At 39.2% G+C, this 60948-nt stretch overlaps 1 protein-coding gene and 1 long non-coding RNA gene across 5 annotated transcripts; one reads left to right on the top strand and one right to left on the bottom strand.

Moving 5' to 3' along the window:
* Positions 1–8041: 8041 nt before the first annotated feature.
* On the bottom strand, positions 8042–60361 carry LOC127640304 (methylcytosine dioxygenase tet3-A-like). 4 transcript variants are annotated; one of them, XM_052122782.1, is made up of 11 exons: positions 59996–60361; positions 43570–43626; positions 24695–27614; positions 22816–22906; positions 19991–20084; positions 17703–17911; positions 17199–17349; positions 16833–16922; positions 16382–16519; positions 15837–16185; positions 8042–13695 (listed from the first exon to the last, which is right to left on the bottom strand). In XM_052122782.1, the coding sequence occupies exons 1-11, from the start codon at positions 60359–60361 to the stop codon at positions 11957–11959; spliced, it is 6204 nt and encodes a 2067-aa protein (XP_051978742.1). In that variant the 3' UTR covers positions 8042–11956. The 4 variants fall into 4 exon arrangements, with proteins under 4 accessions (XP_051978742.1, XP_051978734.1, XP_051978724.1 ...); XM_052122774.1 differs by lacking the exon at positions 59996–60361 and adding an exon at positions 44114–44439; XM_052122764.1 differs by lacking the exon at positions 59996–60361 and adding an exon at positions 44110–44439.
* LOC127640321 (uncharacterized) lies at positions 37889–39716 on the top strand. The gene is made up of 3 exons (XR_007970087.1): positions 37889–38024; positions 39350–39412; positions 39541–39716. It is a non-coding gene; the product is annotated as an uncharacterized LOC127640321 (long non-coding RNA).
* Positions 60362–60948: the final 587 nt, after the last annotated feature.

A 60948-nucleotide genomic window follows, 5' to 3' on the forward strand; every position in this document is an offset into this window, starting at 1 on the left:
CTGAAATGCTGTCACTCATTTGTTCACAGTTATTAATTCAGAATGAACTGTTACCTCATAAAAGTTCACAATGAAGAATTTTTAGACTTATTCATGTTGGCCCCTTGCCACAATGGCAGTTTAAACACTTCAATATTTGTGTGGGAGAGTTCACAAGAACATTGTGATTGTAGCTTACTAAAAAAGAATGAGAAAGTTTAACTTTTTTCAATTTGTGACCTGACTTAATTTAGTAATGACAACTTTGCAAGCAGCGGAGTCTGTTGGGTAGTAGTCCGCTGTGGAGCTTGCACTGATTTGGGCTCAGCTGAAGGGTGCATGTCCATATGCCATTTGAGTCAGGGCCTGAAACATTTGAAACCTAAAACCTCCCAGAAATCACCATAAAAACAAGGGAGTATTGTTCCTCACTGGCCCTACCCCAAATGGCACACTTCATGTGTACTTGCAGTCTCATGGCCTTCATTTGCTGGTTCCCGCAAAGTCCACGAGGCTGCAGGGTGTCCCAATTAACATTTAAACGCTCAGAGGGCGCACCCCCTTTGCAGCCTAATTTGTTCTATAAATTCTGAAAATGGTGGGGTTTTGTTGTTGTTATTTGTGCACTTTGTTTTTCAGAGATTCTTGATTAAATTGTCAAACGCTTATTGTCAGTGTTGTTTGGAATTATTTCATAAAAACAAATATCCAAGAGCGAGTTTCTATCAATTACCTTTTTACATCTGTGGTCAGTGCTAAATACAGAGAGTCATGATTTTTCAAATCATAATTTGTAAAACTGCATGTGTGTGTTTTTATGAAAAACTGATAAAAATGTGTTATCTGATTGAAGTCTTGAAGTCTGTCCCAAATTTACACTTTTATAACTCATGCACCCTCTTGGACTTGCTGACTAGTGTCTTGTTAGTTTGCACTCGCTTATGTCAAAGTCTGGACTCAGAGGAGGACTGCAAGGGTCGAAAGGTGCCATTTGGGATGTTTGAGATGTTTGTAATGCCTTTCATCCACAACGACCATGAGAGGGAAACAATCTTTTAAATGTTAGAGTTGTTAGAAGAAGGTTAAAATACAGTCCTATCTATTTTATTTCTGTAATTTATCTTTCATAATAGCACTATAATATGTTTTAAAATCTACCACAAAAATGCATGACAGTGTCATTTATACTATGATGGTGCTGATTAATAACAGCTGCGTTTAAACGCACAAACTCAGAATTGTCACAGGTAATTGAGTCATAAGTGTTCCAGTGTTCAGTGGTTAAACACCCTTGCATGCATTCGTGTTCACAATATACTGATTCACAACATAGGGAGCCGATTGAGCCGCATCCAAAGATTTACTGTCTTAAAACACTTGACCGTTGCACTCTCTCCTATGATATCTCAGTATAGACCATTTCAAGACGGTTTTAGGAAGCGATGTCTTTTTGTTCCTTGAACATTTCCTGCAAGTTTTGCATTCCAAATGGGATAAATCACCCTCTGAAGGGCACTTCGAAGGGAGAACAATCATGATAGCCCAAAACATAATTTCCAAAAAAAAAAGACTTAAAAAGTAAGTTGTAAAGGATTCTTATTTTGAGCCCCACACCAATAAGCCTTTCAAAGCTCTCACAGTGGATGGTGCAAAATCTTTTTTCACAATGCACAAAGTGTATTGTGACTTCTGAATGGAAAGCACCCCCATTCAAAACAACAGCGTGAGGCGCATTATTCATAGTGACTTTAACACAATTGTACAGCTCCACAAGTCATTTATTTTAACATTTAATCACATAGCAGATGCTTTTATTCAGAAGAAAAAGAAACGTATTTTAATCATTTAAAAAATAAATCCTTTAATTACACCAGTGATGTCAAATTTTTCTTCTGATTTGAAATATGTTCTTTGATCATAATCTTCAACCGTTTTATGGATTTTGGTCTATTACCATCCAATTAGATAGGATCTGCACTTGTATGCCACATTTTTTTATTTTTTACATAGAAAATACCTACCTGAGAGCGTTCAAAACAAGCCGAGTAAACTGACTTGCTAAACTACTTTGTTATACCTGGAGTGATCGTTCCGTAGCTTTTAAAATTGTGAGCATCTAAACTACGATACAATTCCATCGTCTCTCTCACATAGACACTCAGTATCAACAGCACATCTGGCAGAACTACTTGCAACAAGTCACTTCAGGTAAACGTTTGATGTTCTTTGAGAAATATGTTAAATCAATGCCTTATTTAAATGATCCGTTAATGATACCAGAAGTGCTTCAGGAAAAGTTCTAAGGTTCCACAATTCTACTGTTTTCAATTTCTAGTCTCCAGTGTTTTCACTGCATCGGTGTATATTCTTAGTGGGTTAAACTAATGTTTAAGGTATTACATTTGTAAAAATTGTCAAAAAACATGTGTCTGTATAGTGCCGGTAACTTCACAGAGTCGAGATTAAATTTTTATTGACAGTGCCTCAACTGATTGTGTAAGCAATGGTCCAAGGTTAGTTACATTGATATAATTAGCTGCTTTGAGTCATTATGACAGCCAACAACAGTACAAGTTTAGCCTGAAATTCAGTTTTACTCAAAAACACTTAAATGGTAATTTTTCTCCTTCTGGATCACTAGTTTCGATTAGTCTTGTGTCTCGAGACCAGAAACAGAAAACAGGCCAATTGCTCAGGAAACCTGTGGATTGTTTACATGCTTGAAATGTTTTATAAAGGAATCTCTGGGTGGTACAAGATACTGTTTAACAGAGAAGGGCCACTTCTATTTAAATGAATGGGAGAAATTGGAATTCCCAACTAAGAAGCTCTAGTGCCCAACGGTCAAAGGATTTATATAGGAAGTCCCGCCTTACAGATAAAAGAGTCAATCACCTTTTACAGACAGACATTGCCTGTCAATCAACTCAAGAAAGCACATGCACATTAACTTGCAAGAAAGACTTTGGTGGTACTACGATCACATCAGTAGTGGCCAGGGGCTGGTTGCACCAGCTGTGCGTAAGTTCAGCCTTAGCCTGGTTGTTGCGTAAATGGCAGAGATGGGACCAAGTCACACATGTGCAAGTCTCAAGTAAGTCTCAAGTCTTAACCTTCAAGTCTCAAGTAAGTCCCAAGTATTTTTTTCTTGGGCAAGTCATGTCAAGTCAAGTCACAGGCTATGTCAAGTCAAGTCCAAGTCAAGTCACAGGCTATGTCAAGTCAAGTCCAAGTCAAGTCACCTTATTATTGTAATTTTACCTGCAGAATCTGATCATAATAAAGTGAAAAGACAAGATATAAGTAACTGTCAGTAAATTACAATACTCATGTTCAGTAAAATACATCATGGAATCAAACAAAATTGTAACTTCATAAAATTATTTATTTTTCACTTCTGCCAACAGTGTTTGAAATGTTTTAAATTTTCAACATTGAGTCCATAAAACAAATAACAGCTTAACATCCAACAGACTCCTCTCTGAACACCTCCCTCTCTCTCTCTCAAACACAGTTACGTACATTAAACTTTGTTACATTTCTCCTCTCTCTCTCACACACACTCTCTCTCTCACACACACACTCTCTCTCACACACACACTCTCTCTCACACACACTCTCTCTCTCACACACACACTCTCTCTCACACACACACTCTCTCTCATTCACTCCCACACCCACACTCCCACACTCACTCTCACACACACTCTCTCTCCCACACTCCCACACCCACACTCACTCACTCACTCTCGCGCTCACACACACACACACACACTCACTCTCGCGCTCTCACACTCCCACACCCACACTCACTCACTCACTCACTCACTCACACAGAGTATATCCATAAGCCTATTTTTGCAATGTCTGTGAGTGGGAAACGTTGAGGTACCAGCGCGCGTGAACGTCATGGCAGCGTACAAAACAAAGTACCTCGCGGGAAACACTTAACGTAAATGCGCGTAACTAACGTAAATCAAGCAGGCTAGTATGCAGCATAAGCCACGAAGTGTTGGCGAAATAAAAAATTAATGGACAGATTTTGTTTTCCAGAAAACTTCTTGCACAAAATAAATTCAAGCACTTTCAAGGACCTGTATCTATGTATGTTTATTTTCAAGAACTTTCCAGGGCCTTGAATTTTATTTTTCAGATTCACAAACTTTCAAGGATTTCTAGGACCCCTGGGAACCCTGCTATTATTACATTAGCTAACTACCAACTAACCAGATAAAATTAACAAATTGACAAGCACTTACTGGGCAGAATGGCTCTTCAAATGGCGGACGAAATTGGAGGTTGTCGTCTGGCTGTCCGCGATCTTAACGTTGCATGTCTTGCAAAGCGCTGTTCGTCTTTTGCCATCTTGATAATAATTTTTGAAGCCGAACGCGATGACCCTCGGTAACGTTACCCCTCCGGCTGACATGTTGATGTGTTATCTGATCTAAGTGGGCATGGTGTGCGTAAGGTACGAGAGGGCATGGCTGTTGATAGCCTATAGTGTCGTGATCCAGTCATGATAAAACTATTCTCAGCCTGCGCTCCAGCTGGATCAACTTTTTTTTTTTTTTTTATAATTTATATATTTTATATTCAAACTGAAAACATGATGTGATTAACACTCAAGTCATTCAAGTCTTCGTGTCTCAAGTCAAGTCCCGAGTCTTTAACTTCCAAGTCCGAGTCAAGTCTCAAGTATTTTATTTTTTGTCAAGTCAAGTCACAAGTCATAAAAATAGCGACTCGAGTCGACTCGAGTCCAAGTCACCAAGTCACAAGTCCCCATGTCTGGTAAATGGGCACAGTCACAATTTACTCACTACTAAATATTTGAGTATTGCACCGTTAAACTTACATAGGACATAACCCTATGTATAAACTAAATATTTACAGCAGCCTTAGCCCGTGAATAACGAATGGATGGAATGAGATGGCAGCCAGATTAGAGTACATCAATGAGATTATCATTGATAATGAAGATAATGAACCGCAAATTCATCAATGAATTTTACGACACAGACATCATCCTTTGGATATTTATGATGATGTGGACATATATGCTTGTTTGGGGTTTAAAAGAGAGGGAATAATGCGGATAACTGATTTGAAATCTACTGATATCCAACATGAAACAGACAGAAATGGCACACTCTCTCAAAGCTTGCTACTTTATGGAGCGCTTACGACCTACTATTTAAGTTCTGCCTTAAGATTAGGTGGTGCAACTGAATTAAGCACTGACTTGGTTACAAACTAACTAGTAGTTACTAAGCCCTTGCACAGCTGGTGCAACCCAGGGGCTGGTTACACCAGCTATACTTACGTTACAACTTAGCCTAGTTATGGCGTAAATGGTTACGAAGCCACAATTTACGCACTACTAAATATTTGAGCATTGCACCATTAAACTTAGGTAGGACGTAACCCTATGTATAAACTAAAAAATGTACGGAAGCTTCCGACCAGGTGTAACGGATGGGATAAAAAAGCAGACTGATATTCTATGACATCAATGAGCTCATGTGTTGCGTGACAGGCATCAATCATTTCGACATACAGTATGATGCTGACATTTGAGAGAGAGAGAGAGAGAGAGAGAGAGAGACATTTTAAGCTGCTCTTCAGCATGAAGCTGATCTAATGGTGCAGTTTTCAGGGTGAGTCACCCAGTGTAAAGAGTCAACACATTCAAAATATATATAGGATATTTAAATTGATAAATGTCTGTTTTTCCAGCCTGTTGTATTAGTATTTATTTATCACCCCTAATTTATTTTAGATACAGTTCCTATATATAGTTATTTACACAGGGCAAATATACTATTTATCCAATCTACTTTTATTACGTATCATATTTTAATGGGGGTATAATTTATTACACCTGACAGTTATGAGCAAACAAGGTTTGAACATCAACCGTAAACGAGACCAAATCGAAGTTCATGGCTTTTTAACACATGTGTACAAATTTGAAGGCTGCTTATTGGATAAATACGGGTAGCTAAACGTCATATTATGCGACTACTCATTACTTTAAGGAGAGCTTACAAGCTGCTAGTTAAGGCCTTGCCCTAAGAACAGGTGGTGCAACCAAATAAATCAATGACTTAGTAACTAACTAGTAGTTACTAAGCCCTTCGTGTGAACTTAACGTCCTAACTTACCTGAGAACTTACGGATTTTGTATTTTATTGTATTTTCTGCGTTCTGTTTACAAAAGTAATAGTAGACTGTACATCAACCTTATATCTTATTATACGATCCGTCTTCGTAGATTAATGGATCACAGTGTTGAATACTATTTGGTGAGTTAATTTCTTATTTTATGTAATAAAAATGTGTTTGATCGTTTCAATATTTCGTAAATGTAGTCAAAATATAAGCGAACAACGGGCAACTCACAAACACCTGATTATGAAAACTGTAACTTGATAACAAAAAACAAAACAAAAAACTCAGCACCTGCGCAGTAGAGCTCACGCTTTACCTGAGCATTGTTGCCAACTTAGCGACTTTGTCGCTATTTTTAGCGACTTTTCAGACCCCTTTAGCGACATTTTTTCAAAAAAGCGACTAGCGACAAATCTAGCGACTTTTTGGATAAACCTTAGCAACTTTCCAAATTCCAAATATCGCCAGTACTGCAAGTGTGAGGTCTTCCCCGCAGCGTCTGCTCTGTTCAGTGAGCGGCTGAGAGGAGCAGCACATTCTGTTGACTGCACGCCAGCGGACATAGACATGAATGAGCTGCGCATGTGCACGCTGTGTTAGCAGGAACCAATCAGTGATCACATAGCAGCTGCCTTCTCCTTTGTTTTAATTCAAAACATTTAATTTGACCGTTTTTTCTTGGCATGCGCTTATATTCACTACTAATCAGAGTTTTAGTTCATTCCGGTTCGGTTTCTGAACTCTCCGACTTCAGATCGTATATTTACAGACTCTATACATTTTACTTATCCAAACACAACAATAAACCTTCTTCAAATTCATAAACATGTAACGTTAGCTAAGTTCCGTTCCGTTCCGTTGTCTAACAGAAAATATGTAATTGAGAACCGTTTTACTGGACATTCGGCTATATACTTATATAAAAACAGTATGAGCACGGTTTAGGGGAGACAACCGTTATTATAAACTGAAGTAGGCTACAGTACCGACAAATTAGGCAGAATGCAAATACGACGCGATGACGTCATTAATATGCTAATGACGCATGACGTCATCTGGCGACATTTAGCTACTTTTCGAGCAGGCTTTAGCTACTTTCCATTGAAAATAGTTGGCAACACTGTACCTGAGGGAAAGATAAATATTAAGAAAAAATGTACCTCGAGAGAAATCTATAATGAAAACACTGATCTTAACGTATGACAGTGAATCGAATTTTCGTCTAATATTGATGTTGTCTGAATTATTATTGCCTTTAAATTTAAACTTTTTATCCGTTTAATCTCTAGGCTGTTAGGTAAAAGCTAGCACGGTTGACATGCTAACATTGTAGCTGGAAGATTTTATCACGGCTACTAGGCAAGTTTAACAATATTTATGTTGAAATAAGAATGATTTTATATATATATATATATATATATATATATATATATATATATATATATATATATATATATATATATATATATAATTTATGTTTTTATGTAATACATTTTGTTACATTTATTAACATTATTTAATGAAAATATCTGGTTGAAAACGGTTCTTGATCTAGCAGCTATATTTGGATTTGACTGAAGAATTGAACTTATTCCAAAACAATAGAACCATTCTGTAATATAACTAAGAATATTACAGCAGTGATATTATTCCTTTGAAGTGTGTTTATTTATTCAAGGCAGCCCCCAAATGTATGAATAATGTTTTTTCGTGTGTTTTATAGGAAAGAGGGTATATCAAATTGTTGCTGATTTGTGGGAATTTCATTATCACCACTAACTGCCATCCAAAGAAGTGCTGCTAAGGAGAGTTCATAATTATCTTTCAGTAACACTGTGCGATTCAGGTATGTACTAACACACTAACCATATACTGTAAATCTGCTCGCATCACAGAACTCTATTGCCATCGTGTGGTCTTATAACATACATCTTTATGGGTTGTGCATTTTAGTTAATGTGCTTTAAACAATCATTTTAAGGCTTTTAAAATCATTTAACATATAAACTTGGTCTTAAGATGGAAGTCTGATAACATACAACATAAATGTACTATTACTTTAAGATGATAATAAAGATTGGCACAACTCAACAGGTGTATTAACACATTATGAAGTCACTGGTAATCAGTATGTTTATTGAATGAATATTGCCACATTTTAGTTCTTACATTTTTGTAATTTTATTTTTTCTTAGTTTAGAACAAAACAGTATTGTGGGTTTTACCACATACACTATTGTATTCACATAATACACCATACAGCTACAAGGAGAGAGACCAAACAAAAGATAACACTTTTTACATACTGCATACTCAACATGAAAAATAAAACCAAGAACAATTTTTCATTCTCATTAAGGAATGTAGCTGCCAGTTTTTTTTCTTTCCCCCCTCATTTGTTTAGACATTTAGACATTTTGTCTTTTTGATGTTTAAAACTGGGCATAATTAATACTCTAAATGTGAGTGCTGATAGAGGGGAAAGAGAGTAGTGTGTACATGTGTGTGCTGTGTGTATTTGTATGATCGTGTGCCCAAAATGTAGGTATGAATAAAGAATGTTTAACCAAGAAAATGACAAAATGTTTAAAACTTCAAAATGGGTGACAACGCATCGCTTAGCACCAGAATATTAAATTAACAGTCTATTCACATCATTAGCATGAGTACCTATTCCTCTATCGGTCATCATGCTCTTCAAGTACCATTTAAATTATTTAGGGTGAGGACTAAAAATGGGAACTGGATCTGTGGGAGTGCTTTTTTTTTTTTTTAATCTATTGTGAACATCCGAAATCTCTCAGAAATATGTAAAAATATTAAAAAATGATCAGCACCATATCGTTTTTTTCTATACTCTCAAACAGAGTTCAGATATTAATTTAAGAGCCTATAGCAACAGTGTTTGCGAAAAGTGATTTCCACAGCGAACTCTAGGGGTAGCACCATGGTTAAAAGCCATTTAGGGTGAACAAAATTTAACCTAGCTTCAAGAGATTGAAACTCTTTTTACTTCAGGGTTAAGTATCACCATGTCCAAGAACAAGTGACAACCTAGATAATATAATGTCAGTGCACAGTCAGAGTTATGCAAGACTAACCCCACGTGAAATGTAATAACAAAAACATTTTTACATCATCTACCTGCAGTTTTAAACTGTTCAGTGGCAAAATAACACCCCATATTCTTTTCGGTTCCATGGCAATTTTCATGTAAAAGTTATTCCACTCCCTTTTAAAACAATGTGAGTCCTGAATGCTTGAATTGTCTTAGTATCGATGCACAATTTTGCAGTCATTTCTTTGATCTCCTTTAGTTTATGGTTTATAGTTATGGATCAGAAGCCGGTGACAATGGTAGTACAGATGTATTGGTGTAAGTACAGTACTCACGAACGTAAGGACAGCAGAATCGTAAGACCAACAAAGCATCATGCTCTGTTGATTACTTGACATACAGAAAACCGAAGACAACAAATTCAGGAATAATTCATGATTAGGCCATCATCCCTCACCAGTTAAATAATCTTACCTAAATATTTAACTATTTACATTTCTATCTCTTCCAATAAAATTCCATTAAAACAAAAACTAGGTTTCAAGTTGTCAATAATCCGTTCTTATTTTTTTCTCATTAAAATCAAGATTAAAAGTGCTTTTATAAAATCCTCTCTTCAATATTTACAATTTCTTTAAAATGAACAAAAAGTAAAATAAATGACAGCAATTACAATAACAATCATCATTATCATATAATAAATAATAATAAAAAGTGGGTACGAATGTGGATAAAGGCAGCAAGCCTGCAGTCTGTAGCGCCTGTATATTTGTAGCATGTTGAGACTAGGACCAGTGTCTGTACAACATGAGGTAAAGAGCTTTAGGACCACTTAATGAGCACCAGGATCTCTCCTTTGTGAGTGTTAAGCATCTTACAGCCCTATGCAAACCAGTGGCAGCATCGCACTGCTCCCTATATGTAGATCACACATGCATGGACAAACAGTCACACTGGTACACATACATTCCAACCAGTAAGCATGTGTTGAATCCAAGCATGTGCACACATACACCCACAAGCAAACAGAAGTATACATTTAGCAACAACTATAAGCTTAGAATATATGCATTGCCCATCAGCACCATGAATTCCAGGTGTGGTTGATCTCTCAGGGCAAAAAGAGAGAAGAGTGATGCTTATGACAAAGAGGGGCAACTTTACTGGACCGTAAATGTCTAGTAGCACCAGCTCTATGAAGTTTGCTCTTGCCATTAGGCTGGTGGGTTTAACTTGGATAACAATCATTATCACTAATGGGTAGCTATAGATTAGTCAGGTCATGGATGACATCTTCAGTTTACACAGGCAAGTTTTGTTGGGAAACCCATAGTAAAAAAATAACAATAATTGGCAATTGGGACCCAGTTTTTGAAGTTCCCCTCTAGCTTCTATCCTGTGTTTGCCATAGTATAGAATTTTTTTTTGTCAGTCTGCTGACAAAAACCAACCAGATCGAACAGTGTTACTTATCTATAAATACTCCTGTGTGATGGTAATTTTGTAGTAAGTTATTATTTTAAGAAACATTTTCTTTCCTACTGAAGCTTTACGTCTCTGTGCTACAAACATCTCTAGGGTGAACCAAGTATAGATTGCAGAATTTCAAGCCAATAAAATATTGGATATAGTTTAGAATCCTCTGTTTGCGCTGAGTCTGAATTGTTCAGTCTATATGAAAATCACGAGCTTAAGACCCATGGTGGATTATCTGCAGCTCTTTAGGGCTGTTTCTATTAAGGTGGATTTTATTAGCATTACCAGCACCTCAGAGAGCTAAGTCTAAAACATGCCATATTCTAACGAAGAATGGCCAAATGAATCAGCACCAATCGGATGACTAGATGGAAGGCTGAACCAATTACCAGGACTGAGAGGTCCCTGTAACTTAATTTCAATTGACATCTGCTGCCAAAAAGCACCCAGGTCCAGCACCTGCCTCAATGTTGTGAGAGCCACATTAGAGACACTTCAGACCGAAATGAAGCACCATTTGAAAGGATGAGAAACATTACAGATTTCATTGAGTGGCGCCAAATAGAAAGGCTATGGTGTCAGGTCCTCTCTTTCTAATTTTGGTCATTTGTTCAGTGACTGCAGCTAGGCTGCAGATACTCTAGAGTTGCCTTAATGCAGTCACATAAATCTGACTCACAATGGTGTGAAGGCGTTTCTTTTATAGAGAGGTTGACTGGTGGAAATGGTGAAAAGCACAACATCAAAAATCGCTGATTAGCTTGTTCTCATGTTCATAATGAACAAGCGAGAAAGTAAAAAGGAAGTTCCTCTAGTCAAGAGAGGGAAATCAAAATATTAATAACAATGATGAAAAAACAGTTACATTAAAATAAAAAATATTAATCTTCAGAATATAATAGCAATACCTGTAATATCAATGTTGACAGCAACAATAGCAATCATAATAATATTGATAATAGAGCAATAATAATTAGGATCATCAAATTCACTTAAGGAGGGGTAGCTATGGAAATCCCTCCCACGTTGGAGAGAGCAAGAGCACCATAGACAGCATGTCCGTTTGGGGTGTTCCCAAACTGCTGCCAAATTTGAGGTAAATGAGGAAAAGAAAGTGAAAAAGTGCCCCATCCTTTATTCTCCCTCCCTTGTGGTGACCTGAGAGAGGTGTTAGAGCTAGAAGAAGAGAAGGAAATGGTAAAGGTGTAAGATTCATGATCCTTATTTTTTTCCCTTCTCTGGCTCTAGGGGGCAACAGTCTACATGAGTTTACACGAATCGACTGTAAGGGCCAGTGAGTTGCGTGGACGGGTAGGGTGAAACATTAACTATGGTGGTGGTATGCTGAGTGGGTGCCATCCGTGTCACCACACTCTCTCGTTTGTCCTTGTTCTGTCCTGGGGATGGGCTTGCTGATCCAGTCGCCCACTTGCGCTTCTTCCCATAGGCCTTAATTTCATCCTGTGAGAGACCCAAAAGAGCTGCTTCTTGTTGCCTCTGTAGCGCCCGCTCGGCTAGGATTTTCATCTTGGCCTCCCACAAAGCCACGCCGTGGCAGGGCTGGTTGAGGTTCTTGTGCTGGTAAAAGACCAGGGAAATCCGGCTTGGGTGGGTACGGTCAGGCTTTTTAAGTGGCGTGGTAGCATGGAGCTCCCGACGGGCACATTCAATCAAGATGGAGCCATGAGCAGGGGCCACAGCTACTCCTCCAATGTTGGGGTCCAGAAAGTTGTGCTCGCTGTCTGACCACACCTCTTCCTCTTCAGGGTCACATTCACTTTGGGTCTCTGCCTCACTGTCCCAGCATGCCTGACCATTGAATCTTTGCAGTGAATCAGGGAATAAGCGACCCTCAGGAGCCGGAGATGGTGTGCTGCCTGCTACGGATCCACCACCAGATTTCCAGGCTTTCTCCTGGATTCCCAGAGGAGCAGAGCCACAATTCTCACCTGCCTGACATAGCATTTTATCAGGGAAAGCACCAGCAGGGTTGCCTTGCCTAAGACCACCAGCACCATAACCAATGGGACCATAAGGGCCCCACGTCTTAGGTTGTGGACTTGGGGCAGAGCTATCCCACTGTCTTGGGGTGGACGGTTGTGGAGAGGGAGCATGGGAAAGACCTGCTTTTATGGATGGAGTTGGAGATGGAGATGGGGCAGGGGATGACATTGGAGTGTTAGGGCGAGGATAGGAATTCCACTGCTGCTGCTGTGGATACAGAGGTTGCTCATGCTGGTATGTGTGTTGCTGGTGGAGCCTCTGCTTATCTGAAGTAAAAGGCGAATCAGCTGGACTTGGCCTGTGGTTTCCATTCCAGCCTTTAGGGACTATGCTGCCATTTGGCTTAAGCCCAGGCCAGCCTTCAGGCTTTGGTGTGGTACTGGTAGTGCTAGGGCAGCACTGAACATGCCCATCTATACTGCCATCATATAGTGGCAGATCCATTGGCTCCTGCTTGATGATAGGTATTGAGCGGTGTGTCTGCACAAGCGACACTGATGGTGTACTGTGTGGAACAGGAGACTGTGAAAACTCTGATGGATGTGGGTAGCCTTGAATGGGTGCATCAGTCATTTGTTGCTGTGATTGGCCAGGACGGTTAGGATATGCCTGTGCCATTTTGGCTTGGAGATTCTTAACATCTGGCTTTTGGTCAAATGATGGGGCAGAGGGTTCTCCAGCTTTTGGCCAGGCTCCATTATCATAACTCAAGAGCTCAGTAGGAAAAAGTGCATTGGGATGGTAGTTGTAGTAACTGAATCGCATGTCTTGGAGGTTGGGGTGAAAGCCATTGATGGGGCTATGTGCAGGAGGTTGGCTGTTGGTAGGGACGCAACCTCTTGCATAGTTACCAGGGTAGGAGAATGAACTGTTCGTGCTGTGGGGATCAGGGGCTGCCTTGCCGTTCCCTAGTGCTGGGTTGCCATGTATGGCTCCATTGAAGGGCTGGAAGCGGTCAACAGGCTCTTTTTTGATGGTGGGCTTCATCTCCTGTTTTGGAATAGCTAGAGAAAAAAAAAAAGAAAAAAACTTAAGTGGAAAAAATAGTTATTGACTGCCAGTTTCAGAAGCTTATTGCTCAGGTCAGTGCAAGATTTAAATGTAAACTCCTATTACATTCACAATTCACTGTTTGTAAAACAATTCGAAACCCTCTATTTTTTATAATTCCATTTAAATAATGGCACCTCAATATCCAAAGAGGACCTGTCTAATTCAGCTTATAGCCAATGTGACCACTCTTCGGTTAATTAAATGGTTACTCCTTTACCATATATAACTAGGAATTAATATAACTCCTATTTTTATATAATTTTTTATATTATTATTATTTTTATAAATTGTTTTCAGGGCTGTAAATGCAAAGAAACAGGGCTGGCCGATAGAGTGATTTTAATTACGAGGCTGAATTCAGCTTCTTATTCGACGATATCTGACAGAAATCCTGATACTAATATTGGCGCCCATTGATCGAAAATAGCGGAAATTAATAAAACCATGGAGCTGGGAAGTCTGCAGATATTGTAAATAGTAGCCCAGGTTTTGAAATTAGCACCTGCGAGTCGCAACCCGCCAAATGCAAGTTCCGTATTTCATGCCCAGAGGCGGGTAATTTTGCTTAATTACCCGCCACTGTAGTGGGCAACCTACAAGATGTCTTTGAGTGACACATGACAAGAAATGCTGTTAGACACCGGTACGTGCTTGAAGAAACACGGTTTATTTTAGTTTTAAGAACAGCATGAGTGTGTCATGTCTATTTCAGTAATCTGCAAACAGTTTGCAAGTATAGTTTTGTCTGTGAGAATGCGCCAAATGACCTTAGACGTTTTCAGGAAGTGCTCAGTTAAGTTTGCTTTATTTCAATGGAACAGGTCGAGCTTAACGTGCATTGTTAATGCAACTCTGCAGGTTCACAAATAATAAAATAATATAAAAACACCTTGAAACATAACAATTATTTATATTTAAATTATCATTACTATACATTTTCATTAGATCTTAATTTGGATAAGTAATTTTCCACCTGTCCAAAACTATTTTTTCCACTTAAGTTTTTTTCTTTTTTTTTTTCTCTAGCTATTCCAAAACAGGAGATGAATACTTGACAGATACTTGCATGACAGTAAAGAGGTGGTTAATTATACAATTTTTTTTGTTGTTCTTTCGTTTGAAGTGCAATTTGAATTTAGAAATATCTTTGGATCAAGTTTCAATAAATTATTTTAATTTTGAACACGAAATTAATAAAGCAAAAATATGACATACACCCTTGGCAGTTGGGGCAGGGGGGTTGACGATGTAATCGGATATCATAATAATTTTTTATAAAAATATTGTGAACATATTTTTTGCAAATGGCCTAGCAGTTTTTTCATTAACTTTTTCACTTTCAGTAAAGGGGGGAAAATAACTGCACAACTCAAAATACAAGCTTATTTATTGGCCAATGTTTCAATTAAAAAGCTTGTAATTTGTTCAATATATGATTCCTTCATATATTTATACAAAAATGTATACATTTAGTAGGTGTGCATTTACTCAATTGTCTTTTCAAAGCAACACTTTCAGTAAGGCATTTAAATATAACTTAAGCAGTCTGTAAACCTATGCTTCTATAAAATAGTTGTTTTACAATTATGATATCTTTCTAAATGGGATTAGTGCATCATATCTTTCCTCTTGATTGACGCTCACACATATGACACTGGCACGTGAGATGAACTGTATATAGAAGTTTGATGACGTAAAACCACATTTTTGTCTCTACTCTGTAGCGCAAGTCAACATTCAGTGTACTGTAAGGTATAGGCACAAGAGTTAATTTTTCATTTATTTACATTTGTTTATTTCCTATTGCCGTGCAGACTCACTTTTTTACATGACAGTGTAAAAAGTCATTTTTAAGTAGCGCAATTTGTTTTATCCTGACTCCCCTTGTTAATGTGGGCCATTACGTTTTTGACATGTTTTATATATGTGGTGAATATGACATGCCCCCAACCATCATCCTCCCACCGCCTACATTTCAGCACCTCCACCCCAAAACATCCTCCCGTGCCCTGGTATAACTCCTAACTTGTTAATTCTATATAAGTTGATTTATGTATATGGAGATGGAGCAAACTGAGATTTAACCACTGACCTTTATTGCCTTGCTGAGGGTGGGATGACTCTGCGTTGTGCATCTCCATCTTGACAGTCTTCTCTGGGGTTTCTGCAAGCTGCAGTTTCTTGTTCTTCTTTTCTGAAGCAGCCTTTTTGGCCTCTAAGCGACGCTGCCGGCAGGATTTAGCAGGTTCTGGAAGTTTTCTAACCTCTCGACGGAAGTTAGAGAGCACCTGAATGGCTCCTGTTTTCATTTTAAGGCGCTGGTTCTCCTCACTACCATATTCGTCGGTAAGAGAGATCTTGTAGAGCGGAAGCACATGCAGCTGCTCATCATCTGGGATAGTGCCCACTGTGCGATTGTCCTCTTTTGTAAGAGTGCACACCTGAAAGTAACAATATTTAGAAATATAGGGTTAAAGTAAATTTGTGAAACACTTGTTTCTACCAAATGGTTAATCTAGCACCCTACTGCCTATTGTACACAATAAGGTTGAGACCACTCATATAAATTCTAGGAGTGAATCACACATTATATGCAAGACAAATATATGCAATCGTAAATGATGATTAATAACATACCACAGTACAGCCATTGTGGAGGTTATGCTGGTCTTTATGAGCATGGGCACAGAAATCCATGCATGCAGTGATTCCTGAAAATGGCCGACCCTCCTTCAAACCCAAGCGACAGTCTGAAGCAATGTGCTCACTCACACACTGAGGAGCAAATAAAAGAAAATATAAACATAACACTCAGATTAAAAAGCTTTTAAAAGCTTTTAAAAGATTGTATTTATTTCTTTAGCATTTCTAACATGTCTGTTGATCAACTTATGTTCACAACATTCATTGTAAATATGTAGGTGTGAAAAAGTTCCTAGTCACCAGAAACACTATCAAACACACAGTCCAAATTAAAACATCCTAATTACCACAAAATCAGTTTGGTTTTATTATGACTGAATGGCACACAGTTCTATCAAGACAGTTCCCCTATTTTGTGTAGTGATGTATTTGAGATAATCTGAACCTGGTTACTGTAGGCCTGGGGAGCAAGTTGCTTATACAGAGGGGCCACATGAGTGGCCAAGTTTTGGAAATTATCCCTGAGATTTTCCTCCTGCACAAAAATGTAAACATTGCAAATGAGCAAACATGGGCTATCATGCAGTCAATGAAATTTGAACAAGAAAATGTGTAACATATTTGTTTGACATTTCTGTTCATCCACTTGCATTACTTTATTGTAAATACATCTAGTAGTGAATGGTTACACTGACATGTCAACATATTAAAACCGTGAAATATTTGTGTGTGTTATTTTGCATAAGAATAAGGCAAGTGTATTCAGAAATGACCACCAATAACACAATCATTTGTTTTACATTAAACAAACCTCTTTTGGGTGTTCTCCCTGCAGTCTGAACTTGCGAGGGGTTTTGCTTCGAGCATACTTGCATCCATTGAAGTACATACTCCAAGAGCAGCCAAAAGAGAAGGAAGCTCCACATTTATCCGTGTCCTTCCCTTGGCATGCACAGGTTCGACTATAAAAGGAACCCACCATGCATTTAATTAGTGCACACTATAAACTTTTACAAAAAATTACATTGAGGCCTTTCCTGAAGCCACATGTTAAGAGAACATCGCCTTAACGTGATCACAATGCAAGTACCTGTATGTGCGATTAAACTGCATTTATAATGGGTACTGTGCAAAATCATGCGAGTGCACTTGGAGTTGCAGAGCTGTGGTGCTCACATAGGTGTGGTTCTTATGTTTAAGTCTGGCCTTCAACTTAACCCAATCTCATCCCCTCCCTCCTCTCTCCCCAGTAATTTCTTGACCGCTTTTTACTGTATCTCTTGAAGAGGAAATATCAGTGGTGGTGAAAACTCACTCGTCATTTAGTCCACAGCGGCGGCTGGTGGCGTTGCCGTATCTGGTGATTGTTTCTGTGACTTCTTGATACAGTTTATCTCCCAAAGCACGGGGCACACCTTCCCAGGCCAGGATTACAACGATGATGACAGTGTTGGCACAGTGGTGCCCAGGACGTTGCTTCACCACACATAAAACTTTCTCCGCCTCGCTGCCACGACGAATCACCTAAAGAGAATGATCGTCATTAATGATGAAGTTCAGACCAGCGTCTTTTCACTACAAAAATCAACTCAAAAGCTGCATCATACTAGTGATCGATTGTTATGTTTTTTTTTTAATGGCTGATACCCATTATCTTGAGATGAGGGTGACCAATAGGCTTATGTAATGCTGATAAATATATCACCACACAATTTTAAATGATAGTAAATGACATTGCTAAAATAGCAAGAAAATGTATTAACTTATATTCATCATTACTTTTAACACAATTTCACTCAAAACCTTTTAAAAATAGAAAATAAATATTTATATTTGTTATTTAGTTCGATGATTGCAGCTTCTCCTTGTTTGTTTAGTTATCTAGGGCTGGTTGATATGGCTATAAAAACGATATATCAGTATTTTTCAGACTATTGATGATATTCAAAGTGTTTAATACATAAGATAAAAACCTAGTTAACATTAAAGCAGGCAGGAGTGGAAAATGATTAGCAAAAAATCATTTCATGTCACTTTTTATATAATTTGGACTTAAGTAACAGATATCCAAAGGAATTTTTCATATATTTTAGATCTCCCAGGATATGTTGCCCTATTAAGGTAAAAAAAAAAAGTCAAAGTGATGAGTGTCTGACTGCGCCTCTTATTTTAATAGTCTATATGTGAGTGTGAGAGAGAGTGTAAGTACAGGTTTGTGAGTGCCAAAATTTTTTCAATGTCCTGACTTTTAAAACTGAAACTAACCTGTGTGTGTGTGTGTGTGTGTGTGTGTGTGTGTGTGTGTGTGTGTGTGTGTGTGAGAGAGAGAGAGAGAGAGAGACAGAGTGTGTGCGTGCATGTGTGTGTGACAAACTGATAGAAGTTTTGCTTTAAGGTTGCATATCGTCACCTTCCTAAAATAATGTCCTAAGTCATTTTTTGACAAAAATCATCTAATGATATTTGGTTCAGTTTTTGTGTAAAAATTGAAAAAATGACTTGGGACATTATTTTAGGAAGGTGACGATATATGACATGTGTAAGTGAAATAAATGTGTACGTGTAATATTGTGGATTAACCCTTTTCTGGAGTTCTTAAGATTTGTATAATAAATTGCAGTGGTACAGATGTTTGGAATTGCGTGAAGGAGTGAACCTACAGCACTTTGCTTTCACAATGCACAGGAACCACACGGAGATGCTGACACACCGGGATAGCCTTTTTAGAGTGTCATGCATATAATGCACGCTTCAGAGAAAGAAATATGAATGCTCCACAAGATTATGTGCTTCAAGAAATAGTTGGATTTGTGCACGTTTTGTTAGGTTAGTGAATTAAATCTTTGAAACGGAATATCTGCATATTTGCAGACGATATATCGGTCAATAATAGACCAATCACATCGGTCTATTATTTTGGTAACACGATGTCATGCAACAGCAAAAGGAATAGTCATTCATGCATCTCAGATGGCTCCTTAACGTGTAAAACAGGCGATTTTCGCCCTTGACATGACTTGTGAAAATTATTGATACCGATATTTTATAAATACAAAATATAAATCGGCCTCTACAATTATCAGTTGACCACTAATATATACCATGAAAAGGTGCATTTACACAATGTTTAATGCTGCACAGTGGCATAAATGCATTTACACATAGATGAGAATTGCAGAAACAAATGTTTTCATCATGAAATCATACATTTTCTGTCATGACATTGACAAAGTTTAAGGCTGCTTTGATGTTGCATTTCTCTTAAAAAGAACCAAATCAGCATCAGAGCAGCCTGTGGTACTCTGGCTGAGGTCGGTTAGAGCAGGCGTATTTTAGTATGGCTTTTGTTCTAAATTTTGTCTTTACACAGAATTTCAAGCAAGCACAGAACCTGCCTAAAGGAGCCTTAAATTGGTATGCTCAGTTGCATGTGTTTTCTGCAGCAGGTAAAAATTTCTAAAAGACCATTTCTAGAACCATAATGTTCCTACATGAACAGTTCACAAACCACATAGTGCATGTCAAAAATGCACCAGTCAACATAACTTAGTCTAGAATTGTCTGTTATCACTGTGGCACTATGTTTTTGCAAAATATACATACCCACTTAGCAATAGGGCATCCCTGAGAGCTCTTTCCCTCTCGCCCTGTGTAAACCACCTTCTCAATACGAATGGCTTCACCCTTCTCCCCATACCTGTTTTCATAAGGGGACAGAGGTTCAGTGACAGATAGACCTCAAATTACACTGTGATAATGTGACATGAAAATGTAAAATTAAGCAAACAAATCTACAGAATATAAAAACATGATTACACACATTTGTGTATGATGGCCAGTGTTCTTAGTAGACAATCACTTGTCTCCTTACATTAAACTCTCAGTATGAAAACAGCATGTGGAAAGTATAAATGCATTGAGCTACAACTGCAGTCTGGGGGAGAAGCTTTAAAGATCCACGGGGGTGGGCTATGAGGTCAAAGGCCACAAAAGGGTCAAGCTTAGGCTTAAGAAGTCTATTGTCACTCTCTGACAGACAAACAAAGGGGAGGTTCTTCCTCTACCCACCAACCCCCTCTTTCTTCCTGCCCTCTGAAGAGATGACAAGTCAGGCAAAAAGAAATAGAACTAGAGCTGCTATGCATTCAATCAGTCCTCATATAAAGCAATGAGAGTGGACAAGTATACCAGAGGTCAGCAAAGGTGGAGATATTCTGTCCTAATGGCCAAGGAAGTCTGAGTATCTGCTTCTTACAGGAGAAAGGGGGCAGCACCCTGGTGAACTTTTCATATTACTCTCTGACACTGAATGATCACAGGATCAATAAAGTATTAGGAAATTACTTTTTCAGAATGCAGGTATATTCCAAAACTTCTTATTTAAGATAAATAAGCATGATTTACACCATAAATATATTTAAAATTTTAAAGATATGGGCCATACATTACAGTACCAGTCAAAAGTTTGGACACACATACTCATTCTTTATAATGTTCCTATTTTAGAATAATATTTAACTAATAAAAACTATGAAATAACAAAAAGGGAAGGATGCAAATCATGCAGTAACTAATAAATATGGTATCTTATTCTAGCATCTTCCATGTAAAAACCTATTACCTAGATTACAGCTCTGGACACTCTGGGTATTCTCTCAATCAGCTTCAATAGATGAAGTGATGTTTTTTAAAGCATAGAGTTTAAATATAGAGTTTCCTTGTACGCTGGGCACTTGTTCTTTGCCTTTCCTTTTGTAGACATTAGGGCTATGGGATTCATCTAAATTAATTCTAAATCGAGATAAGACCACCGATTATCAAACCATGAGGGCTGTGATTTTATTAAGTAAATAAATAGTCTGAACGTGCTGCCCATTATTCTGCACTTGTGCACAGCTATTTTCTCTGTAGTGCTTTCTTAAATGCATGTAAACAGGGTCAGTTTATTACACGTGTTTTCAGTGGTTTCAGAGCAGATCTGTACTCGATTCATATGAATTCGGTCTATCTGGTGCCCTGATTGACAGATGTTGTCTGAGTTTGGTCCAGTGCGCTGAGTGCATTATATTTAATGTGCCCCAGATTTACTTTAATTGCACATTTGTGTAATTTCACATAACTATTGTTTAATTGCTACATTTACTATACAAATCTAAAATAACCTAATAAAACTGGGTTTTTGTGGACAGAAAGTGAGATGAGAGCATTTTACTGCATTAAAAGGCTTTTGTCAACTGAACTACACAACAGAAACCCTGCAAAATAAAAGCTTTCCACAAAATAAATAAGGGTTTAACTACACTGCATAGCAATGCCATGAGCAAGTTTATTAATGAGAAATTATTAAAGAAATAAATCAATATTAAATAATAATAATTAGTATAAGATATTTTGATCAAATTGCTCAGACGTAGACACAATTGTCTAGAAAACTTAAAAAAAAAAAAAAAAAATTATATATATATATATATATATATATATATATATATTCTTTTGACTGGTAGTGTAGGAAAACATTGTTTCCTATTACCATGTGTACCCAATAAAACTACAGGATACTCACTGCTTAATATTTTAATATATGCCCTCTACCCTTTAAACCCCATCCTTTTCATCACTAACTACTCCTTTAATTTACTCTTTCTCTGCAATTCCTTCTCTGTCTGTTTGGATCTGCTGATACTCATATATTTCCAGATACTGCTGTTGAATTCTGGGTCTGGAATTCCCTGGAGACAAGATCATAGAGAAGGAAGGTGGGAGGAGGGGTTGAAGTGAAAGCAAATGGTACTAAAGAGGATGAGAGATGCTTATCCTCAGCTGGCTAAGAGTCTGTTGCCAGGATGCAACTGCCAGAGCTTTCAAACAACTCTCACAGAACAATGACAGAGTCACTAGGAAACTCTTATCGGACACTATGTGGGGTCAGCAATATTCCTCTGTTGTTTCGAATACCTTCTGTTTTAAATAGTAGGACATTTTTTTTTTTTACTTTTCTGTTGCCCACTGTATGTGGACTAAAATTCACGATTTTTAGAATATTGCTCTTCTAGCTACATTTACAGTATTTTATAACAAGCTAATAAAAAAAGACAGAAAAGGCAACTGCCACAGAGAGGGTTTACAAAAAACAATTTACAAAAAACTTTACAAACAACCTTTAATACAGTTTATCCAGCGAATACTAACATTGTTTTAATGGTAGATTAGGAAGGATACTAACAGGTATACATTTAACAAATTTTGTCATTTAGTATCCTGTGGGTCAATAAAGACTTGATTTTGGAGTTTCTACATTTGTGTAGAGATGGCTACATTTATTGTAGAGTGTGTTTGCAGACAAACATACCTACAGCAAAAGCTTTAAACAAGAAGATAAAGGACACAATGTGATTCAAGAATGATTAAGCAATCTGAATGCCTCTCACCTCTCTTCCATCAGTTCTCTGACTGCAGCCACAGTTGGCCCAGATCCCAAATGATTGTAATAAGGACCCTTATCCTTTTCTAGGACCTGGTCTAAGAGAGGGAGAAATAACACAATACAGGGTTCACATTGATAGAATATTTTCTTTTCACCATGCTTCCTAAACTGAAAAGAAATGAAATATTTTTAGTGAGAACAAACTGCAAGTCATTGAACGTTAATGGCTAATAATCAGAATGATTATAACAATTTAGACTGCTGATGTGTAATATGATTAGAATGATAGTATAAGTCTCTATTTGTGTGAGTGTGAGCAAGAGAAAGAAAAGAGAAATACTGTCTGGGAAAGAGGCAACCTAAGGTCATATTCCACTCAGGGTGTATGGAGGGATAAAGGCATGAATAGAGTAGGGAAATTATTTGTGGGAACTACCTACGTAAGTCTTATGAAAAAAGTGTTTGTGAGAAGAAAAATATGTATTGGCTGCTTTCTACCTGCTTAATCGGCAGGGTGAAACACCAAGAATTGGATGTATCAGAATAGCCAATAAAATGAGAAAAAGCAAGTACTGCACAAAGAGAACTGGACTAGGAGAAAAATTGTATAGATTTATTCTTATATTTTTGGCACCGACACAGAGAGAATAGAACTGCTGACAATACAACAAATACGCTCTTTAGAAATGTCAAAACAGAATATTATTACACACTTGTCACTAAAACCTTCTAAAAGGACCAAATAAGAGATACGAGGGAAAGCTAAGAGGTTGCCAAGCATGTCTTCTAAACCTGTCCTCCTTACTCCCTCCCTTCTTTGAAGACTGGGCACAGTATATCATATGATATATGAGCAATCTCTCTCCATTGTGGCTGCCTCCTCTGCAGAAACTAGATGTACTCACTATACCATTATCCTGAACACAGAAGGCCCTGCACTGCACTTGGCCCAAAGAATTACAGTGGGCTGCTTTCTTCAAACCTATTGGTCCTCTCCAAGAGGGACAGAGAACAGACTACAAAGTAATAAGTGGGCCCCTGGTCATACATTCTTAGACATGGCCCAACACTACACTGAGAGATGTGCTGATGCAGAAATTATGTGTTGCAAGATAAACTATTGTGGCTTCTTAAAGATAATTTGATGATCATTTTAATCTATGTTACAATTTAATTGACAATGGACCTTACTCACAGTAGCACCATCTTTACATTTTGATGGGAATGACAACGAGGCTGTGAGGAATAGACTTACAGTCTCTTCAATGGGTTTTATGGTTGCATAAATTGGATAATTCTGCTGACGATACATAAAAAAAACTAACATTTTATTTCACAAAAACCTCTAGAAAACTTGAGTTGTGGAAAATGAGATGTGATCTTGGAGCTTTATACAGTGGATGCCATTGAAGAGACTGTAAGTCTATCCCCCTCACAGCCTCATTTTCATTCACGTCAAAAATCAGAAATGGAACTGCAGTGAAGAAGGTCTATACTTGAAACTGCACTAAAGCTAAACTATATTAACACATGAAGGGTTTATGCCTGTGATTAAAATAAAACATGAAGCTACAACCATTCATATAGTTTTCTGTGTTGTCTTCAGGCCTCAAGAGGTGTGGTTTGGCTTAGCATCTCTGAAGCTAGAATGTTATCTTCCTAGCTTTCTGAAGCTTGAAGTCCCTTGGTACTATGAGTAGAATGAGAGGGGATGTGGTGTGCTGTTCCATGTTGTGATGTAAAATCGTCTAAAGCTCATTGTCAGTTTATTGAAGATTAAATACTCTTTGTGAATATGTGCATTCTTGCACTGTTTTCAACACCATATTGTATCAAGAGAATTTGCAGAGCTGGACTTTCTTTCTGAATGCTCTTGCACTTACCCACACAGTCACAGGTGGGAAACTCAGCTTGGGCATCTTTCACAGGTGTATCCAGCAGGCCCTTGGTGGGAGTGTCCAGATAGCGCAGTGGTGACTCAAGAAAGCCTTTGAGTGAAGGGGAGGCAGGGAAGATATCCTTGGTGGGTGTATTCAAATCTTTTCCTTCTCCATCTGCAGAGAAACACATGGTTGTGGAGAGTACTGTCACGTCACCGGATGACTCAATCTTCATGCGCTTTGTTGGAGGGGTGAAAGATGTGATTAATGGGTGATGTCGCTCCAGAAATGCCTCCGGAGGCACAGACAGGAGCTGTCCAGAAGGTTTCACAGCCACCTCACATTCCTCACTTTCCTGTTTTACAGTATAGAGCTGCTCAGATGCTAATGGTTTTTCTTCATTCACTCTCTTTATCATCCCCTTTTGACCTTCAACCATGGGCTCAGACATAACTGTAGGAACAGGAGGGCAGTTTTTTGGCTGCTTTGGGGATTGTGACTCTGGTCTGGCTTGTCCTGAGTTTGAGAATGGTTGTGATGCGGTCACCACTGGCTGAGATGGGCCTTGCTCTGGGGTCTCTGCTGCAGAAGCTGAGGAAATGTTGTCCCCAAACTCCTCCTCAAACTGGCGAATCAGCTCTTCAAATTTTGGATCTAGGGTACTGAGGCCAGTCAGAGAGGGAGCAGACCGTTTTGTAGAGGTATGAATTGTGATACAGTTTGCTGGGATGTTTTCAGCTGACACGGCTGGGCCTGAACAAGCTATCACCTTCTGGTTGGAAGGTGCTATGATAGAGAGAGGGGTGGTAGGAGACGACTGGGTGTTTTCAGAGATGGGTGCACTACTGCTATTCAAAATGGATTCCTGAGATTGGGCTGGAGCTAGGTGGCTCTCAGCCACCTGAGAGGGGGGAAGCCCAGCTTCCATGTGTGGTAAAGAGGGAGCCAGCTGGGATAAGGATGGTGCATAACCTGGGTTGATGTGTGGAGTTTTCGATAATGTGATCTGGCTCTGTGGGAGAAAGGTTGGTTGTGAAGCTTTCTTTTTATGCTTCTTGATGACAATCTGTTTGGGTTTTGGAAGAGGTTGGCCCAATGGGCTACATAGCCCACCCATTGGCTGTTTGAGATGAGGAGAAATTTGAACACTCTTTTTCTTTTTAGGTTCTTTGTGCTCCTGTTTGATGGTTCCTTGACTCTCTGGCGTAGTTTGTGGCCACCATTTACGGAGGTTCTGACAAGCCATTGGGGCTAATGAACTGAAGGCTGGGGAGTTAGAGAAGAGATTGCGTTTATGGTGAAGGTGCTGCTGTAGTGCTGCCTGAGTTGAGTGCCTAATGGAAGGGGAAAACTGCTGACCCCAGAACTGCTGCTGGCCATTTACCATCCCCTCTTGGCCCATGACTGGACACCCTGAGCCTTGGTACTCTTTTGCATCCACCTCCTGCTTGATGTGTGGCACCCCAGTAAGGCTGGCCTTGTGACCATCCTGCAAGCTGGGGTGAGGGAGTGGAAATTTGAATGCTGAGTTTGTGTACTTTCCACCAGTGTCTCCAAGGAGTTGCTTCAGTTCAGACACTGGGTCACTACTACCATGGGATGGGTTTACAAATTGAGGCTGGGGTTCTGAGTTCATCCTCATCCATAGGTTCTGAGAGGAGCTTTTCTCACAACTTCCAGTTATGCCCTGCTGCCACTGCTGGGGTGGGGGGTTAGGGGTTGATGGGGGCAGGCCTGTAAATGGGGACTTGGAGGATGGGTATTGGGAAGCGTAGTGTGAAGAGCTTGGCATAATGTCCTGATGATGAGGCCTCTGCTGTTCCCATGATGATGGGTCCTGTTGAGGGTAATTTCCAGGAGGGATGGACTGTGGCATAGCAGAGGAGACAGAGGAGGAAGAAAGAGGGGATAAAGAGACCAATTGTGGCATACTCTGAGGGTATGAGGTTGGCAAATGATGATGGTGATTTGCAGGTGAAGACTCGCCTGGAGAAACAATCTTTTGTTGGACAGTAGCAGACAGCTGGGTCAGGGCCTCAATTGCAATAGCTGTTTGCAAGCTAACATTTCTCTCCTTGGCTATGGATAGAACACTAGGGGAGCAGGGAATAGGTGGTGGGTCAAAGGACCTTGGAGCTGAAGGCTTGTTAACAGGGGTCTGTGGATTTGTGTCTTGCACACATGATGGGTTATTTCCACATTGTTGAGGTTGGGATTGAGCATAACAATGCTGTAAATATGGCTGTGGAGGAGCACCAGATACCTTACAGGACCCTTTGTCCTTGCAATTAGTCACCATTTTGATTTGCTTTTTCAGCCACTCCAAGTAGTCAGGGCATTCTGGGCCATCACAATCACAGTTAGGTGGCTTGTGGCCATGACGGGCCTTGCTCAGTGCAGCCTGAAGGGCGTCTAAATCTTCAGGGGGGCAAAACGCACCATCCACACCTTTCTGCCTGGCCTCCTCACTTCCATTAGACATCTCCTGGTTGAATCTTTCATACAGCTGAGTTGGAGGAGTCTGAGAAGGTTGATGGTTGCTGTAAGGGGCCAGTGAGCCTACAGTAGCAGAAAATGCCACTAGTGTTCGTGCATCTTCCATATCCACATCATTCACATGTGTGCTGGGGTTTTGGCCACTCCAAGCACCCTGTTGAGATTCAGGATTTGTTGATTTCTCAGCATGCTTAGGGCCCCAGTCTGATGTCTTGGAAATACCTCCAGGCCCCTCATGGTAGCTGTGCTGGTGTTGCTCCCTGGCCATGCCTCCATCTTCTTCATCACAAATATCTTTTTCATTTGTTGCATGTTTGCTCACCCCATTAGACTGGTCTAACACGCCTTCTTCCAGGCAGTCATGGGACCCAATTTCCATCTGGCTTCTTCCTGTGGGGCCATCCACTGAACCCACCACGGAAACAGTCTGTGTGTGAAAGAAAGACACAGTTACTAGACAATGCTTCAACAAAATGTTTTACATACATAGATGTTTTAAAACGGACCATATATTCAACACTCTGTTGTTGTAGCCATTAGATTGGCTGTGATTTGTGATGCATTGATTACATTATCTAGAAATGTAGACTTGTTCAAACAAACATCAACAGTGACATTATCGTTGACCTATATTTTACCAAGATAACATATTCTGACCTCTTGGGCTGATTCATCTGGGTATTCTCCGTAAAGTTGCTGCCTGATCTGAGAGATTACTACATGATACTTTTTTCCCATTGGAATCCCTGCCCCATCTCTCTCTCTCTCTCTCAAAAAAAAAAACACAGTTGACTTAACATGGTCATTGGTTATAGCTGTGTTATATTATACTTGTTTAAATGATCCATGTAGTGAACACCACCAGAACACTGACTGCAGTGTATTCTGACTAAAATAACCTTAGCTTTAGTACCCATCTGAAGGACAGAATGGATACTGCAACCAGTTCAACTGTCTCATGCAAAAACAAACCTATATTTACAATTATAATACAGCTGGCAATGCCTTTGTCAATATACTGTGTATGCCGTCCTGGTTTTAAAAAAAAATCCTTAGTTTTGTTTTCTTGTAATTGTCTGATTAATGTTGTGGAAATTTAGAGCTGGCATAAATTGATGTCAATGAATGAAATATATGTATGACACCTTTATTGCTCTTCGATTTGACAGTGTATGAAATGAAACCTGTTTGCTTCACAGAGGAGAACTACAGCTTTCTTTCAGTCTTTTTCTATGATGTAAAGCATATCTAATCGATTACATTTTTTAATCAAATTAATTACATGGTGTCCCCATTAATTAATCGCGATTAATTCCATATACAAATATTTGCTGAGAAAGCCCCTCATATAACAATAATTCAATACATAATGATGAAATAATTATACAGCTGAAATTTCACTTACTGCCCTCTGGAGTAAACAGCTGGTACTACAAGCTTGCATTTCTCAGGAATCTTCCTTATTACGGTCCGTGGGGGTATTGCGATTAATTGCGTTATTTCAGTCAAATTAATCGCACTGAATTAACGCATTAAATCGACAGCCTACATATATATATGTATATATATATATATATATATATATATATATATATATATTATATATATATATATATATATATATATATATATATATATATATATATACAGATCTTTACTTGAATGTAACATCTATTTAAAACTAAGCTGTCAATTCAGGTGTCTGAATCAGTAACTCTGCAGATACCTTTATAACATTTGCAAATTTCAATGTATATGAAAAATAAATTATATTAAGAGTTGTATTTATACTGAAATTGTGGAACCCAGTGAAGGCTAGACATGTGCCTCCACATCTCAAATACACTTTAAGAGCACCGAACTAACCAGAAAACTCAGTAACTAAATGTGTCAATATTTGTAAGCTCTCTTTTTGCGTTTCCATTTTGACAGCCCTTTTGATAGGTTCTAATGATGGACAAGTTGTTCAGACACTTCGTCTGGTTGGACCTCCATGGGGCTGTGCACCAGCCTTTGAGCAGACTTTGTGTTTATATGCGTTTCAAAGGCATGTGTCAGACAAGAAACGTGAGCTGGAATCCCACTTACCAACACCAATCGCAAATAAACTCTAAAAAAAAAAGCTGAACAATACAACAGAAAACATTCCCAATATAGTTATTATAGTGTCAGTACCACCACAAAGTTCACAAGAACACACTTAAAGGCATAAAGCACTTTCTAGGAGTCTGTATTTCATACATCAGCAAGTTCTTTTTTAAATATAAGCAATACAAGAAGTATATCCGATTCTTTGGATAGATATGCAAATTCATACCTGTCTGACAGCAGAAAGCATGTGCTTAGGCAATTATCTGAGGCATGCCAGAACTCTCACTTTCTCAAAAACAAACAGCTACAACTACTACCAAATCAGTAACATGCCTGACCAGAAGAGAATGCAAAACCGGTTCTACTCGGATGTGAAAGCTGCACTTTAAACTCAGTGTGCTGAACTAAGGACATATCTATGTCTCCAGCATTACATGCAATTAACAGCTGTGTTAAGGGGTTGACAGCACAAAGCAAAAAGAGAGAGAGAGTGCGGATGGGATTTAAACCCAGGTAGTAGACTGCTGAACACGATAAGACACAAAACACCCCCCTCCCCTTTGCGTCCCCCCGTATTCTCTTGTCTCTCACCGTCAAAATACAGAGACAGATCAAATGGGTATACATTTAAAAAGATTGGTGTCTACTTACAGTGATCTAGTTGTCCTGAAAATGTTGCTAGACAGACAAAGGTGGGAATCCTGCAAATGAAAGTGCATGGAATACGGTTTCTGCAACTGTGCCAAAAAAAGATGACAGCCGGTGGAAATCCACGATGGGTTTCTTTCTTTTCTCGTTCTGTGTTTCTTTCTTTCTCTCCCCCACTTCTCAGTCAGCCAGGCAGTGCGGCACACGGACACACACACGCACACACACAGTCATACACACCTCCCCCACGCACACACTTGCTCTCTCGGTTTCTCTTCCTACTGCCACAGTCGCTTCTCTCTTTCTCCCTCTCTCATTATGTCTCTCTGCTCCTCCCTTCTCCTTTTTCTTTCTGCTTTTTGCATTTGCCGTCTGCTTTGCCTTACAGCCCTCACCTCTCTCTCTCTTTCGCTTGGTCACTCACCCCTCCCCCTGCCTCATTTTCTTCCTCCCTTCTTTCCCCCCCTCCTTTTTTCTGTGTGTGCAGAGTGAGAGAGGCCATTATCTGAGCCACACTGGGCACGTACGATGGAATGGTGGAGCGTGCAGGAAATATAGCTGCTGCAGATTGGCTAGATACAGAGCTAAATAAAGGACTGTATAAACAGATTTATAGCTTTTGGTCCGGAAAGATGCATACAGATAGCAGCTCTTTCACATTTTCATGTCATTTTTTGTTGTTTGTTAAGAATAGTGTATTCTGAATGGTTCCTTAAGATGGAGGCTGCAGCAGTTAAATGCAGACGGTATACTAAGAACACTAAATGACAGCTGCTGCCTAAAAACCTAAGAATAAAATGCAAAGCAAACAAGGAAAGGGGAAAGGGAAATGACTGGTTCCGATCTACTAATTCCTGCCATTATAATATACTCCTTGTTACCTTGCAAACAAATTATGATGCAAATTTTTGTTTTGATCACAAATAGATGTTGGAATGGAAATGTTGGAGAGAGATGCTTATGGACAAAAACATACACAAGTTATCTCCCACGAAAAAAGTAAAAGACTGAGCAGTGTGGGTAACGAGTCTTCTATCATATATAATCTAAATTAAGCATATACAGTATATGGGACTAGACATGGGTGCTTTTTATAAAGACCGTAGGTAAAAGAGTCAAACAGCAGCAAACGGCCAAGTACGCGAGGAACACGGTATATGTGAAAGGGAAAGCACAGCGGCTGTGAGAGAAGCAACCACAAGGTATAGTGAGGTTGACAGGAAATGCAGAGAGATTGGGAGCACAAAGTTTTGAGGGAAAATAGAATGATTGGCACACAACACACTGGCTTTTAAGCAAAATGTTGCAGCTGATTAACTAGTTTGACTTGTCGATGATGTTTGTTCCATGAGGGAGTGAGATGAGGTGCTTGCATGGATACAGAATCAGCGAATGTTCACTCCAGGGAAGGGATATCGAGAAAATGATGGTGAGTCAGGGTTCGGTGTGAAGGAAAATAATTTTATAATAGTCCTGCTCTAAATCATATTCTTGTTTTCTCTGTTCCGAGGAGTCTTGCACTTTCTTTTCCGCCTAAATACTATTCCTTCATTTCATGCCAACCCTTCTCTTCAAATGTCTGTTTCCCAGCTCCTCTTAGCTTCTCAGCTTAGTCTCTGTTTCTCTCCCTCATTTCTAGGAACATTTCTTTCTGTACCGCTCTTTTTTTTTTCCTCAATTTTCTCCTCAAACACCACTTCAGCTTGAGAACAAATGAAAAACATGCCAATTATCTTGATTTGTCACCAGAAAGCCAGTCCGCAGAATCTGTCTTACACTCTTCGCCCACGATTGTATGCGAGTACATAATGCAGGATTTGTATTAACCCACATAATCTTGTGCTCTGTAGTTCAATTTGCAGACCTCTCTTCTTGTAGTCTTCTTTCTGATTAGGGTATTTCTCTCTCGCTCACGCTCTGTATTAAGTCAGATGGATCACCACCGTCAACACTGAAGGCAAGGCAACCCCATGGACAAACACATACAGACCAAAGCCCAAGCAAAGAGGTAAAGAGCACCGTCACTGGCAGAGGATAAGCGAGTGAATGAGCGAGAGTGCTGGTGAGAGAAAGAATGGAGAGAGGGAACTGTTATGACGTTGCAGTTGCGTCACTACGATCATTCAACACAGTCGGGAATAAAGGGCTGGGCTGATGTGTCATAACACATAATGTAGATGTGCCCACCCCTTACACACACGCTCATTTACTCACCCGCTTAAGTGTACTCCCTTGCTCCTTTTCAGTGTGATGCAGCAGTTCTTGTGCTCTTTAGTTACCTCACCCTTCCTGTTAAGGTGCATTACGCTGACGAGATCAAAACTGGAGTGCTAACAAAATAAGCAGGAATGCGGAGCTAACAACACTGATCACGGTTTCATTACTACTAGCATCCTACTAAGACACTTGGTGTTTTTTAACTGATTTAACAGGTGAACATTTTGTGCCACTACTTGTTAATACTTTGACAGACAAACATGGCACCTTCAATGTACCACATGATCCGAGACCCTCAGCTACAATACATCAACAAAACTAATCTTCACACATAAATCTTAAGTCCCAAACCATCACATGTCAAGTAACCAGAAATACAATTATTAAGCATATTCTGATATTTACATGCAAACATAAAATATATATAAACAAATGTACATAATTTTCTCCTCAATGAGAGAAGATGACATTGAATGACACCAACAAGGAGTATTAGCTACTGATATCGAAAGAAAAAAATTATACATACCTGGCCCATATCATTAACTTAAACCATACAGGAAAATCTGGATTTTCCACAAGAACTGTACAGAGGACACTTTGCTTTGGCCTCAAAGTAATTGCTTTATATGAGAAATATGAGAAAACCCAACCAAGTGAGCCAAATATCCAGTGTCACAAGACAGCTGATAACTGATCCAAATGCAAGAGACACAGGGGATGTAAAACTAAACAGAAAAGTCTCAGAAAGGACACTGTAATACACAGAAAGATTTGGCATTTCAACATTAACCAAAAGATAAAGGTCACCACAATATGCTCTTTCTATCATGTTATTATTCATCAAATAAACTGAATCTCACACTTTCTGAAACGAGTTACTGACCTGTTGTGAGTAATACACTAGAGAGGGACTTAAATTTAAAATGTGTCTCTACGCAGATGCTTTTATACAACACAACTTGTAGTGGCAGTTGCCCCGGAAACTAAGGGTCAGGCACTGTGTTTGAGGTGAAAAGGTTAGTAGGGTAGGATTAATGACTAGAGATAGACTTGTACAGTATATCAACCAGGTAAATTAATTTGAGATTATCTGCATTAACTGATTACCATGCCCGCTTTGCCGTTACAGACAGACAGACTTATTTAATAACTATTATATTTACATTTACATTTATGCATTTGGCAGACGCTTTTATCCAAAGCGACTTACAGTGCACTTATTACAGGGACAATCCCCCCAGAGCAACCTGGATTTAAGTGCCTTGCTCAAGGACACAATGGGGCCATGGGGATCGAATCAGCGACCTTCTGATTATATACAGTTGAGTCAGTCCATCTCAAGTGGTCCAATAATTGTAAAGTTGGTTGCTTGACCATTTTATATTTGATTTAATTACCTCTATATATTGTTATTGCAAAACCACCAGTTTTTTATTTTACTTGGTTTAAACATGACAGCCATCTTTGTGTCATGATACACGACAAATTTTGGTTAAAAAGCTCTTTACGGAAATCACAATATCTCGGCTCAGGATGATCCTGGCTCCTTGGAACAAAAACTGATCTCTAGAGCCCATTACAAAGTACATGTACATATCATTTTGCACATTCTTGTTCCTTAGACTTAGAACTTTAGTCCTAAAGTAAAGTTAATGAAAGTTCCACATTTAGGGTCAATCGGAAGGGTTCGAGTCTCGGACTTCAATTTTTTAGGGGGTTCCAAGTTAAATATAGTGAACATGCAGAACATTTCAGGTTTGCGACTTCTCATTTAATTTTTTTATGGAGGCGAGAATGTGGCATTTTTTAAAATTCCCCTCACTTTCGGGTTTAATATCTCTGGTGGGAAACCAGATAGGAACCTGAACTTTTCACAGAAATAAGCCCTCTATATGAGCATTCTGATGTTTAAGATTCCATTGGTAACGGAGCTAGGGCTAGTAGAAATCTGGGAAAAATCTATTTTTTCATGCATTTTGAAAAATTAACAGATGTAATACAAGCAAAACAAAAATGAAGAGTATTTTACTGGCTGGGGAATATGTGGGGAACCTCTCAGGACTTGGCTGTGTTTCCTCTGTGTTTCAGAGCTGAACGAGCCAACGTTAATGTGTTACCATTTAACTTGCCCACAAACATGCCACATTGCAGTCTTTGTTTTCAAGTCTTACACCTAGTTCTGTGAACATATGCAAACATTTAAAATAATGGGATTTAGCATCCTTATGATATCTTAAGCTGACTTCCAAAGTTATAATATATGTATAACAAAATTTCATAGCAACTGAACATGCACCACACCAACGTTTTCAGTGACATGCGTCTTGGATTATCTAATTTTGTTGTAATATACATAGTATGGCCATTAATTCCACTTACATTAGCAGTTTTTGGTTATAGACCCATTTTAAGGGTCAATGTAGAGCAAAATGTTCTAGCCCAGAACCACCATTCTGTGGTATAAATGTGTATAATGGTTCCAGATTGGGCACTGAGCTCTGGCACTGGTGGAGAAGGGGCTTTTAAGTATTTGAGGGGTATAAGGGGGGTGTCTCTCAGCTGAGTCATGCGTGCTGACTTGCATGTTCCATGCTACAGGTAGGACGAATTATGATGCACACACACACACACACACTTACAGACATTTACATTTGACATCCTACACTTCACAAGTCCCCGCCTTGCCCTAAAGAAAGAGTTTAAAGCCATGTACATGTTTTATTAGAAGCTGTGAGATTTCCTCAGTCTCTCTGAAATATTGTGGGAGTGTCCGGTGATAGTAGTCAATTCGGCAGTTGTCAGTTTTGACAACTCAGTAGACATTTTGAATGATGTTCTTGGTCCAGGTGGGTGGAATAATTTTACCAAAACATCACAGTTTTCCACGCTGATGTCCTCAACCAATGGTTTCTCTTTAACCTATTGAGTTTCTCAGCCAGAGAAACAGAGAATTCATCCCTAGGGAGAACGACAGTGATCACATCTGCTGCTTAACCCACTGCTTAAAGGTGATGTTATCAGGAAGTGTGTCACCTTTTCTGACTCTTCAAGCATCTGCAGTAAGGTCTCTATAACTGGACACTAGTGACACTTGTCATAACTGTATGTCACAGACTAGTTCCAGCAGGTCCTTGTAGTCCACTTTTAGCTTTGCTGACTCAACCATCTGCTTGATGTTCTGATGTTGTTTGCAGACACAGACAGTGTGAGTTCCAGATGCTGTGTCAGCACACACCATTTTGGCCTCAGTTCACAAAATTGTTATCTCCGCGTATTAAGGTTACTTAAAACTATACACTTTATGTTACTAACTTTTTGAAGAACCATGTGATAGATCATTCTTCACTGTTGGCAGTATCAAAAGTAGAGTGGTGGTGGCGGTGTGGACTAAAGCACATATCTGGTAATCAGAAGGTCGCTGGTTCGATCCCCACAGCCACCACCATTGTGTCCTTGAGCAAGACACTTAATCCAGGTTGCTCCAGGGGGATTGTCCCTGTAATAAGTGCACTGTAAGTCGCTTTGGATAAAAGCATCTGCCAAATGCATAAATGTAAATAAATGTAAAAATAGTAACCTTTTAGACCTCATTGACAAGCATAAGCTACTGTATGTCAAACATAAACATAATTACTTTAAAATACTGTTCATTTATTATTTGTTATGCTTATATTGTATATACGTGTACATTATATTATATACATGTACGTTGTAATGTGCTGTAGAGATCATTTTTTTCAGCAACAACTGCAAACAAAAGCTTCCAATAACTAGAGATCAGATTTCTCTCTTAGTACGCATGACAGAACTATACTGTACACCTAACACTGGTTTTCCAAAACTTAGCAATATCCAAACAATACTTGTGCTTGATGCACTATTCTCAATTTTACAATTCTCATTCTCAGGTTTAGTTATTCTCAGAAACACAATGACTGACACCATAATGGTTACGGCATATGATGATCACCTTTTGTCTTTTGGTTAATCAATCTATCGTGACTCATCTATGCTTCACAAAAAAATGTAATAATCAAACCCCCACCTACACAAAGCCACCCACAGAAAAACTGTTAGAAACACACACAAACCCATAGGAAACGCACAAAGGAGCGTAAACGTGCACAAATACACGTTTCTATAAAATCTAACTCACAGAACAAGCAAGGTCATAAATATTATTACAGTATACACTAGTATATCTGTAAGAAATGTATATATTAAAAATACTGCAGCATGCTCAGCCATATGTATACCATAGTGAACAAACAGTTACAGTTAGAAAGTAACCTAGATCAACATCAAGATATTGATTGGATCTTTTTCCGTTCAGTTTGGCCCATGAAAGCATAATATTTCCAAAGGCACAACATTTCAGAGATTTAAAATTATTGTTGCAAAAAGAGTTGAACAAAAGAACACACAGCTAACTTTAAAACACAGCTTTCTTTTTGTCTTTTATAACCAGTCCATCCACACTATACTCTTCACACTACGGCAGCACATTGAAACACCCTCTGTGTTTACTAAACCTCTCCCTTCAGTCCAGAACTGGACATGCTCACACACCCACAAACATATGTGAACTAAAACTAGGGGCCCACCTCGAGGCACAGAAGAGTCTCAGGCACACGAATGTGCTTTCTAAGAAATGTATACACACACAAATGCACGCAAGAGGATTGCACGGTCGAACACGTGCACACAGATGCAAATTAGCTTAGGGTCATTGAGTGCATTAGGTCTGGGGGTAGATCATGAATGGCACAGACACCCATTCAGACTATCAAAACATCCACTTCTCTTTATCCGTCTTTGCATTCTCTGAACTTACTTTTCCATTTCTTCTCATCTTCTCTGTAATTCCCATGTCTTTATTTTTATAATGTCCTTTTAGATCTTTCTATTGTTTTCTGGCCCCCAAACAATTTACTACCTCCCAACCATGTCCTCTTTCTTTGACCTCTTATTCTTTCTTGTTGCGTATACCTTATTTTAGGCGTCCCTTGGCTTAAAACTCTTTCTTTAGGGCAAGGCGGGGACTTGTGAAGTGTAGGATGTCAAATGTAAATGTCTGTAAGTGTGTGTGTGTGTGTGTGTGCATCATAATTCGTCCTGCCTGTAGCATGGGACATGCAAGTCAGCACGCACGACTCAGCTGAGAGACACCCCCCTTATACCCCTCAAATACTTAAAAGCCCCTTCTCCACCAGTGCCAGAGCTCGTGCCCAATCTGGAACCATTATACACATTTATACCACAGAATGGTGGTTCTGGGATGGAACATTTTGCTCTACATTGACCCTTAAAATGGGTCTATAACCAAAAACTGCTAATGTAAGTGGAATTAATGGCCATACTATGTATATTACAACAAAATTAGATAATCCAAGCTAGATGCTCCCAATATAATCCAAGACGCATGTCACTGAAAACGTTGGTGTGGTGCATGTTCAGTTGCTATGAAATTTTGTTATACATATATTATAACTTTGGAAGTCAGCTTAAGATATCATAAGGATGCTAAATCCCATTATTTTAAATGTTTGCATATGTTCACAGAACTAGGTGTAAGACTTGAAAACAAAGACTGCAATGTGGCATGTTTGTGGGCAAGTTAAATGGTAACACATTAACGTTGGCTCGTTCAGCTCTGAAACACAGAGGAAACACAGGCAAGTCCTGAGAGGTTCCCCACATATTCCCCAGCCAAGCACCAGTACCATTTCAGTGGACAAGGGGCAACAAAGAGAATGGAAGAGCGAAGGAGTGACAGACAGAATGAGGGAGGGAGAAGCAAATCAGAAAAGACACAAGAGAAAGAGGGGGAAGGGAGGAGCGACCCTCATCACTCAATAAGATGGTGGGAAAGGAGGAGGTATGAGACGGCGGAATAACACAGCCTAAAGAGTGGTCTTTGTGCAAGAATATTTGGAGAAGGGAAAAAAACTGAGGTGATATTTGATGAGAGGGGATATAGGAGAGAGGAAAGCAGAAAAATAACAGAATGGTAAAGACAAAGGCTTGAAAGAGAAAAGGGTAGAGAGAGTTGAAAGACAATCACGTTGAAGGAGACAAATGATCATCATGCAGATCTCTTTCAAAATGGGAAGAAATCTTATATATTCCCAAGTATAGTCCTGTCTCATTTGCTTCTAACAAATAAACCATGAAGCACTGACTTTAAACCATCCATTTATAATTAATGTAAACCTCAAATATTAACCAATAAAAAACTTAAAGTTCTTTAACAAAAGAAGTAAAAATAGAGAATACATTAGCTAGCTGCCAGCCTAGTCAGTGTCCAGAGGTTGGAAACTGATACAAACTTTAAAGCTAAGATTAGGCCTAAAGGTTGCAGATTCTTGTCTCAATGTCAAGAAAATCATGGTTTCTGAGGAAACTGCTGTGCTGAACCATCATAAACGAATTTAAGATAATTAATTATTTAGTCATGACACGATTTTTAGAAAAAGCATGTTTTTGATGGTTCATATGTTGGTTGTTATGCAATGCAAGTAAGGAATTCATGGCTCAAGACTATTGTTTGCCATCATTTTTGGAATGAATACTGTTTCAATCAAACCCTGTCAATCATACCTTGTGTACCCAAGTCTGCTGGCTTTAAAGAGACAAAAATGCATGCCTGCCATTCACTAAGGCTTGGACTGTGGATTTGCCATTCCTGTGGAATGGATGACTGCACTACTACAGTTAATGAGAGATGAATGGACTGGATGCACTGTGGCATGTCAGCTGAGAATTAGCTGACTTTAGCATCAATACAATGTGTGGCTGTATAGCGTTGAGGTCAGTTCGCTGCACCTGCAAGCCATAGAGATCAAAAGGTTCGAACCTCCAGGCAGCTTGTAAACTACAAAGAAGTTGCAATGTACATCATATCCAGTCTGTTCTTTCTTTAAGTTGTGTTTGATATCAGCCATATCAGATTGAAAAAAAAATTAAGTAATGTACCTTTTGAATGCTTTGTTGGATTTTAAAGAGAACTGGTATGCGTCTTCAATATCATGTCATAAGTGTACCTGAGCCTTTTGGAGACAGCCACACAGTGGTCAAAATTTGTAGTCAATTTAAACAAAAATATGTATCATTGCTTCCTTATTCTTCAGAAATGGCAGAGATAAAAAAAAAATGTATATATTATTCAAAGCCTGCTGCTCTCAACTTGGAATGTCTCTTTAGCAGTTTTGAGCTGTCAACTGAATGGCCCAGAAGTTAACGCATTGGACTATGGCTCAAAAGATTGTGAGTTTGAGTTCCAGGAAAGAGCAGTGTTAAAAAATTTACATCTTGATCTCTTAGTCTAAATTATTGACATTTATGCATTTGGGAGATGCTTTTATCCAAAGCGACTTACAGTGCACTTATTACAGGGACCCCCCGGAGCAACCTGGAGTTAAGTGTCTTGCTCAAGGACACAATGGTGGTGGCTGTGGGGCTCGAACCAGCAACCTTCTGATTACCAGTTATGTGCTTTAGTCAACTACGCCAGCACCACTCCAGTGTATGCATACACTCCAAAGTATGCAGACCATGCTTTATTGTAGAATTCCTGCTTCAATAAACAAAAATCAATAACAATATTTTCTCAACAATTGTCATGTACTCTCAACTTAGAATGTCTCTTTGATATCAGATATGTCGATTGTGTAGCGCAGTGGTTAGAGCTCTGGGATTCAGTTCAAAAGCCTGGGTGAACCCCGGGTCGATCCCCGTCTTAGCTGGTTTAAATGTTGTGCTGGAGCTCTTTACATTGTGCTTGGTGAATGGTTTTAAGGCTTGGCCGATCATTGCTGCTTGCAGCTATATTTATTTTTGTGTTTACTCTTTTCCTGACTGATTTTTGTTCATCAGCCGATATTTAATGTTATTATATTATATGTTCGATTAAAAAAAAATGATTTCTTTTAAATGAAATGGTTTAACCATTTTCAAATTGAACATAATTGAACTTAATTGAGTTAATGGTTCAAGTCGAACTGAAATGGCTGAATTGATATCAATCCCCTAACGGAACAGCTTCACATTTTTTTGACCAAACACCTGTGAATGAGCCGAGTCAAAAAACAGTTGGTGAGGGTTTACCCTGGATTCGATGTCTGTGAAAAAAGACAGCATTGTTAAATAGATTTGAAAATTTCTTAAAGTACCTGAAACTAAGTAAAAGTGTGTCCATTTTTCATGGTTAAAATACACTACCATGACCACAAATTTGTGGCACCCCGTCTAATTAACAGATTTTTCTAGAACCCTTAATTCCAGTGAAGGCATATTACAATGTGAGAACTTGCATTGTTTAACGCTAAAGACAATGTGAACACTCTCATAGGCATGGCGCTCATGAATGTGCAATTACATTAAGATTTTAATTTAAGATTTTAATTAAGCTATATACAGTAGGTTGCTTTCAAATACATTCATTCAGTTTTGCAAAACCTGTTGGAAAATTGTGTTTATTTTTGCAATTCTGTTTGGTGACAATTGTGATGCGGAAATTACACAATACACCTTTAAGTTTAAAATCATTGTTAAAAATGTTTGCAGATTTTAGGTTCTTGAACTTGCATCAGTCTTTTGATGGCTGTATAGCGAATCACTGTTTACATGAAACAAATCCAGTTATTATTACACATTTGCAATGAGAATACATTTTAAAATCCACAACATACACTTGCTCACCCTGAAGTAAAGTATTTTAATTAGTTTAATTTGCTTTGATTTTGCTTTTTGACACAGATTTCAAAGCCAGCTAAAAGTAGGGATGAAAGTTAGTTTTAAAGATTCAATTTGGTCAAAATGGATCACACATTCCAACATTATTTTTCTAAGCTAGTCCCGGTATGTTGTACTAAATTGACACTATTTTACAAATAAATCATTGTCAGGTTGCCCACTGGACTTTAGAATGTTTAGTGGGGTGGATAGACAGGAACAAAAACCAGACCTCATGATGTTACACAAACAATATGCTTTGACTGTAGCTTGTGTTTTTCAGGAAACTTGTCTTGTGTTGAGGGATGACAATGTGTCACTTCATTCAAATTGTTTAGTCATCCAATTTTTAACATCCTGTTTTCTCAGTAACGAAAATAACTTCAGTCTGTATAAAAACTATATAAAAATCCCTCCCCCCGCAGTGGCCGTCATTTCAGTTGCACCGCTGAAATGAAAACAGGCAGCTTCCTGCTTTTCACATTACCTTTAAACGTTCACACTAACAAACCATTTCCCCTCTCAAACACATTCAGATATACATATAGAAATACCACATCACGTGAGCAGCCTCAGGGATGGGTCTGACCTATAATTACAGCCGTGATGTCATCTGCCACTCACTGTTGCCACAAAATCTAGGTTAGTGTTAACCCTTTCCCGTCATGCTTGGGGATTCCGTACACCTCGAAACGAACCATTACTACACACTTTCCATGAGCCCTTTAATGTGGTGGCTCCTCCCATGCAACTTTTGGAGTATTTTAAATGAATAAAATAGGGTGATGATATATATAGATTTTGTCAATCGAAAACCAAGCCAATGGAATGGAATGCTACACAGAATCAAAACCTCTTCTTCTCTTCAATGAGTACTGAATGACCTTTATAGTCACAGGTTTTGTTTTAAGTGGCCAGTCCACGATATCTGAGGGTTTCTGGGTACAGCTGAGTAATTACAAAGAATATGTACAACATCAGAATATACCACTAAACATCATCACATGCTATCCCACGTGGTGACGTGGTGACGAGTTTTGTATCAGAGCAAAATGCCTAACAAAGCTTGACAATGCCAATACACAAGTCTTTACGGTGTATATTTTTGGAACAAATAATCAAAGGATGGAAACCATCTCTTTTCACAGCAAACTGACAATTTCTGGCTTAAAAACAACAATGCAAGACAGATGAGGGCCATGTTGGCCAACTGGTAAGCCACAAGAAAAGTTTAGAAACCAGTACTTAGGACAGTGATAACCAACCAGTTTTAAGTGTACCCCAGGTGGTACCAGTAAATATTTAGATTTTACTTTGTTAAACATATAAAACAGAAACATAAACAATCACAATTAACATTATTATTTTTAGCACATAGTTCCTCTGTAAAAGAAATCCAGTACAAGTTAAAAGGAACACATTTCTCGTTTGCTGACGGTGAAGGGGTACTTGAGCCTTACCGTTGGGGCTGTGGGGGTCCCCAAGACAAGAAAGTTTGGGAAACACTTCTTTAGGAGGCCAAACGCAAGCAAGATTTAAAAGATACTTGAACTGTATGTGTCTGGTTGCATAAGTCTCTGTGTGTGTTTATGGAAAACGGCTTTAGCAAAGATGCAAAATACATTTCCTCGTAAGACCATAAAAGCCAACAGAATAGAAATGAGTCTTAGTGGAACAGTGATGTATATTATGTCCTGGCTGATACTACATCTAAATCTTCCAAAGAGCAACCAGAGTGCAAACACTGACACCGGTGGTGCTGTTGAGACTATCTGCTTGATTTTACAGCGATAAAGTGACCGCGGTGCAGAAGTCGTGATTACACCTATGGGTTATCCAGCACATTCATCGAGAGTATCACGGCTAACTTGCAACCAAAGCTCTCAAGGCCTGCTGAGTCTGTCTACCTCTGACGCTACGTGTTACACTAGTCCATAAACACTCCACCACGTGCTCGCTCACATGGACACACACAAATACTAGCGCTGTCAACGCGCATGCGTGTGTGTATGTGACCTACTAACTTTTACTCCCTTTACCTCAGATGACTGGAAACTTTGGCAGTCCCGCCCGCCACACTCTCTGTTCCCAGGCTTGACGCACAGAGCAGAGAGAAAAAGGAAGACAGACAGACTGACAGACAGAGCAAGAGAGTGAGATAGAGCCAAAGAGAGAGAGAGAGAGAGAGAGAGAGAGAGAGAGAGAAAGGCCACCTCCTCCTCTACTCTCTTCTTTTCCAGGCGAAGCTCACGCCTCCCTCTCTTCCAATGAGCGCAGAGCCCGGGTCTCTTTAAACCATCGCCTGTACCCACCAGCTTTATGCCACCATTCATATTACTGCCCAGCTCTAGAAGGCATTTAAACACTCATAACACGTCTTGTGTAATGACTCTGGTGCATTACTGGGATGGAAGTACGACACAGATACGGAGGCCACAAACACCAAGTCGCACCTGCAGCACGCAGATGGATTGTCTGATTGCAGCTGTCACTCAGATTGCAGTCGAATCTGCATCTGGGAATGCATATGGGCCTGTTAAGTCATGATAAAGCACAAATCATCAACTGCAGCTCAAAGTATGAAAGTTTTCTGATTCAAAACCATGCCTTTAGGAAAACACCAGGCAACATGAAGAATATGAAATACAGAGACACTTGGCCAAGGCCAGCAGAAGGGTTATTTATCTCACCTTTTTAGCCAGGTTTGGGATGATGGACCGAGCTTTTATGTCTTCAAAATATTCCACCTTCCAGGGCATACGTGAAAAAATAAATGGAAAAGAAGAGGAAGAAAATGGGTTGATAACATGCAACAATTAATAACATGGACAAAAACCTATACATTGGCATCAGAAAACCCATGAGCATAAATCAGATTTTTTTTATTTATCCTTCACTGATCTTTCAAGCTGCCATATCATTAGTCAGAAACGCCTTTAAATTTTGACAGGGATCATTTTCAAAAATGAAAATATAGAACTCTAATAAAATTATTACATTTTGCCCTTTTTATTACAGTCCTGCTAATTTTGATCTGAAACATATCTGTATATCATAAAAAGACAATCAACAATGACCTCGAGCCAGCCATTTGTTTTTGACCCCAGCCATTCTATAACCCGGTGTTCAGAGTCTATTCTGTGTCTACATAACCCCCCACCCCTAAGGAAAGCCCCCTCACCCATCTGTCATAACTGTCCCTAATTTTTCCTGTGATAATAAATATTTACCTACTCAGCCTTGCTTCCTTCATGTGCTGCTCTTCAGGGAAAGAGGTGTCCCCATCAGAAGACCCAAAGCAATCTCTAGACGTCCCTCTCTCTCTCTCTCTTTATTTTTTCATCTCTTTCTCTCGGTCCATTCAGGAAGCCATCTTGTGTTCTTAATCCTGTTTTACATTAGCTCTCAAACGCGCTCTCCTTCTCGCCCTATCTGCCTCTCTCTCACTTCCTCCAATTCATGGCTCAACCACATACACACAGGAGCATTTTTTTTAAAAAGGCAGTGTGATCACTATCACTGCTGCACTATTACCTCCTCCCTCTCTTTCTTTTCCTCTACCCCCCTTCCCCCATTCGCTTGCACACCAAAAGAAAAAGCAAACAGAATACGTGATGTGAATACCCCCTCCCAAGTCCGACCCACACACACACGCTCTCACAATCACATGCACAGCAACGTCACACCACAGATAGCTCACATAGAGGCGATCCACCAATCAGAGGCGAGTATGCACTCTGCTGCTAGGGTGAACCAGACAAGGAGAGAGAGAAAGAGAGAGATAGACACTGAGCTTGAGGGTGGAAAGAAAGAGAAGTGGGTGCGTGCTGAGAACAGTGCATGCATATCTGTGTGAGTGTGCGTTTGAGACTGGAGCCGACTGGGGGGGTATCATGCATTGTGGCTCTCAATTATCTAACCCGGTTTGCCTTCCTTAAACAATGCCTCTGGAATTTGGTATCACCAAAGACCATCTGTGTCTCGGCTGCCTGCAACAACTGGACTGGACTGCACACGTGCACACTGTGCCCGGGGTACCATAACAAGGAGAACAATGTCACTGTCACACATAACCAATCCTCTTTAGACAGCGATGGACAACCACACCACATAGCTTACACACATTACTAAACAAGATAAAGAAACGACGAAAACACAGGCACACAAAACAAAAAGTGGCATATTATGAATGCCAGATCAGAAATCAACACAAGTTTTTCATTTGCTTGGTCGAAATTCCTCTTAGCCTTTCTTGCAGCTGTTAAACTATACATTGGCCAAGAGTGTGAGTACGAGGACTAAAACACCACTACGAAACACTACAAAACCGGATAGACTACAACCTCTGCTGGCCAGACCTACAAATGCCAGACAGACATGCGATCGAGTGCAGAGGATATTTGTTATCTTGAGGCTTTCGAACGACAAAAAATAATAATAAGAGTTGGAAATCATACATGATGGTAACAATTACACGCACTTCCATTCATGAATATAACCAGACAAACAGAAAATAACAGCTACAATATTACATGCAATCGTAACACTGATTCAACCAAATCAGAAATCAATATGAAGTATGGGTAGATAGATTTTGCTTTAATTTTACATAATATTGCTTTAGGGTTTTTATCTATTAAAAGCAGAAAGTAAACTAAAGTGTATCTAACGTAAAGACACATGAAAGAAGGAAGTGGAGGACAGCGTGCGCTAAGGAGGAGGCTTTCGACAAGCGGACATTGGGTGACGCAGCAGTTGTGATGAGTGGATTACGTAGCATGGGAGTTCCTGTAACACTGTGTGTGCATATGTGAATAGCCCGAGACTCGGCTTGCAGTAACCTCAAGCATTGGAAAGGCTGCGCTGTGGCACAAAACTGCCATATAACTTTTTTCTTCACATAAGTAGCATCTTAAAACACAATCAATGTGAATGTAATTTTGTGGATCTGTTAAATAGAATCTGGAAAGCAAGTTCAAATCTTTGACAGAAAGAGTTCAGGCTGAATCACCTGGTTTGTTGCATGAGCTAAAGCACCAAGTGGTCAATCTCCTTCACTAGCACTCGTTCTCGCAACCAGGTGGTTCACCCTTTTAGCTTGTCTGAAATGTATCATAATCCTACCCCCCAAACAACACACTTACACAACACACATGGACTCTCTCTCACACTCAAGCAGAGTTCTCATGGAAAAAGGCATAAGATTGCAGAAGCATCATTAAGGCTGCATTGTTAATGAATTCTAAAGGTCAGTGTGTGCGTACAAGACTGCGTGAGTTTAAATGAGGGTTGAGACAACGTTGTAATAATAGAAGGATTAACAATCCTAATTAACTCTCTCCTCCTCCATTGCTCAAACAATGGCCACCCCAAACTCTACTAATTCACATAGTGTTTCAAAGCCCCTACTCCAATATACATTCAAACACAAACACACTCACTTCCATTTACACTCCAACTCTGGCCTGGTACTGCACATTAATTGTCAAGGCAAGATATGGAACTAATAGGTTATCTGCAATACAGTGAATCAGTGGTGGAAACAGTTGGGGATAATGTGTTAAAAGTAACACACATTATGTAATCAGGTTGAGTGAATATCAAAAAATCAAAAGAAATAAATGTACATTCATCTGAAATCATTTAGATAAAAACTGTGCTTATTTTCCTTATGTTGTATATTTTCCTAACATAAAGCAGGCAGTCAACAGCCGCAGTAATTATTCTCTGACTGGTTGACTGGTTTGGGTTTATTAGCATTATTGAGTGCTGCTACCTGTCATGCACGCCGGGTGTGCATTCATTCAGACTTGGTGCAAACTCTGATTGGTGAAGAGAGCTATAATATGATCTGGTTGCCAAGCAATGGTGAAGTCAGCTGCTGGTATAGTGCAGGGGTCAGCTACAGAGGATAATGAAATAAGACCAGTTTGGACACAGTTGCACAGCAAGATCGCAAGATCACAGCAAGATAGTTATCATTCTATAAAAAACAATATTTTACCAATGTAAATCTCAAATTGGATGCCATCAAATATTAGCATACCAAATCCACAGGCAGGTGCTCATAATGATCACACATGGGATTAACAAGAGATAAAAAAAATCTGAATTTGTATTAGTCAACATTTAAGGTGACAGGTTTCACAGTGTTCAGTGATGTATTAATAAATGTTCTTTTGCACATGCAAGACTTCTATTGCAGAATTCAGCGCCAGTCTCTTTCATGTGCTCAGTGAAGTAAGGAGGGGAAGAGGGTGGGAGAGACAAGGGGGATGGGTGACCCTGACAAACACACACAACATTTAAATCTAATACACCTGATCCTTTGTCTGATCATAGCTAGTAAATAAAAACAACAATACTGGTCTTTCCAAAATTGTCACTGATATAACAAAAAGTGTGTGCGTGCATGTGTGTGTGTGTGTGTGTATATATATATATATATATATATATATATATATATATATACACTCACCTAAAGGATTATTAGGAACACCTGTTCAATTTCTCATTAATGCAATTATCTAATCAACCAATCACATGGCAGTTACTTCAATGCATTTAGGGGTGTGGTCCTGGTCAAGACAATCTCCTGAACTCCAAACTGAATGTCAGAATGGGAAAGAAAGGTGATTTAAGCAATTTTGAGCGTGGCATGGTTGTTGGTGCCAGACGGGCCGGTCTGAGTATTTCACAATCTGCTCAGTTACTGGGATTTTCATGCACAACCATTTCTAGGGTTTACAAAGAATGGTGTGAAAAGGGAAAAACATCCAGTATGCGGCAGTCCTGTGGGAGAAAATGCCTTGTTGATGCTAGAGGTCAGAGGAGAATGGGCCGACTGATTCAAGCTGATAGAAGAGCAACTTTGCCTGAAATAACCACTCGTTACAACCGAGGTTTGCAGCAAAGCATTTGTGAAGCCAAAACACGCACAACCTTGAGGCGGATGGGCTACAACAGCAGAAGACCCCACCGGGTACCACTCATCTCCACTACAAATAGGAAAAAGAGGCTACAATTGGCAAGAGCTCACCAAAATTGGACAGTTGAAGACTGGAAAAATGTTGCCTGGTCTGATGAGTCTCGATTTCTGTTGAGACATTCAGATGGTAGAGTCAGAATTTGGCGTAAACAGAATGAGAACATGGATCCATCATGCCTTGTTACCACTGTGCAGGCTGGTGGTGGTGGTGTAATGGTGTGGGGGATGTTTTCCTGGCACACTTTAGACCCCTTAGTGCCAGTTGGGCATCGTTTAAATACCACGGCCTACCTGAGCATTGTTTCTGACCATGTCCATCCCTTTATGGCCACCATGGGGTCAAACACAGTATTAGTATGGTGTTCCTAATAATCCTTTAGGTGAGTGTTTATATACACACACACACACACATATATATATATATATATACACACACATATACACATATACACACACACCGATTAGCAACAACATTAAAATCACCAGCCAAATATTGTGTAGGTCCCCTTTATACCGCCAAGACAGCGCCAACCTGCATCTCAGAATAGAATTCTGAGATTATATTGTTATGACCACAATGGTACAGAGCGTTTATCTGAGTTACCATAGACTTTTGTCAGTTTGAACCAGTCTGGCCGTTCTCTGTTGACCTCTCTCGTCAACAAGGTGTTTCCAGCTGCAGAACTACCCCTCTCACTAGATGCTTTTTTTGTTTTTGGCACCATTCGAAGTAAATTCTAGAGACTGTTGTGTGTGAAAATCCCAGAAAGTCAGCAGTTACAGAAATACACAAACCAGCCCTTCGATCAAACCAGATGACTTCAGAGACTGCGGAATCATTTCAGTAGTCTTATTAGTATTTCAATCAAAACAATGCGTTCCTAAAGACAACTTCACTCTGGATGCTACAAAAAAATATTTGTCTTTTTTCTTTGCTTGAATAAAAACTTTTTATCCAATAAAACAAGCTTGTGGGTCATAGACCTTATTCATGCTAGCACCATCTTTGATTTTTAATGGGAATTGCAACTTATTAAAAAATAAAGACTCCTAACAGATCAGCACTGCTCTTACACTTTAGTTTAGAACAGCATGAACACAAGCGGATTGATACACACACAGTGAAGCGTCCGAATGCTGATCCTGTCAGACCATCAGAGGTCATGGAATGTCTCTCGTCCAATCAGATTCGAGGACTGCAACTAACTGTGGTATATATATATATATATATATATATATATATATACAGTGAGGAAAATAAGTATTTGAACACCCTGCTATTTTGCAAGTTCTCCCACTTAGAAATCATGGAGGGGTCTGAAATTGTCATCGTAGGTGCATGTCCACTGTGAGAGACATAATCTAAAAAAAAAATCCAGAAATCACAATGTATGATTTTTTAACTATTTATTTGTATGATACAGCTGCAAATAAGTATTTGAACACCTGAGAAAATCCATGTTAATATTTGGTACAGTAGCCTTTGTTTGCAATTACAGAGGTCAAACGTTTGCACACACTGCAGAAGGGATTTTGGCCCACTCCTCCACACAGATCTTCTCTAGATCAGTCAGGTTTCTGGGCTGTCGCTGAGAAACACATAGTTTGAGCTCCTTCCAAAGATTCTCTATTGGGTTTAGGTCTGGAGACTGGCTAGGCCACGCCAGAACCTTGATATGCTTCTTACAGAGCCACTCCTTGGTTATCCTGGCTGTGTGCTTCGGGTCATTGTCATGTTGGAAGACCCAGCCTCGACCCATCTTCAATGCTCTAACTGAGGGAAGGAGGTTGTTCCCCAAAATCTCGCAATACATGGCCCCGGTCATCCTCTCCTTAATACAGTGCAGTCAGCCCTGTCCCATGTGCAGAAAAACACCCCCAAAGCATGATGCTACCACCCCCATGCTTCACAGTAGGGATGGTGTTCTTGGGATGGTACTCATCATTCTTCTTCCTCCAAACACGGTTAGTGGAATTATGACCAAAAAGTTCTATTTTGGTCTCATCTGACCACATGACTTTCTCCCATGACTCCTCTGGATCATCCAAATGGTCATTGGCAAACTTAAGACGGGCCTTGACATGTGCTGGTTTAAGCAGGGGAAACTTCCGTGCCATGCATGATTTCAAACCATGACGTCTTAGTGTATTACCAACAGTAACTTTGGAAACGGTGGTCCCAGCTCTTTTCAGGTCATTGACCAGCTCCTCCCGTGTAGTTCTGGGCTGATTTCTCACCTTTCTTAGGATCATTGAGACCCCACAAGGTGAGATCTTGCATGGAGCCCCAGTCCAAGGGAGATTGACAGTCATGTTTAGCTCCTTCCATTTTCTAATGATTGCTCCAACAGTGGACCTTTTTTCACCAAGCTGCTTGGCAATTTCCCGTAGCCCTTTCCAGCCTTGTGGAGGTGTACAATTTTGTCTCTAGTGTCTTTGGACAGCTCTTTGGTCTTGGCCATGTTAGTAGTTGGATTCTTACTGATTGTATGGGGTAGACAGGTGTCTTTATGCAGCTAACAACCTCAAACAGGTGCATCTAATTTAGGATAATAAATGGAGTGGAGGTGGACATTTTAAAGGCAGACTAACAGGTCTTTGAGGGTCAGAATTCTAGCTGATAGACAGGTGTTCAAATACTTATTTACAGCTGAATCATACAAATAAATAGTTAAAAAATCATACATTGTGATTTCTGGATTTTTTTTTATAGATTATGTCTCTCACAGTGGACATGCACCTACGATGACAATTTCAGACCCCTTCATGATTTCCAAGTGGGAGAACTTGCAAAATAGCAGGGTGTTCAAATACTTATTTTCCTCACTGTATATATATATATATATATATATACATACATACATACATACATACATACATACATACAGGCGTATGCAAAAGTTTAGGCACCCCTGACAATTTCCATGATTTTCATTTATAAATAATTGGGTGTTTGGATCAGCAATTTCATTTTGATCTATCAAATAACTGAAGGACACAGTAATATTTCGGTAGTGAAATTAGGTTTATTGGATGAACAGAAAATGTGCAATATGCATCAAAACGAAATTAGACAGGTGCATAAATTTGGGCACCCCAACAGAAATATCTCATCAATATTTAGTTGAGCCTCCTTTAGCAGAAATAACAGCCTCTAGACGCTTCCTGTAGCCTGTAATGAGTGTCTGGATTCTGGATGAAGGTATTTTGGACCATTCCTCCTTGCAAAACATCTCCAGTTCAGTTAGGTTTGATGGTTGCTGAGAATGGACAGCCCGCAGATTTTCAATGATATTCAGGTCTGGGGAATGGGATGGCCATTCCTGAACATTGTACTAATTCCTCTACATAAATGCCAGAGTAGATTTTGAGCAGTGTTTTGGGTCGTTGTCTTGTTGAAATATCCAGCCCCGGCGTAACTTCAACTTTGTGACTGATTCATCTACATTATTCTCAAGTATCTGCTGATATTGAGTGGAATCCATGCGACCCTCAACTTTAACAAGATTCCCAGTACCGGCACTGGCCACACAGCCCCATGTCATAATGGAACCTCCACACCAAATTTTACTGTGGGTAGCAAGTGTTTGTCTTGGAACGCTGTGTTCTTTTGCCGCCATGCATAACGCCCCCCTTGTTATGACCAAATAACTCCATCTTTGTTTCATCATTCCACAGCACCTTCTTCCAAAATGAAGCTGGCTTGTCCAAATATGCGTTTGCATACCTCAAGCGACTCCTTGTGCAAAGTGCGCTGAATTGTTGAACAATGCACAGTGACACCATCTGCTGCAAGATGATGTTGTAGGTCTTTGGAGGTGGTCTGTGGGCTGTTTTTGACCGTTCTCACCATCCTTCACCTTTGACTCTCCGATATTTTACTTGAGAACAACAACTTGCAATTGGCCACCTTAAATACCTTTTCTCTTGATTGGATGCACCTGTCTATGAAGTTCAAGACTTAATGAGCTCACCAAACCAATTGTTTGTTCCAATTAATCAGTGCTAGGTAGTTACAGGTATTCAAATCAACAAAATGACAAGGGTGCCCAAATTTATGCACCTGTCTAATTTCGTTTTGATGCATATTGCACATTTTCTGTTAATCCAATGAACCTCATTTCACTACCGAAATATTACTGTGTCCTTCAGTTATTTGATATATCAAAATGAAATTGCTGATCCAAACACCCAAATATTTATAAATGAAAATCATGGAAATTGCCTAAACTTTTGCATATGCCTGTATATTAGGGCTGTCGGTTTAACGCGTTAATTCAGTGCGAATAATTGTACAAAAAATAACGCGTACAATTGTTTTGCGTAATTAATCGCATGCCCACAGACCATAATAAGGAAGATTCCTGAGAAATGTAAGCTTATAGTACCACCTGTTTACTCCAGAAAGAAAGAAATGCTGAAATAAATAATTCTCTCTACATTTATTCTGACATTCAGAGAATGTTTTCTATGATTAAATGTCAGGAATTGTGTGAGGAAAAAAAAAATTAATTTAAGTTTAAATGTATTTAAATGTAATGTGTGTGTAAACTTTCTTCTGCTGTTTAATGATCACACTTGGCCATACAGAGGCTTTTTTATTATTATTTTCAAATGGTCTTTGATCTCATCTCAAAATTCTTAGATTACATTTTGCTAATGGCAGCATACTTTAATATGGTACCAAAATTAAATAACAAGATGATATCATATCATGGTATGGTATTGCGATATTTTGTCAGTACCGGTATACTGCGCAACCCTAGTGTGTGTGTGTGTGTGTGTGTGTGTGTGTGTGAGAGAGAGAGAGTACTGTAATTTCCTTGCATCAAATAAAAGGTCTAGCTCTTCCCATTTAGCACACGCACACAGATATATAGACACCTTTCCTTCAATTGTCCTTAGCTTCCCTAAAAAACATTGCTGTTTATCAATAGTTCTCCTTTACCTTCCACCATTTCTCTTTTCCTTCTGATCTTCTCTCTCTGGTTCTATTTTTCTCTCTCCCTCCCCCACTTTGCTTCCTCTCCTTTTTGGGCACAGGTCAGCCCCCACCCCTCCAATGGTCAAAGGTCAAAGAACAGAGTATATAAAGTAAGCAAAAGGAATTCTCCACGGTCAGACTCTAAACCTGCTCAAACACACACATACACACACCTGGGATCCATGTGAGTGCAGTGACCCTTTAAAGATCATAAGCTCTTCAAAATGCAGCAGAAAAAAGACTGAAGGCTTTTATCATAAAAAAGTACATCAGTAGAACATTAATCCATAAAAACTAGATACAACTTTAGTGGTACTTGTTCAGGCAAACATCACTGTTGCCATTGCTCAATCCGCATGGCTTGGTATAAGCACAAACGTCTAAGTCTACTGTAAAAGTTACCCTTAAGACTTTCAGGCAAAAAAAAATCCATAATCCTTATCTAGTGACTATGTATAATGTATAATGTGAGACCTGGGGTAGATTATTTTTATTTTGGCTCAGTACACCCGAGCAACCGTGTAGCAACAGAACAAAAGCACTAAGAACACCTTTCCAACAACAAAGTATCATTGTAGCAACCAACATCAACACTCTAGCAGTGTGCCAGCGACTTCTGTATGGGCAAGCATGACTGTTCTTCAAAATGTGCCAAAATTGGTTCAATTTGCTAGAGCCTACATAATGATGAATGCAGTGAAGTTCATTCTCATTTATCCAGCAGACCAAAAACAGACAGCTGCTCTGTGTTGAGCGGTGCGGGGTGGGGGTCTACCCAGCTTCATTGAAAGTGTTTGATTAGCCACTGTATATGTGATCATTCTGGAAAAAGACACTACTGTATAGCAGCTGTCACTTAAAAAAAAGCACATTGCAAACAATAAAACAAAGAAAGGCTCACGTTGTTAAGCTTTTGAGAGGAAGCATTGCTCAGGGCAGCTGAGCAATTCAACATTAGAAATGCTTTACAATCTCTATGGGCTGATGTCCATACCTTAACTAACCTCCCAAAGTAATGTGCAAACACTAACAGGCTCCTTAACGAACAGCTATTATGCTCATCTGTATGCAAACTGTCTATTTTCAGTCATGTATAGTGCAAACTCAGATAGACATCAACACAATAACAGTGACAATGTTTACAGACACCAAAAAGTAGCTTATTGCGAGAAAGTAGTGTTCCCGTTTACAAGCATTGTACTAGTGGTGTACTATTTACTCCCGAATCTAAGCGGCTCAATCAGTAAACATAATTTCCCTGTGGCGCTTGTGTAAATAGCAAACATGGAATCCGATGAAAACGAAGGTTTGTTTCCTGAAGTTTCCATTACGACCTGCAGTGAAATTGCACTGCAATAGTGAGATGTACTGATGGAGATGGAAATGAGATTTCCCCAATGTACGAGCACATACACGTGAAGGACAGTAGATATTTTACAGAGATGTGTTTAATGGGTATAGTTTATTGTGTATGTGCTATTCCCACTCTGCTCGTAGAAATTTTTTATTATTTCCACTGTATTTACTTGTTGATATTATGCCTCCAACGAATTACTTACATGGTCTGTTCATGCACATGCACACTCCTTAAAAAACCTGTAAGAATGCCGCTTATGCATTTATATATCCAAATGAGCTGTGTTCTTCATTGACTCAATCAATTATGTAAATCAGGTCTGGACTATCTGTTTTTTCGATCAACAGCCAACGCAAGGCTGTTTGTAAACAGTTTATTTTTGCAATTCCATTCGGTGGCGCTAGTTACAAAGAAATTACACACTTAAGCCTTGTCTTCTAATTTGTCTCCTTGTCTCCAAGTGTCTTCTGTTAGGTGTGGATCATCTAAAAATCTGTAGGAAACTGACCCATGTCATTTCCATCATACTGTCAGGTCATTACAGTCTAGGCAACGAAGAGATGAAAGGAGACTTGTTAAGACAGGACAGGAAAGGAATGCGTTAAGTTGGCCCAATAACAGGTTATAGACAGGGCTGATGACTGCAGCCCCACCCCTTGAGTGTTAAAAACTCAAATCTAAGCTTAACATTGGTTAAGTCTTGTTGACAGCCTTTGTGGTTTGCTATTCGCAATATTCTCAGCGAGTCCACTGTATTTTGCTAGGTGGACGGAATTTTCTGTTGGCTGGCAGAAGTGCGACTGGTTCACTGCTTGCTTGCAGTTAGATTCTTGCTTTTTAAATGTTGTAAGATGTCTTTAAAATTTTCCAGACAATGTGTGCAGTTAATGGTTATTCTAATAATCAAGCAAAACTAAAGTATTGTCTAAAACAATAATGTTATGATCAGAAACCAATCGCAAAGCACAGCGCTAGAAATGTCCAGAAACGGAGCGCAATGAATTACATAGAATCAATAGCATTATTGTGCTTACAGGTGTGTGTACATGTGCTGAAAGTTCATTTGAAATTTTTAAATCATTTGTATTCAGCATCAGCCTTTTTGAATGCTTCACACAGGGCTCCAGACTAAAAAGAAATTACTAAGGATCCGTTTGCACCTTGTGTAATATTTGTAAGAGTCCCTCAATTGTCCTAAGGATCAAAAGCTGGATCTCGTATCATGAATAAATAAATTCTATATACACAGTTGAAGTCAGTTTACATACACCTTAACCAAATACATTTAAATTCAGTTTTTCACAATTCCTGACTATTTAATCATAGAAAACATTCTCTGTCTCAGTTAGGATCACTACTTTATTTTAAGAATGTGAAATGTCACAATAATAGTAGAGAAAATTATTTATTTCAGTTTTTATTTCTTTCATCACATTCCCAGTGGGTCAGAAGTTTACATACACTTTGTTATAGTATTTGGTAGCATTGTCTTAACTTGGGTCAAATATTTTGGGTAGCCAAGCTTCTCACAAGTTGCAGGAATTTTGGCTCATTCCTTCAGACAGAACTGGTGTAACTGAGTCAGGTTTGCAGGCCTCCCCACAATTTTTTTTTATCAGATTGAGGTCAGGGCTTTGTGATGGCCACTCCAATACCTTGACTTTGTTGTCCTTAAACCATTTTGCCACAACTTTGGAGGTATGCTTGGGGTCATTTTACATTTGGAAGACCCATTTGCGACCTTGCAAGCTTTAACTTCCTGGATGATGTCTTGAGATGTTGCTTCAATATATCCACATAATTTTCCTTTCTCATGATGCCATTGATTTTGTGAAGTGCCCCAGTCCCTCCTGCAGCAAAGCACCCCATACAACATGATGCTGGGGGTGGCCCCCATGCTTCATGGTTGGGATGTTGTTCTTCGGCTTGCAAGCCTCACCCTTTATATTTTTTTCAATTTTGTTTAATTAGACTAGAGGACATTTCTCCAGTAAGTAAGATCTTTGTCCCCATGTGCACTTGCAAACTGTAGTCTGGCTTTTTTATGGCAGTTTTTGAGCAGGGGCTTCTTCCTTGCTGAGCAGTTTTTCAAGTTATGTCAATATAGGACTCGTTTTACTGTGGATATAGATATTTGTCTACCCGTTTCCTTCAGCATCTTCACAAGGTCCTTTGCTGTTATTCTAGGATTGATTTGCACTTTTTGCACCAAAATATGTTAATTTCTAGGAGACAGAATGTGTTTACTTCCTGAGAGATATGATGGCTGTGTGGTCCCATAGTGTTTATACTTCCATATTATTGTTTGTACAGATGAACGTGGTACCTTCAGGTGTTTGGAAATTGCTTCCAAGGATGAACCAGACTTGTGGAGGTCCATTTTTCTTCCTGAGGTCTTGGCAGATTTCATTTGATTCTCCTGTGATGTCAAGCAAAGAGGCACTGAGTTTGAAGGTAGGCCTTAAAATACATCCACAGGTACACCTCTAATTGACTCCAATTAGCCTATTAGAAGTTGCCAAAACTATAGATTGCTAATATGAAATCTGTGGAATGGTTAAAAAAATGTGCTTTAATGACTTCAACCTAAGGGCATGTAAACTGCTGACTTCAACTGTAAATACGGTGTATATATATATATTATACACATACACACACACACACCAATCAGGCACAACATTAAAACCACCTGCCTCATATTGTGTAGGTCCCCCTCATGCCAACCCGCATCTCAGAATAGCATTTGTTAGCATAGCCTTGTTGATGAGAGAGGTCAACAGAGAATGGCCAGACTGGTTCGAATTGACAAAGTCTACGGTAACTCAGATAAACGCTCTGTACAAATGTGGTGAGAAGAATAGCATCTCAAAATGCTATTCTGAGATGTGGGTTGGCACTGTTTTTGCAGCACGATGAGGATCTACACAATATGAGGCAAGTGGTTTTAATGTTCTGGCTGATTGGAGTATATTATTGTATATGGGAGAAAATATAGATTAAATTGATTATATATATATATATATATATATATATATATATATATATATATATATATATATATATATATATATATATAATCAATTTAATATATATATACGCACACATACACACACTACTGTGCAAAAGTCTAAGACACATAAGATGCTTCACAAAAACATGTCTTAAGATGGTTATTTTTATCTGCTACTTTAGTGTGTCAATAGGAAATATACATTTTCTACTCCCAAATACTCCTTTTTCATATAGAATAGAAGAACAGGGAGCCCTGCAACAGATGGCATGGCCCTCACAGAGCCCCCCACTGAACATCGGATCAGTCTGGGATTCCACAAAGAGACAGAAGTAATTGAGACAGCCTAATTAAATAAAAGAACTGTGGCAAATTCTCCAAGAAGCTTGGAACATTATATCTGTCAACAACCAAGAAAAACTGTGTCCAGGTGTAAGGAAGAGAATTGGTGCTGTTTAGAAGGCAGAAGTGTTTACACCAAATATTGATTTACTGAATATTGACTGTTTGCTGGACTTTGTATGATGTTAATTGATTAATGAAAACTATTTGTCATTAATTTAAGAAATCCTTACTTTGAAAGTTTTTCACAAGTGCCTAAAACTTTTGCACAGTTAAGTAGGTTACAGCATTTTGATATGGAAATAATGTATGTAAACTAACAATTATAAAGCTAGATTGAGCTTACTACACTACTTTTCAGGTTAGCCTGCTCAGGTTCTTCCATTGGGATAAAGACTCTATTTGCTATGTTGGCCATTATCCTCAAACCTATAATCATTAACAGATAGGTGAGGAAGAACAATATCACCTCGCTATAATTCTATGATCATTTGTTCTTAAGTTTCTGTAATTTTTAATGCTGCATTAATACATAGTATAACAATTGTTTACGCTTAACTGGAAGTTCCACCACATCGTCCGCAAAGCATCATGGGACTCTTGTGGAATACTGTGGACAAGCTATGAAACTAGATTTTACATATCCTAAAGACAATGTAAGTGGTTTTTGCCATGCAGAAGTTGCAGTCAGAGGATTTTAGGGTGATTTGCATGGTTGTTAGGTCAAAAGAGCCAAGTCTCTTATGATTTTCTGGTCCCTAGATTAGGCTCAGGTCCCTCCTGAAATGAGTCATGGGAATTTGTACACATTTTAGCATCCACTAGGTTAAAATTGTAAGTAAGATCATTTTAGATACATGTATTGCATTCAACAGCGGCGCAATGTAATGCCAGGTCTGTTCGGACAGAGTTGCGTACAGAAGGGAAAGAACAATGCCATGGTTCTCACACCATTGAAAAATGTTTGGCGGCCGCCTAAGCAGAATTTCGGATCGCTGAGGCAATCTTGAGTTCGGTGCTTTTTAGAGTTAGGCGTAAGCAATTACGGAACCACTCGCGCCAATGACTAAAGTGTAAGAGCAGTGCATACGTGTTAAGAGCTTCTGATTGTCTTTTTGTTTTTTACATTACACATGTTAGCCAGCAGGTGGTGGCAAAAGATAATTTTTTGTGTAATATGAGCCAGTTAGGTGACGTGAAGTGAATCCGCGTCAGCTAGTGTTTACATAAAACAGCTCTTCGTGATCGCTTGTATTACTACTACTAAAGCTAGGAAATAGCTTTAAACGGCTTTAAACTAAAAACTTCAACATTACGGCTCATCACAGCTGAGAGACAAGACTGATTAATTACACAATGGGTGCTGTTTAAAAAGGCGGAGGACATTGTGGTTTCTATAGTGAAAGACTCTTGCGCACCGGCTACCGCAAAATAAGGAGAAATACCCCCCCTTGGACACTATTTTTCCACTGAGAAAGTTGATCTTCATAAAGCTGACAGCACCTCTGCTTGGGATTGGCAGCAGGTGACCGCACACGATCCGTTTCTCTCTCACTCACTCACTCACTGACTCACACACACACACACTCACACACACACACACACACACATCCTTGTTTATCCAATAACTTGTCAGAAACAGCAAAAGCTGTGATACTATTTCTGTGATACATTTTTGAATGTATACATTTCTGCCTGTGGCCGAATCACATTAGTGCTGATGTAGGACCATATCACACTCTTGCTCGTGTGATATTGCTTAAATCTATTAGGTAGAATGTATTAAACATATTTTTTAATACAATTGTGGCAGTTGTAGTTACAGTTTCAAAATGTGTTTAGGCAACAATTCTTTCATAACAACTACTATGATTTATTATCATTATTACATAGTAATGAGGAGCTATCAATGGTCTTACTTGTGCTTATATGGCATTGCACTGTTAAAAACCCTAAGTTCATAAAGAGCTTCAAAGTCTAGATCTCCAAGATTTTTGTACAATGTTATCCATCTGTGTAATGTTTGTTCTGTTTGAATGATGTTTGTTGTTAGGAAATATAATAGATAATCTCCTAATAGGCAGTAAATACAGGTTTGGCATATCAGGCTCTTGGACACGTGCACAACAGCACCCCTGCTTTCCTAGGGGAAACACTGCTCCCCTCAACAAGCCACATGATTTGAGGTATCATCCATATTGTTGAATATTGTTAGGCACCCCCATGAAGCAGAGTGCCTGCCACCCCTACCGCTCAGAGAAGAGGTCAAAGTTGTGCTTTATTGTGAATAAAGCATGACTACTGACCAATCAGCATCCAAGAACAAAACAATCAATTTTATAAATACTGATAAAATGTATACCTGCTCTGGATAAAAAGTGCTTGAATGTAATATTTTTTATTTAAGAGAAGTGCATTTTGATTTGATCGTTTACCTCCCACTGGCCTGTTCTTCTCTTCAGCTTGTCACACTTTCTCAGTTTGCAGATCTGGTGGCCGACATTTCTGTTCAGGCAGTTGCTGCATGTACCACAGTTCTCCTTCCGCATACAAGGCACACACACACCGCATCTCTTACGCTTCTTTTTCTGTGGCACCACATGCTCCATCAGTTCCTGACCCTCCAATGGCAGCAAGGAGAAGAGGCCTGCTTGCTCATGCTCAGACCTGATGTAGTCGGCTGCAGGAGACACCACCTTTGCACCCCTGGCTCCGAGAAAAACGTTAGGGTCCTCCTCATCCTGAGAAAATTCATATATATCCTTGACAGGAGGGCCAGGGCCTCCTCTCAGCTTGTGCATACCGAGGGCCCCACTCTCTTCCAGGACAAGAGAGTGGTAAAAGTGGCCACTAAGGGGTTAAAAATATAAGTTAAATAATAAGGTTCTTGACAGCACAACACAGAGCAGTCCATAAAGTGTGTGTGCTGTGTTAAGGCCACAGGGAAAGTTTAGAACGGATTAAAAAGGGCAGTAGTGTGCACAGGACGAACTCCTTACTTTGAGGAGATGGAAATGATGTTATTCACCTGCTTGTGCAGGTACGCAAGGAATGTGGCAACAGGTGATGGGGAGCATCACTGTGTTACCTGAAGAGTCAAACTTGGTGTCATTTGGATGCAGACAGGAACCAGCTGAAGTCATGGCCAATGTAGGCAGTTTGGAGACTGTATAATGGAGAGTGGGAAAAAAAGATATGGTTTAAGGATAAGGGCATGGTATTAATACAGATTTCCCAAATCGATTAAATTCCAATTCAACAGCTCTAAATTTAATTTGATTCTGATTTCGATTCATATAGGTATATCTCAGTTATACTATCCATTTTGCTTACATATGAAATAAATTATCTCCAAGCTAATGCTGTTAATTAAACAGGGGACCTTTTA

Source organism: Xyrauchen texanus, chromosome 4 (assembly GCF_025860055.1).
Source record: "Xyrauchen texanus isolate HMW12.3.18 chromosome 4, RBS_HiC_50CHRs, whole genome shotgun sequence".
In the NCBI taxonomy this organism is placed as follows: domain Eukaryota; kingdom Metazoa; phylum Chordata; class Actinopteri; order Cypriniformes; family Catostomidae; genus Xyrauchen; species Xyrauchen texanus.

Bases quoted from the DNA above. Each gene is read 5' to 3' on its own strand.
- LOC127640304 (XM_052122782.1), bottom strand. From the start codon at position 60,361: ATGCACAAGCTGAGAGGAGGCCCTGGCCCTCCTGTCAAGGATATATAT. The intron at 17,350-17,702 runs GTGAGTTTTCAC...TTCCTTTTATAG, and splicing joins CGCTGTGGACTAAATGACGA to TCGAACCTGTGCATGCCAAG. The intron at 16,923-17,198 runs GTTTGTTTAATG...ATTTTTGTGCAG, and splicing joins AGGGAGAACACCCAAAAGAG to GAGGAAAATCTCAGGGATAA.